This window comes from Thalassophryne amazonica, chromosome 8, assembly GCF_902500255.1.
Source record: "Thalassophryne amazonica chromosome 8, fThaAma1.1, whole genome shotgun sequence".
NCBI classification, from domain to species: Eukaryota; Metazoa; Chordata; class Actinopteri; order Batrachoidiformes; family Batrachoididae; genus Thalassophryne; species Thalassophryne amazonica.
The window spans coordinates 7,854,501-7,915,448 of NC_047110.1; the positions used below are offsets into that span (position 1 = coordinate 7,854,501).

Here is a 60,948-nt window from a genome sequence, read left to right on the forward strand (position 1 = left end):
TAAAGATCTGATCACCGATCGTTCATACTCATTTATCTGGTAAGCAGGTAGTGTTGTTAAATGGCTGGAAGCGGGACCAGTGTCCATGTCACAGCTCTCCCGTTAACATCGTAACAAACGTCATTTTCTCTAAGTCTTCGTATCACACTTGTAAACAGACAGATAAAATGATTATTTCTCCATGATTAATCTCCAGTCCCATGTCCCCACCATTGCTCCCGGTGGAGTGTGACAAAGAGACATTTAATTTCCTTGACAGTGGCAACCCCCCCCCCCCCCCCCCAAAAAAAAAAAATACAACAACCTCCCTTCCACACTTTTGGGAACGGTAGCACACTTCCATCTTAAAAATGTTTCCCGTGGAAACACTGGACACTCACTCATTCAGTCATCTTCAACCGCTTTTCCGGGTTCGGGATGTGGGGAACATTGGACAATTCAATTCAATTTCAATTTCATTTTATTCAAATCACAGCAAAGCTGCCTCAAAGCACTTCACATGAATAAGGTCTAACCTCTCCCCCCCGAAAAGCAAGCACAGAGGCGACAGTGGAAAAAAAAACTCCCTCTGGTGAAAATGAGGAAGAAACCTCAGGCAGACCAGACCCAGAGGGGTGATCCACTGCTTAGGCCATTCTAACAGTTGCAAGGTTTTTACAGATTGTACAAGAATTTCTTTACAAACAGAAGAAACAGAAGAGTAACAAAAACAGAGTAACTAAAGTAGAGTCCATCCTGGGTCTCTAATACATGGACATAAATATTTGGGATACTTGTGGCTATGAACTTTCTTCACCTTCCCTGCTGTAGTCTGAGTTAGGCAGGATGGCTTTTTTCCATGGTGATGGACCAGGATGAAGGGTGTTAACATGCTTGTCTCTCTTACACTCTGCATGTTATGGCTGTGTTGCAGTTTTTGGTAATATGACATACAGTTTGAATAGCCGGCGCGATGCTCCGCCACAGGAAAAACACCTCCGTGTTGATAACCATTTGTAAAATCCAGGCGGCTTTTGATGGCTTTCAGTGGAGTGAGTATCTGAGAAATTGTTTAACAGCTGGGCATGTTCCAACTTGTCCTTAAGGCTTCCAACAGAGGTGTTTTTCCTGTGGCGGAGCATCGCAGCGGCTGTGAAGCCGACGCTGCAATCCGTCCGCAAGTCTTTCTTAAAAAAATCTCCTTTAACAGTGGAATATCTGGATAAAATGCTGAAACCGACTTCTTCTGAAACTTCTCTGTTCTCTCACGACGTCCTGGATCAATAGAGCCTGAAATGTGGAGGTTTTCAGCTTGAAACAGGCTGACGACGGCGCCTGAGAGTGCTGCACGACGTCCCGCTCCGTGGGAAGTCCTTAAAGCGACAGTATCACCTCAAAATCTCTCATCAGCCATTAAAATTTTCACCGAAAACCAGCTTAATTTTTCGAACCGTGTCCACTTCGATGTGTCTCACAGGTTTAGAAAAAATTTTGATCAAACAAAGCACCAGTCTCTCAGCAACTTCTCAGACAAAGGAATTCCGACGAGGGGCTGGACGACTCCTCCCACAAGGAGTGCTCACAGGCGAATGACGTCACCGACAAGCGTGGAAAAACTCACGCATGCGCACGAGGGTTCAAGCATGTCTGACGTAAAAACATATGAATGAAATCCATATAGTTTTTGAAAAAAATAAAAAGGACCGTTACTTTATTGACAGACCTCGTATTTTCTGTTTCTTCCACTTTGGTCTTGGTTTTATGATCTGTTACACTTCAGCCATGTTAAGTTCTGTTCTAGTTCAGTCTCTGCTTTGTATTTAGTCATACTGTGTCATCACATTAGGTTTTGAGGATTATCTGTTACACTTCAGCCACTTATTGAGTTCTGTTCTAGTTAAGTCTTCATCCTTTACTGTCTGGTTATTCAGTCACTGTCGAGCACATTTGTCAATCAGGTTTTTCTGTACTCTCCTGCCACATGTTGAGTTCTCATCTAGTTTAGATCCAGCCTTTAATTTTCTGTTCTGTTTCTGCCTTTTCATTTGTTTATTCTGTTTCTCACATTTGGATTCTAGGTATCATTGTTTAACATTTGTTCTGTCACATTCCTCTTTTTGCTGCTTTTGTCTGACACGCCCACCTGTCACTCCACTCTTGTCTCACTCAGCCACGCCTTCTTTCCTGCACCTGCATCTCATCACGGCCCGCTTATCCTCTGCTTTTAAACCCCTTGTATTCCAACACTCACTGCTAGTTTATTGTGCATATTGCCTCGTTCCAAGCCTCTCGTGTTTTCTGCCATAGTCTGTTTTTCTTGCCGTGTATGACCTTTGCCTGTTTTGACCTTGCCTTTTGCCTGAACCAGTTAACCTGCTTCTCTGTGCCTGAACCCTGCATGTTTTTGACTCCGTTTTTTGCCTCCTCTGATACACCTGTTTGCCCGTGCTGGAACGCTGCTTGTTACTGACCACGCCGCCGCCTCACGACTGTCTGTACTGCCGCCAGCCTGCTTGTCATCCAGTGTACCGACCTTGGCCTGTTTCTGATGAAACCTTTTTCTAAATCCCACCTCTGAGCAGTGAGTCTGCATTTGTGTCCACCTGCCTGTCATACCATGTCCTCATAGTTGCTGACAGGAGCTCATTTAGCCTCAAGTGTCAATTTCACCTTTAAATGCATAGTTGTCCTGTGCATACCCTTATAAACACAAACACAGCCCATATTTGTTAGTGACAATCCTTCCTCCATTTTTTTCTTTTTTTGCCTCTGTAAATACAGTTTTAATGAAATAGCTCAAATTCAATCTTTCAGCGTGAGTCTAATGTAACCTCATTTATTCTATTTCAGATAAGCAAAATCAGTGTCTCAACACTGTCCATTAAACTCCTGAAAACAGGATGAACACTGTATACCCTTGGTCTGGTCTGCTGTGGATAAGGGAGAGCCTGTACGCTGTAACATGCTGGTGTAACCAGTGAACCATAAATGGTTTCCCAGATTCACACTTGGGTCTGTGATTCACTTCATCAGGGTCACTGTCTATCAACTGCTCTAAGACTGACTGTTGCACATCACTCCTGCTTGCTTTTCAGGGGTCACACTGCTGCTCTATCTGCCGGGTCCATTTTGCTTCCCTCAGCAGAAATAATCCTGTCAACATATCGCACCTCTGGTTTGAAAAAGTCACATTTCCATGGTTTGAGTTTTATTCCACTGTCTCTGAGGTGTCACAGTACTCTCCTGACATCCTCAATGTGGTCCTACTGAACATGAGAATGTCATCAAGATAAAGAAGCCATATCTTGTCCCGCAGTCCTTCCAAGCATTGCTCCATACATCGCTGGAACGCAGCTGGCGTGTTCATAATGCCAAAAGGAATCCTAATCTATATACATAAAGGGCTACGTCTGTCTGTCTGTCTGTCTGGGATAAACTCCCAAACACTGGGTTTTTATGTCATTACTAACACTAAATTAACCCTGTACCACTTTTTTTTCAATGTGTTTCAGGCCTGAAGTGCAGGAATTGATGTATATTCCCTTCGGCTGCTCCCTTGTTTGCACTCGAGGTCGCCACAGCAAATCCAAGGTGGATCTGCATGTTGAATTGGCACAGGTTTTACGCGGGATGAGGAATTGATGTATATTAACATATGAAATAGTAATATGCACATAAAAAAACAACAACAAAACATCCAAAATAAATATCTTGGCTTCTTATTGTCTGGAACAAAAGAGAAGTCAAAGTAAATGTAAGAATCACTGCATTTAAAAAAAAAAAAAAATCGACATCAATAGCCACCTTTTCCTGATGGGGTTATAGAAGGTGCTTTGATGATCTTTTTTTTTTTTTTTTGTATGTGTGTTATGGTTACCGGGTCGGGTGGAATTGAACCATTTCAGACTATGGACCCAAACACAGGGAGCTGGACATGGAGAGGAGTACAAAAGGAAATATTTTTATTTGCAATAATAAAATGCTGCGCTGGGGTGCCTGCAGTATGGAGAGTGGCTCGCCCCTAGTGGTGAAATTAAGGAGCTGCAGTATCCCAAGCCAGTCTTGAAGGAATGTGTCAACAAAGGATTTTATAGTCTGTGCCAGGTGGTATGCTCACCTCTGCAACCAGGAACTAAGGAAGAAGACACAGTGTGCGTGAAATGCACTCATAAGGCTGAAGCCTCAAACAGTCACAGTTCATAAAAGGGTTAACACAGGTTGTTTCAGAGTTCATGAAATAAAGTTATGTTCTTAAGAAAAACAGTTCACTGTTCAGCTATTGTTCATAGTTCATAAAATGTATCCAAAGGTCAGGGGTCAAGTGCTGAGTGTTGAAGTGCAGCGCCAATTAAGCAGGACTTGATACAGCTGGACTGGGTTCTTCAATTGTTTGATATTAGAGTTCATGCATTTCTTAAACAGAGTTCTTGGAATAGTTCTTTATCATAGCACAGTCATAAACAGGAACAAGTGAGAACGGGATCCCACTGAGACGAAGAAGACCTTAACTGTCGTTTAGTTAAGAACGCGCTCCACACCAGGAGCTGAGGAATTCCCAAAGTGACGTTGCGGTGCAGGTAGTTAGTGCCAGGGCCCAGGTCCGCTTCAGAGCTGTACTGGAATCATCTGGAACATCAGGAAAAGACAGTTTACTCTAATGCAGGAATTAGAGGAGGAGGCCAGCGTTACCTGAGCTTAACCTGCGGAAAGCTTCGGCATCTTGAGAACATAGATGGAAGATGCGGGTCAAAGTCACAAGGCAGCAAACAGGTTTGGTCCTCCTGGTATCTGTCTGGATCATAGATGAGGCTTCGGAAGCTGGCGAGGTAAAATGAGGAAAGCAAGGCAATAGACAGCAAAGGACATGCAAAGTGCAAGTACCCGGCCTGGTTCTAAGAGCTTAAGAAGCATCTGAAAGAATCTGGCAATTGATGAACAGAAAGTCAGGGTTTAAATAGTCCCATCAATAATCAGTAATTCATCTGATCCAGGTGTGAAAACAAAACTGAGGGTGCCATCTGGTGGAGAAACAAACATAAGACACTGGTAAAACAAACAGTAAAAACCAGAGTCCAGGGAAAATCCTGACAATGTGCACGGGCTCCAACACTGTTGTGTTTCTATGGTGTGGGTGTTGGGTCGAGTTGGGGGAACGAGTGACTTAGAATGGGGAGGCAGAGCCTTCAGCTTTCAGGCTCCTCTCCTGTGGAACCAGCTCCCAATTTGGATCAGGGAGACAGACACCCTCTCTACTTTTAAGATTAAGCTTAAAACTTTCCTTTTTGCTAAAGCTTATAGTTAGGGCTGGATCATGTGACCCTGAACCATCCCTTAGTTATGCTGCTATAGACTTAGACTGCTGGGGGGTTCCCATGATGTGTTTCTTTTTATTCACCTCTTTTTGCTCTGTATGCATCACTCTGCATTTAATCATTAGTGATTGATCTCTGCTCCCCTCCACAGCATGTCTTTTTCCTGGTTCTCTCCCTCAGCCCCAACCAGTCCCAGCAGAAGACTGCCCCTCCCTGAGCCTGGTTCTGCTGGAGGTTTCTTCCTGTTAAAAGGGAGTTTTCCTTCCCACTGTCGCCAAGTGCGTGCTCATAGGGGGTCGTTTTGACCATTGGGGTTTTTCTGTAATTATTGTATGGCCTTGCCTTACAATATAAAGCATATTGGGGCAACTGTTTGTTGTGATTTGGCGCTATATAAATAAAATTGATTTGATTTGATTTAAGGTACTTTTGTTAGCAAGGAAAAGTTTACTGACTGTTACTGGGAGACGTTTATGGAGTCATGAGGTCAGAAATGTTTGGCGATGCTGATGTCTTTGCAGGAGAATGAAAGTCCACGTTGTGCAGCTCAGTCTCATGCTTCTTTTTTCTTGCCCCACCACGAAAAGCACCCGATTTTTGTGAAATGTTTTTTTTTTCATTTTGTTATTTATAATCTTCTCCTTCTCCTATCTCTAACCATAACCACAATGTTAGTGTCTACCCTGTTGTGTGGGCCGCCCGAAGAGGAGGTACTGCTGGCCAACGCCAGAGGGCGCCCTGCCTGTGGTCGGGTTTCAGGCACCAGAGGGCGCAGTTACCACCCAGGAGCCAGGACTAACAGCTGTCAGTAATCATCTCATCACCATCCCATACCATAAAAGCCTGGAGGAGACACCACATCTCTGCCGAGATATCAGCTTACCTTACAGGTAACCTCTCAGCCGTTTGACTGTGCCATACGCACATGTTCTCTTTTTCTGAGTTTTGCAGGAGTTCCTGTCTACTACTGCCAGCTAGGAGCTGGGTTTGTGGTTAGTGGAGGAGTGACGTCTTCACCCCTCACTCCAAACTGGCTAAGTAGTACTTTTCAGGCTCTACACGAACTGTGTTTCCTGTGTAGGTGGTGGAGGTGTTTTTCCCACCCTACTACAGTGAGAACGTATTTTGCTGACTGCTTACTGGGTGTACACACACCCACCCTTAACCTGTTTTTGTTCCTGCCAGCAGTACCGGATCTGACAGCTGGAAGCAGAGGCCACCTGGGGACTCGGGACTTGGCGGCTTTGGTATACTACAGGTCTTCGTTGGCGGCGGAACCTTGTGGGCCCCGGCTCTTCTCTGGATAGGCATCTCCTACCCTTGGGCCTGCCCACACGTCACTTATTGTATCTTGTGATTGACTGTCTAAAAGCAGTATTCGATCTGTTGTGCACATTTGCCGCAATAAATTATATTTATTGGATTAAAGGCACTGCGCTGCGGTGGTTTGAATCATATTTGTCTAATAGATTACAATTTGTTCATGTAAATGGGGAATCTTCTTCACAGACTAAAGTTAATTATGGAGTTCCACAAGGTTCTGTGCTAGGACCAATTTTATTCACTTTATACATACTTCCCTTAGGCAGTATTATTAGACGGTATTGCTTAAATTTTCATTGTTACGCAGATGATACCCAGCTTTATCTATCCATGAAGCCAGAGGACACACACCAATTAGCTAAACTGCAGGATTGTCTTACAGACATAAAGACATGGATGACCTCTAATTTCCTGCTTTTAAACTCAGATAAAACTGAAGTTATTGTACTTGGCCCCACAAATCTTAGAAACATGGTGTCTAACCAGATCCTTACTCTGGATGGCATTACCCTGACCTCTAGTAATACTGTGAGAAATCTTGGAGTCATTTTTGATCAGGATATGTCATTCAAAGCGCATATTAAACAAATATGTAGGAGTGCTTTTTTGCATTTACACAATATCTCTAAAATCAGAAAGGTCTTGTCTCAGAGTGATGCTGAAAAACTAATTCATGCATTTATTTCCTCTAGGCTGGACTATTGTAATTCATTATTATCAGGTTGTCCTAAAGGTTCCCTAAAAAGCCTTCAGTTAATTCAAAATGCTGCAGCTAGAGTACTGACGGGGACTAGAAGGAGAGAGCATATCTCACCCATATTGGCCTCTCTTCATTGGCTTCCTGTTAATTCTAGAATAGAATTTAAAATTCTTCTTCTTACTTATAAGGTTTTGAATAATCAGGTCCCATCTTATCTTAGGGACCTCATAGTACCATATCACCCCAATAGAGCGCTTCGCTCTCAGACTGCAGGCTTACTTGTAGTTCCTAGGGTTTGTAAGAGTAGAATGGGAGGCAGAGCCTTCAGCTTTCAGGCTCCTCTCCTGTGGAACCAGCTCCCAATTCAGATCAGGGAGACAGACACCCTCTCTACTTTTAAGATTAGGCTTAAAACTTTCCTTTTTGCTAAAGCTTATAGTTAGGGCTGGATCAGGTGACCCTGAACCATCCCTTAGTTATGCTGCTATAGACGTAGACTGCTGGGGGGTTCCCATGATGCACTGTTTCTTTCTCTTTTTGCTCTGTATGCACCACTCTGCATTTAATCATTAGTGATCGATCTCTGCTCCCCTCCACAGCATGTCTTTTTCCTGGTTCTCTCCCTCAGCCCCAACCAGTCCCAGCAGAAGACTGCCCCTCCCTGAGCCTGGTTCTGCTGGAGGTTTCTTCCTGTTAAAAGGGAGTTTTTCCTTCCCACTGTAGCCAAGTGCTTGCTCACAGGGGGTCGTTTTGACCGTTGGGGTTTTACATAATTATTGTATGGCCTTGCCTTACAATATAAAGCGCCTTGGGGCAACTGTTTGTTGTGATTTGGCGCTATATAAAAAAATTGATTGATTGATTGATTGATTATCTATTGACCATTTACGCCCCCTGTTGTGGGTCCGTGCATTACACTTTCCCCAACATACCCTTCCTTAACCCTAACCGTAACATCCCTCAGACCTCCCCCCATCACCCCACATTTTGTGACCCTGTCACAAAATGAAATCGGCCCCCCGGCACAAAAAGCGGCCCATTTTGTGCTCCCATCAAAAACCCATAGATTAATGTACTTTTCATAATGCCACCATGAACTGCCGTGACACTGGGTTGGGTTGTGAGACTTCTAACGAGTGACCTAAGGTGATGGATGGATATCTTTGGTACTAGGTGGCTTCGGAGGATTCTTGGGTAGTGTGGGAATGACTTTGTGTTAAATGAGTGGTGATTTAGAGAGACGAAGATGAGGAGTATCATTTGTATTGTGAAGGAGTGTCAGCTGCAACATTTTAGCCATGTGGCGTGTTTCTCTGTGCGTGATCCAACACACAGGTGCCTTAATGTTGAGGACCCCAGTAGCTGGAGAAGGTCAAGGACACACCCAAATTTCACGAAATTGTGGCAGATGCTTATTTCAGAGATGTGGGAATGGACCAGCTGCCTGCCTGGGTGGTTGCTATCCACAAGCCACAGTGGTTCCGTGGTGTCATGGATGTGGTGAGGCACAGCACCAGTGCATTGCTTCTGGACTTGACTTTATGACTTTTGTATCTTATTCTGAAGTGACAGAGTGAACTGCACAAGCTCTCCAATGTGCATCTATTCTATTCTATTCATCTTCCCAGTGAAATCTGGAGTTCATCATTTACATTAATATTTAGAATACTTTGCAACTTTTTACTGAATTTATCATCTAATTCAAACTCATTTGTGAGTTACACCAGGCAAGCAGCACCCTTCACTCCTTATGCAACGTGCACATGTTAACATAAGGTAACATGCACGTTTCTGCTATCAGCAGTACAGTGGGAACCTGCAGCATGTTTTCAAGGTAACGTGCCTCTTCTGAACAGTGAAGCAGATGTGTGTGGAACAGATATACTGTCGTGCCGACTATAAATAGGAGCTGCAGCAGTGAACACGTATTAACACTGTGCACCTGCAGCTGTGAACATGGCTTTGGTGAAGTACATGCTCTGTATCCAGGTCCTCCTCGTGGTCTCAGAGTCCTCCTGGGCTGAAGACAAGGTGAGGCAACACCTCTATGAAACTTTGGGTTCTACATGAAGATAATGTGAGGATGAGACTTCTGCTTGCTGAGGGTAAAATGTTTTTGCTTACACCTTACATACATGGGTCACGCTGCTCGCACATGCGCAGATCAATTCAATCAATCAATTTTATTTATATAGCGCCAAATCACAACAAACAGTTGCCCCAAGGCGCTTTATATTGTAAGGCAAGGCCATACAATAATTACAGAAAAACCCCAACGGTCAAAACGACCCCCTGTGAGCAAACACTTGGCTACAGTGGGAAGGAAAAACTCCCTTTTAACAGGAAGAAACCTCCAGCAGAACCAGGCTCAGGGAGGGGCAGTCTTCTGCTGGGACTGGTTGGGGCTGAGGGAGAGAACCAGGAAAAAGACATGCTGTGGAGGGGAGCAGAGATCAATCACTAATGATTAAATGCAGAGTGGTGCATACAGAGCAAAAAGAGAAAGAAACACTCAGTGCATCATGGGAACCCCCCAGCAGTCTAAGTCTATAGCAGCATAACTAAGGGATGGTCCAGGGTCACCTGATCCAGCCCTAACTATAAGCTTTAGCAAAAAGGAAAGTTTTAAGCCTAATCTTAAAAGTAGAGAGGGTGTCTGTCTCCCTGATCTGAATTGGGAGCTGGTTCCACAGGAGAGGAGCCTGAAAGCTGAAGGCTCTGCCTCCCATTCTACTCTTACAAGCCCTAGGAACTACAAGTAAGCCTGCAGTCTGAGAGCGAAGCGCTCTATTGGGGTGATATGGTACTACGAGGTCCCTAAGATAAGATGGGACCTGATTATTCAAAACCTTATAAGTAAGAAGAGGAATTTTAAATTCTATTCTAGAATTAACTGGAAGCCAATGAAGAGAGGCCAATATGGGTGAGATATGCTCTCTCCTTCTAGTCCCCGTCAGTACTCTAGCTGCAGCATTTTGAATTAACTGAAGGCTTTTCAGGGAACTTTTAGGACAACCTGAAAATAATGAATTGATGCACCAGTGTGCAGATGCACACTGGTGCATCAAAATACAACCAAACTGAATTCAAACAAACATTAAAAGTGAAACCCCAAACCCCTGTGGGTCTGCTTTTGTATGGTCTGTGCGCTAACCAGAACAGACATGAAGAGAAACAGGGTGCACTGGTTGTCTTTAAATTGCTGTGTCGGCTGTGCGAGTCTATCAAACAGTGAGACACACACACACTGCTGATGATCACAAAGAGATGTTGAAGCTGTGTGTTTGTGTACTTTTGAAAACACAGCACAGTGTGTTGATTCTAGCAGCATCAAACACTGGCTGCTCACTGCACTTTGCAGACAAAGGAAGGAAGAAGTGCACTATTTTAGTGAATTTAGTGAAGTTTAACTGACATCAAAAAACACCTTTATTGGACTGATTCTTATTGGATTCAATCAGAGTTTTGATCTTTTTGTCAACAGGGTGTACGGCGGTTTTATCAGTGCGGCTTTTCAGGAAGTCACTGTGGCACTCCACCACCCCACACGAGGCTGTCTTCTGTGTAAATTGTGTTTTAACATATGTTACAGAAGTATGTAACAAGTATGATTTTACTGAAAATGTATTCGTAATACCTTACATTACTGTGTTACAGCAAGAAGTAATACTTGACTGTAACTGCCTTACTTTTGTTGCGTCTTACTCCTGTGTCATTCATGTCAGACCAAAAACACACCCATGAGACAAAGACAAAGCCCAACCCCTTTGCACTGTGCACCTCACTTTGCACTCAGATTACACTCTGTGCCCCAAATCCACATGCATTATGTGCACTTGACTTTCTGCAATAGATCATCACGATATGAAGCTTAAGGCCCCTTTATACATAACACAAAGTTGGGCAATAAGGCCAAATTGGCGAGCCTAGAAAAATTGCAGCCGCTGTCAGGAGGGACAGATGGTCAGAGAGCCGTGTACAGATGCCGTACGATCCCACAACAACACGCACACAAACACAGTGCGACCACGTGAGAAGTGTGATACCACATTCCAGGATTGGGTCGCAGGGACAACAGCTCCAGCAGGGGACCCCAGACTTCCCTTTCCTGGGCCACATTGACCACCTCTGACTGGGGGATCCTGAGGTGTCCCCAGGCCAGTCTGGAGATATAATCTCTCCACTTAGTCCTGGTTCTTTCCCACAATCTTCCCCCAGATGGACGTGCCTGGAACACCTCCACCTTGTACAAATGTACATAAATCGAAAATGTGTAAGGACAACACTAAGAGAGAGCACAGAACATTATACTGGAAATGATGTTTAAATGATACAACCTTGTCTTGATGCTGTTCAACTGGGTTTCCAGCACGAGCACAATGCAAATGTGGAGTGTGTGTGCTGTGGCTGAATGGTTGTGCCGACAATTTTCAAAGTTGAACAACTGTAAGAAAATATATATATGCCACATTTTCCAGCTTCTGTCCAACATGGGATTCACATTTCACTTCCACATACACAGAGGTACTGGACCTTATGTACCATGAAAAATGCCCACATTGTGTCAAGGTTAGAACATCCCAGGTTAACTTACGTTGTCTTCATGTGGCAATACTGTGAGGACACCACCTGGACAGCAGCCCTTATGTTTCAGTTTGAGGACATTGCATTCCAAAATATACATTTTACCTCAGTCCTCACTAAAGTAATTTCTCTGGTCCAGGATCTGTCTGTCTCCGAGCTCCTGTGGAAGGCCAACAAGGATGTTGGTAAGAAATCATGCATGTTACTGAAAATTGGAAAACTCAGCTTTAGTATTCTTGTCCCAGACTGTTGTGCTGTCAAAAATTGGATAATATCTTCTGGCTCTATAGTGCATACGGAGGACGAGCCATACGTCATTGATGACATTGCGTACAACAGTGTCAGTGACAGGAATGCTGATCCTTGCACTTCCAGAGGATGCATGTGGGGCAAATCAAGTGATGGCAAGGTCTACGTGCCCTACATTATTGCCAGTCATTACTGTAAGTAACTGCAGTATAAATTCTGCACACTTATGAGACAGAAAGTGAACACTGGGGATGTACAATATTGGACTTTTGCTGATATTCAGTATGTCAATATTATCAAACTCATGTTGGCCGATAACTCAGCCACATGGGGTTTGCAGCCAGTACATCCTGAGTGCTGGTCCCAAGCCTGGATAAATAAGGAGGGTAGAAGGAGACTGAGCGTTAAAGTTTGTCAAATCTCGGCCACAAGTGGTGTGCAACCAGTAGACTCTGAGTGCTGGTCCCAAGCCCAGATAAATGAGTAGGGTTGTGTCAGGAAAACATCTAGCATAAAACAAGCCAAAATAAAGATGCAGAGTACAAATAAAAGTTCCATACTGGATTGGTCAAGGCCCGAATTAACAATGACTGCCATTGGTGCCATTGCCCAAAAGGGTACTGGTGGAAACTGGGCTACTGCTGGGCGAAGAAGAAGAGGAGGAGAACATGAAGGGTGGAAGTAAGAGTCGGGACTTTGATTGTTGGCAGTAGGACTGGTAAAGGGAGAAAGCTGGCTGATATGATGGAGAGGAGTAACATAGACATATTGTGTGTGGAAGATACCAAGTAGAAGGGAAGTAAGAGCAGGAGCATCGGCACAGGGTTCAAGCTGTTGTATCATGGTGAGGATAGAAAGAGAAATGGTGTTTGGGGTCATTTTAAAGGAAGAGTATGTTCAGAGTGTGTTGAGGTTAAATGAGTGTCTGACAGGGTGATGAGTGTGAAGCTGGAAATTGAAGGGGTGATGATGAATATCATCAGTGCATATGCCCCACAGCTAGGTTGCAACATGAAGGACAAAGATGATTTCTGAAGTGAGTTAGATGAGGTGATGGAGAGTGAACCCAAGCATGAAAGAGTGGTGACTGGAGCAGATTTTATTGGGCATGTTGGTCAAGAGAACAGAGCTGGTGAGGAAGGAATGAGTAGATATGGTATCAAGGACATGAATGTGGAAAGACAGATGGTAGGTGATGTTGCAAAAAGGATGGAAATGGCTGTGGTGAATACCTACTTTAGGAAAAGGGAGGAGCACAGGGTAACATATAAGAGTGGAGGAAGGTGCACACAGGTGGACTACATTCTTTGTAGGAAATGCTGTAAGGTGGTGGCAGGAGAGAGTGCAGCTAGACAGCAGAGGATGGTGGTTTGTAGGATAACTTTAGAGGTGAAGAAGAAGAGAGTGAGAGCTCAACAAAGTGTCAGATGATGGAAGCTGGAGGAGGAAAACTGTTGTGTAAAATTCAGTGAGCAGGTGAGAGAAGCACTGGATGGAGGGGAAGCATGAATGAAGAAAACGAGAGAAGCCTGGCTGATGCAGAGAGGAAAAATCAGTGCAAGAAATTAGAAAGGTTGAAGTGAGAGCAGCTATGGAGAGGATGAAGAGTGTAAAGGCAGTTGGTCCTCATGGCATGGAAATGTCTAGATGGCAGTGGAGTTTCTAACCAGATTGTTTAATAAAATTTTGGAAAGTGAGAGGAAGCCTGAGGAGTGGAGACAAAGTATGGTGGGGCCTCATGTACAAAGACTAACGTGGACTTTCTACTAAAAGTTGGTGTGTACACCAAAACCCTGAATCTGGTGAAGGCACAAATATATTCAGATGTATCAAAGTGTGTGTGGGCATGAATCCACGCACGTTCCGTTTGTACATCCCAATGAACGTGGAATTGAACGTGGAACCAAACTCCTCTCTGGCCACGCCATATTTAAATATACAATGGAGCAGGGATTCCCCACGACGTCACATCAGACAACATAAACACAGAAAAGAAATTATACAACAGACGACTGGAAATGACGTGGAGACACACACACCGTTAAACAGATTAATCATGAAACTGGAAAAATGTTTGTGGGCACAACAGAATGTGTGTGTGTGTGTGTGTGTGTGTGTGTGTGTGTGTGTGTGTGTGTGTGAGGCTGACACACAGAACAGCTCACACACAGACGTTAAAAAGGTGAGGCGCGCCTCCGCTGACAGTGTGACATCACAATTTACACACGCATTTGTTGACAAATACAGGAAGCCTGTTAAGAAGCTCTGCAGCTCACCATCAAGCAAAAATAAAAAAATACATTAATAATAATAATAATAATAAAAACATATTTGAATGCGCACATGCTCAAATGTGTCTGCGCTGGTTTTCATTTGGAACAATTACACGAATAAACTATTTAAACACAAGCAGCCACCCATCACGTGCCAAGCCAGCTGCCTAAAGCACATTTGTGCATCACATATGATTTGAACATTGATGGACTGAAAATGTTTCCTATTAACAGAAACAAACTCATCATGACGGCACCTTTAAAGCAAAATGTGAGCAGTTAATTGTTGTGAAAGTGTAGGAACACGGACCCACAACAGGGGGCGCAATGAATGGACAATGGAGGAAGTAAAAAACAAGATTTACTACTGAAACAAGCACGAGTAGTATAACAAACACAATGTTTAGGGTCGAATCCGCTGGTGTCGTGTGGGCAGGCTCGAAGATAGGAGACGTCCGTCTCAGTCGAACCGGAACCACCCAGATCTCCACTGCCACCGAACCCTGGAAATACTGGAACCGCCAAGTCCCGAATTCCCAGGTGGCCACTGCCTCCGCTCGTCGGATCCGGTACTGCTGGCAGGAGAGAGCAAGAACACACAGGAGTGGATGAACGCACCCAGTACAGAGAGGGGAGAAGCCGCCTCCACCTCTTGGCAAAGTTCAGCAGGAAGGTGAGTACTTATCCAAAGAAGGAGGGTCTCAGTAGTCACCAGTCCTGAAAGGTTTAACAAGTTTGTCAATCACAGAATATGCTGCAGAGAATGTTACCTTGGTCTTAGGCGATATCTCGGCACTGAGGTGGAGACGCCGTCCTCCTGATATACCTCGGTGCTGAGTAGAAACAGCTGTGTTTGGTGATGGGTGACAGCTGTCACCCAGATTACTCCCATGATGCGGTAGCGCCCTCTGGTGCCTGGAGCCCGCACTCCAGGCAGGGCGCCCTCTGGTGGTGGTGGGCCAGCAGTACCTCCTCTTCAGCGGCCCACACAACAGGACCCCCCCCTCAACGGGCGCCTCCTGGCGCACGACCGGGCTTGTCCGGATGGCGTCGGTAGAAGTCGGCCAGGAGGGCCGGGTCCAGGATGAAGCCCTTCTTCACCCAGGAGCGCTCCTCGGGGCCGTACCCCTCCCAGTCCACCAGATACTGAAAACCCCGGCCCATCCGACGGACGTCAAGGAGCCAGCGGACAGTCCAAGCCGGTGCTCCGTCGATGATCCGGGCAGGAGGCGGTGCCGGACCCGGGGTGCAGAGGGGTGAGGTGTGAAGAGGCTTGATCCGGGAAACATGGAAAACTGGATGGATCCGCAGTGAGGCCGGAAGCTGGAGCCTCACTGCGGCGGGGTTGATGACCTTGAGGATTTTATACGGTCCGATGTATCGTTCTTGCAGTTTAGGTGAGTCAACCTGTAGGGGAATGTCCTTGGTGGACAACCAGACCTCCTGCCCAGGACGATACTTGGGGGCCGGGGCTCGTCGCCGGTCTGCATGTTTCTTCGCCCTCGTCCGGGCCTGCAACAAGGCAGAGCGGGCGGCCCGCCACACCCGACGGCACTTCCGTAGGTGGGCCTGGACCGAGGGCACACCGACCTCTCCCTCAACCACCGGAAACAAGGGGGGCTGATACCCCAAGCACACCTCAAACGGGGAGAGGCCGGTGGCTGATGACACTTGACTGTTGTGGGCGTACTCGATCCAGGCCAGGTGGGTACTCCAGGCCGTCGGGTGCGCGGCTGTCACACAGCGAAGTGTCTGCTCCAGTTCTTGATTCGCCCGCTCTGCCTGCCCGTTGGTCTGGGGATGGTACCCAGACGAGAGGCTGACCGTGGCCCCCAGTTCCCGGCAGAAGCTCCTCCAGACATGCGAGGTGAACTGGGGACCGCGATCGGAGACGATGTCTGATGGTATGCCATGCAGACGGACGACGTGGTGGACCAGGAGGTCCGCTGTCTCCTGGGCCGTAGGGAGCTTCGGGAGGGCCACGAAGTGGGCCGCCTTGGAGAAACGGTCCACTATCGTGAAGATGACAGTGTTTCCCTGGGACGGCGGGAGACCCGTGACGAAATCCAGGCTGATGTGGGACCAGGGGCGATGAGGCACAGGCGATGGCTGTAGTTGCCCTGAGGTCTTTCTATGATCAGCCTTGCCCCTGGCGCAGGTGGTACAGGCCTGGACGTAGTCCCGGACGTCGGTCTCCAGGGATGCCCACCAGAAGCGTTGCCGGACGACTGCCACGGTCCTTCGCACCCCTGGGTGACAGGAGAGCTTAGAACCGTGACAGAAGTCCAGGACTGCGGCCCTAGCTTCTGGTGGGACGTACAGTCTGTTTTTTGGTCCGTTTCCGGGGTCCGGGACACGGGTCAGGGCCTCCCGGACGGTCTTCTCCACGTCCCAGGTGAGGGCGGCCACGATAGCGGACTCCGGGATGATGGGATCCGGGGGATCCGGCGGTTCCGTTTTGACCTCATCTTCGTGCACCCGGGACAACGCATCCGATCTCTGATTCTTGGTCCCGGGGCGGTAGGTAATCCGGAAGTCAAAACGGCCAAAGAACAGTGACCAGCGGGCTTGCCTGGGGTTCAGACGCTTGGCGGTTCTGATGTACTCCAGGTTCCGATGGTCAGTGAAAACCGTGAATGGCACGGCTGTTCCCTCCAACAGATGTCTCCACTCTTCGAGGGCCTCTTTCACAGCAAGGAGTTCCCGATTGCCGACGTCATAATTCCGTTCAGCGGGGGTCAACCTGCGAGAAAAATAGGCACACGGGTGAAGGACCTTATCGGTCTTCCCGCTCTGGGAGAGCACCGCTCCTATCCCTGAGTCCGAGGCGTCCACTTCAACCACTAACTGGCGGCTAGGATCGGGCTGCACCAGAACTGGTGCAGACGAGAAGCGCCGTTTCAACTCCTTGAACGCGGCCTCGCACCGGTCCGACCAGGTGAAGGGAACTTTGGGAGAGGTCAGGGCTGTCAGGGGGCTAACTACCTGACTGTAGCCCTTAATGAACCTCCTATAGAAATTAGCAAAACCGAGGAACTGTTGCAGCTTCCTACGGCTTGTTGGTTGGGGCCAATCTCTCACCGCCGCAACCTTGGCCGGGTCCGGGGCGACGGAGTTGGAGGAGATGATAAACCCCAGGAAGGACAAAGAAGTGCGATGGAACTCACACTTCTCGCCCTTCACAAACAGACGGTTCTCCAACAACCGCTGCAGAACCTGACGGACATGCCGGACATGAGTCTCAGGATCCGGGGAAAAGATGAGTATATCGTCTAGATATACGAAGACGAACCGGTGCAGGAAGTCCCGCAAGACATCGTTTACCAACGCTTGAAAAGTCGCGGGAGCATTAGTGAGACCGAACGGCATGACCAGGTACTCAAAATGACCTAAGGGGGTGTTAAATGCCGTCTTCCATTCGTCTCCCTTCCGAATCCGAACCAAATGATACGCATTTCTAAGATCCAGCTTGGTGAAGATTTTGGCTCCATGCAAGGGAGTGAACACTGAATCCAACAAGGGCAACGGGTATCGGTTGCGAACCGTGATCTCGTTCAACCCCCTGTAATCAATGCATGGACGAAGCCCGCCATCTTTTTTACCCACAAAAAAGAAACCTGCGCCCATCGGTGAGGTGGAATTCCGGATCAATCCGGCAGCTAATGAGTCCCGGATGTAGGTCTCCATTGATTCGCGTTCCGGCCGTGAGAGGTTGTACAGCCTACTGGATGGGAACTCACTGCCTGGAACCAAATCAATGGCACAATCATACGGGCGGTGGGGAGGAAGCGTGAGAGCCAGATCCTTGCTGAACACGTCAGCGAGGTCATGGTACTCCGCCGGCACCGCCTTCAGATTGGGCGGGACTCGGACCTCCTCCTTAGCTTGGGAGCCGGGAGGAACCGAGGAACCTAGACACTCCCGATGGCAGGTTTCGCTCCACTGAACCACTACCCCGGACGGCCAATCGATCCGGGGATTGTGCTTTAGCATCCAGGGAAAACCCAAAACCACACGGGAGGTGGCCTGAGTCACAAAGAACTCGATCACCTCCCGGTGGTTACCTGACACCACCAGAGTTACTGGGAGTGTCTTATGCGTGATTGGTGGGAGTAGGGAGCCATCTAGTGCCCGAACCTGCACAGGCGAGGTAAGAGCCACCAGAGGGAGCCCTATCTCCCTGGCCCATCTACTGTCAAGCAGATTCCCCTCAGAGCCCGTGTCCACCAGTGCTGGGGCCTTCAGGGTTGAATCCTCAAACAGGATCGTGACTGGGAGTCGTGTAGCAATGTGGGTGTGTCCCACGTGAATGTTTTGACCCACCCCTGGCCCAGTCTCTAGGGGCGGGCGTTTGGCGTTTGACCGCTCGGGGCAGTCTCTCACATGGTGCTCTATTGAACCACAAACAAGACACGCTCCATGGGTCCATCTCCTCTGTGCATCTGGTGCCCTAAATGTTGCCCTACTCGTGTCCCTAGCTTCGTCAGTAGGGGGAGCTGTGACCCCACGGAGCGCAGGAACAGAGGAGCGTGGGGAGGGCGGAGCTCGATCGGACCCGGAAGGGAGAGGGACGACGCGTGCCTGGCCACGCCCTTCGCCTCGTTCCCGGCGGCGTTCTTCTAACCGGTTGTCGAGTCGTATGACTAGATCGATGAGCCCATCTAAATCCCGCGGTTCGTCCTTAGCCACCAGGTGCTCTTTTAGGACCAGTGACAGTCCGTTTACAAAGGCAGCGCGGAGGGCAGTGCTATTCCAGCCGGATCTTGCCGCCGCGATGCGGAAGGCGACTGCATAGGCAGCTGTGCTCCGACGCCCCTGTCTTATTGACAGTAGTGCGGTTGAAGCGGACTCTCCTCTGTTGGGATGGTCGAACACTGTTCTGAGCTCCCGTACAAACCCATCGTATGTATGAAGGAGCCGCGAGTGCTGCTCCCTGAGCGCTGTAGCCCAAGCGCGTGCCTCCCCGCGAAGCAGATTTATTACATAAGCTACTTTGCTAGCATCAGTCGCGTACATCACGGGACGCTGTGCGAAGACGAGCGAACACTGCATAAGAAAGTCCGCGCACGTCTCCACACAGCCTCCGTACGGCTCTGGAGGGCTTATGTATGCTTCTGGGGACGGAGGAAGGGACCGTTGAACGACCAGTGGAACGTCACTTTCGCGCACAGGGTCCTCGGGAGGGAGAGCCGCAGCGGCGCCCGAAGGGCGCGCCTCCACTTGTGCGGCGAGAGCCTCCACCCTGCGGTTTAGGAGAACGTACTGCTCGGTCATTAAATCGATCCGAGAGGTGAAGGCGGTGAGGATCCGCTGCAACTCACCGATTACCCCTCCCGAAGCCTCCGCCGCGCCTTGGTCTTCCATTGGCCGTTCAACAGCCGGTTGACGCCCCTCGGGATCCATGACGCTGGCCGAGATATCCTGTTGTGAAAGTGTAGGAACACGGACCCACAACAGGGGGCGCAATGAATGGACAATGGAGGAAGTAAAAAACAAGATTTACTACTGAAACAAGCACGAGTAGTATAACAAACACAATGTTTAGGGTCGAATCCGCTGGTGTCGTGTGGGCAGGCTCGAAGATAGGAGACGTCCGTCTCAGTCGAACCGGAACCACCCAGATCTCCACTGCCACCGAACCCTGGAAATACTGGAACCACCAAGTCCCGCATTCCCAGGTGGCCACTGCCTCCGCTCGTCGGATCCGGTACTGCTGGCAGGAGAGAGCAAGAACACACAGGAGTGGATGAACGCACCCAGTACAGAGAGGGGAGAAGCCGCCTCCACCTCTTGGCAAAGTTCAGCAGGAAGGTGAGTACTTATCCAAAGAAGGAGGGTCTCAGTAGTCACCAGTCCTGAAAGGTTTAACAAGTTTGTCAATCACAGAATATGCTGCAGAGAATGTTACCTTGGTCTTAGGCGATATCTCGGCACTGAGGTGGAGACGCCGTCCTCCTGATATACCTCGGTGCTGAGTAGAAACAGCTGTGTTTGGTGATGGGTGACAGCTGTCACCCAGATTACTCCCATGATGCGGTAGCGCCCTCTGGTGCCTGGAGCCCGCACTCCAGGCAGGGCGCCCTCTGGTGGTGGTGGGCCAGCAGTACCTCCTCTTCAGCGGCCCACACAACAGTTAATAGCTCCAATTACATTTGGGAAACTGACTCTCGCTGCAAAACGCGCTGTAATGTTGGAATGTGCCTGAATAACATTCAGATGATTGCATTCCACACAGCTGGTGGCTCGGCACAAGGTTGACTGGCACACTCCTGACTGATGGAGCACGAGCATCATCTGCACGTGGACATGGAGACAGGCATAAGCCAGGTTTTTGTGCATATGTACGCTTTGTACATGAGGACCTGGGGTGATGTGCAGAGGTGCAGTAACTAGAGTCAATAAAATTTATTTCATTTACATAGCACTTTTCCATCTGCATCAGACACTCAAAGCACTTTACAAATTATGCCTCACATTCACCCCAATGTGAGGGTGCTGCCATACAAGGCACTCACTACACACCGGGAGCAATAGGGGATTAAATACCTTGCCCAAGGGCCTTTAGTGATTTTCCAGCCAGGCTGGGATTTGAACCAAGGATCTTCTGGTCGCAAGCCCAATGCCTTAACCACTAGACCATCACCTCACCTAATCACAACAAAGATGCCTCAAGGCACTTCACACGAGTAAGGTTTAACCTTAGCAACCCCTAGAGCAGGGGTAGGCAACCTGTTCCAGAAAGAGCCATGAGGGTGCAGGTTTTCTTTGCAGCCGCTGACTCCACCAGGTGATTTTACTGATTAATATCACTTTGAGCAGATGGAATCAGTTAATCAGTGAAATCACCTGGTGGAGTCAGTGGCTGCAAAGAAAACCTGCACCCTCATGGCTCTTTCTGGAACAGGTTGCCTACCCCTGCCCTAGAGCAAGCACACAGGTCACTACTTAGGCCATTGTAACAGTTACAAGGTTTTTACAAAGGTGAAGAAACAGAATACAGAAAATCTAGAATAGCATCAACAACAAAGTGCATTATTGAAATGGGCACACAGTCACTGGTGCCATGGGGAGGGGGTCACCCAGCACCCTGGGGTGTAGGGACAGTGTCCATCCATCACGTCATCAGTGGGGCACAGCACAAGCTGTCCTCTTGGAAGAGTACCTTCCAAAAGCAGACTGCAGTGTGCTGGGTCAGCTTCAGCCACAACATCTCATGGTCAGTCCAGCACCCTGTGGTGCACAGCCATCAGCCTTGCGCAATGTCATCAGTGCCTCAGACAGAATAAGTCGGCCAGAAAATACTGCACATAGGGTATGAGTTCACTCACTCACTCACTCACTCATCTTCAACCACTTATCTAGGATCTGGTCACAGGGGCAACAGCTCCAGCAGGGGACCCCAAACTTCCCTTTCCCTGTCCTCAAGTCTTTACATTGGCTCCCTGTTTTTTACAGGATAAATTACAAAATCCTCGTGCTGACCTTTAGAGCTCTACATGGGCAGGCACCGGAATACATTAAGGACCTGATCCAGCCTTATGTTTCCAGCAGGAGTTTAAGGTCTTCCAATCAGAACCTGCTGATGGTTCCCCAAACTTGTTTTAAAACTCGAGGGGACAGATCTTTTAAAGCTGTGGCACCTCGCCTCTAGAATGAGCTTCCCTGTTCTCTTCGCTCACTGGATTCTGTGGATGTTTTTAGACAGCAACTAAAGACACATTTTTTAAACTGGCATTTTAGTGTCAATTTATTTTATTGTTCTATATTTGTATGTGTTGTTTTTATTGTCTATTTATATCGTGTGAAGCACTTTGTGACCTTGGTCTGTGAAAAGTGTTATATAAATAAAGCTTACTTACTTACTTACTTATTTTCCGGGGTCACATTGACCACCTCTGACTGGGTGATCCTGAAGCACTCCCAGGCCAGTGGGGACATATAAACTCTCCACCTAGTCCTGGGTCTCCTCCTAGATGGATGTGCCTGGAACACCTCCCTAGGGAGGCACCCAGGGGGCATCCTTACCAGATGCCCGAACCACCTCAGCTGGCTCCTTTCAATGCGAAGGAACAGCGGCTCTACTTTGAGCTCCCCACGGATGACTGAACTTCTCACCCTATCTTTAGCGGAGACACCAGCCACCTACTAAGGAAGCCCATTTTGACCGCTTGTACCCACGATCTTGTTCTTTCAGTCATGACCCAGTCAGTAGACAGTCTTATGGATAGTTTTAAACTCAGTGCTCAAAGCTACACTTGATATGATTGCGCCACCTTTGTTAAAAGCATGCTCCCCCAAAACACAGTCACCTTGGTTCAATGATTACCTGCGTGATCTCAAGGCTAGAGGTCTAGAATGTAAATGGTGTAGTTCAAAACAGAAATATTCCACCTTGCGTGGTATGATGCTGTCTTAGACTATAAGCATGCATTACTGGTTACAAAGTGGACCTATTACTCTGATTTGATCAACAAAAACAAGCATAACTCAAAGTACTTGTTCAACAAGGTGGCAACACTTATTCATTGACAACCACCTGTAGTTCGGTCTCCTTTTACAGCGCAAGATTTCCTGGATTACTTCCAGAAGAAAACAGAAGACATTAGGTTGATGATATCCCAGCATGCCTTAACCCAGCTACTACACCCTATTATTGAGGTGGGCACCACTACTGAGGTATTACCTAGATTTACAGAATTTGAGAGTGTCTCTCTGGGCATGCTGACGAAACTCGTAATGTCAACAAAAAGCACAACCTGTTTATTTGATCCTATACCAAGTGTTCAGAATAATAGTAGTGCTATGTGACTAAAAAGATTAATCCAGGTTTTGAGTATATTTCTTATTGTTACATGGGAAACAAGGTACCAGTAGATTCAGGAGATTCTCACAAATCCAACAAGACCAAGCATTCGTGATATGCACACTCTTAAGGCTATGAAATTGGGCTATTAGTAAAAAAAAAAAAAAAAAAAAAAAGTAGAAAATGGGTTGTTCACAATAATAGTAGCATCTGCTGTTGACTACAAACTCAAAACTATTATGTTCAAACTGCTTTTTTAGCAATCCTGTGAATCACTAAACTAGTATTTAGTTGTATAACCACAGTTTTTCATGATTTCTGTCCTCTTCAGCATAAGGCAACATGACCTCTTAAGTATTTTGACATATCCAAACTGATCCATGATACCTGGTATGCGATATATAGGCCCAACACCATAGTAGGAGAAACATGCCCATATCATGATGCTTGCACCACCATGCTTCACTGTCTTCACTGTGAACTGTGGCTTGAATTCAGAGTTTGGGGGTCGTCTCACAAACTGTCTGCGGCCCTTGGACCCAAAAAGAACAATTTTACTCTCATCAGTCCACAAAATATTCCTCCATTTCTCTTTAGGCCAGTTGATGTGTTCTTTGGCAAATTGTAACCTCTTCTGCACAGGTCTTTTATTTACCAGAGGGACTTTGCGGGGGATTCTTGTAAATAAATTAGCTTCACACAGGTGTCTTCTAACTGTCACAGCACTTACAGGTAACTCCAGACTGTCTTTGATCATCCTGGAGCTGATCAATGGGTGAGCCTTTGCCATTCTGGTTATTCTTCTATCCATTTTGATGGTTGTTTTCCGTTTTCTTCCACGCGTCTCTGTTTTTTTTGTCCATTTTAAAGCACTGGAGATCATTGTAGATGAACAGCCTATAATTTTTTGCACCTGCGTATAAGTTTTCCCCTCTCCAATCCACTTTTTAATCAAACTACGCAGTTCTTCTGAACAATGTCTCAAATGTCCCATTTTCCTCAGGCTTTCAAAGAGAAAAGTGTGTTCAACAGGTGCTGGCTTCATCCTTAAATAGGGGACACCTGATTCACACCTGTTTGTTCCACAGAATTGATGAACTCACTGACTGAATGCCACACTACTATTATTGTGAACACCCCCTTTTCTACTTTTTTTTTTTTACTAATAGCCTAATTTCATAGCCTTAAGAGTGTGCATATCATGAATGCTTGGTCTTGGATTTGTGAGAATCTACTGAATCTACTGGTACCTTGTTTCCCATGTAACAATAAGAAATATACTCAAAACCTGAATTAATCTTTTTAGTCACATAGCACTACTATTATTCTGAACACTACTGTATTGCGGCGTTTTGGGATTACCTTTCACTGCTATGCTGATGATACTCAGTAATACATGCCGATAACTTCTGGTAATCTCATTCACATAAAATCCTTAGAAGATTGCCTTGCATCAGTGAGAAGTTGGATGTCTAGAAACTTCCTACTTTTAAACTCTGATAAGACTGAAATGATGGTTCTTGGTCCACTGAGACATCTGCATCAATTTGACCAGTTAACGCTTAGCCTAGGCTCGTGTGTCATACATCACACTGACAAGGGGAGGAACCTTGGTGTAATTTTTGATTCTACATTGTCCTTTGACCTCCACATTAGAAATATTACTAGGACTGCTTTCTTCCACCTGCAAAATATACCGAAAATTCGTCCCATCCTGTCTATGGCTGATGCTGAGACCCTGATCCATGCATTTATCTCTTCTAGATTGGACTCCTGCAATGTTCTATTTTCTGGTTTACCACCGTCCAGCATTAGAGCTCTCCAATTGGTTCAAAATGCTGCAGCCAGATTTTTGACATGAAGCAGAAAGTTCTACCACATTATACACATCTTAGCATCCCTTCACTGGCTTCCTGTCTCTGTGAGATCATTTTAAGGTTCTGCTACTAGTTTATAAAATTGTTCACAGACTGGCACCTCCCTACCTAGCTGACCTAATTAAACCTTACGTACCGGTCCAGGCTTTGCGTACCCACGATGCAAGACTACTTTGTGTCACTAGGGTGAATAAGAAGTCTGTGGGTCACAGAGCTTTCTCTTATCATGCCCCTGTTCTGTGGAATGATCTCCCCGCATCAATAAAACAGTCAGATTCTGTGAAGACTTTCAAGCCCAGACTAAAGACGCACTTATTTTCCCTTTTGTATGGCTAGCATACTGGCATAGTATAGTTGTACACGTTTTACTCTTTTAATTCATTTAATTAGGAAACGGAGCGTGCCACAGCCTCAACTTTACCTAAATTCTGGGTCTTTTAGTGAAGCTTAGGGCCAGCGGTTACCTTAGTATTTTCTGTTTTTCTTGTTGTTTAATGCTGACAAATTATACTGTATTTCTTTTCTTGTCTTTTTTTATATCTGATTCTGTTTTTTCTCTCTGTTTAAAGTACAGCTTCATCTAGAGATGGGTGTGGTATTTGTGTTGGAGACCCTCCTGTCCTGTGCACCAACAGCATTTCCTGTATGTTGGTTTTGTGAATTGTTTTGTAATTTATGTCCGTAGCATGGCCCAAGCAGAGTCACCCCTTTGAGTCTGGTCTGCTTGAGGTTTCTTCCTCAGAGGGACTTTTTCCTTACCACTGCTGCTCTGGGGGTTGGTCAGGTTGGACCTTGCTTGTGTGAGGCGCCTTGAGGCAACTCTGTTCTGATTTGGCACTATATAAATAAAAATAAATTGAAATTGACCCAACCCTCATGACAATAGGTGACAGTAGGAGCGAAGATCGAGAATCTTCACCTTTTGGCTCAGCTCTCATTTCATCAAAACTGTATGGTCGAGCGAATGCAATACCGCCTCTGCTGCCCTGATTCTCCAGCCAATCTCATGCTTCACTGTCTCCTCACTCATGAACAAGACCCAGAGGTACTTGAACTCCTTCACATGGGGCAAGACCGCACTACCTACCCGGAGTAGGCAGTCCATGGAGACTGGATTGACATACTCCCAGGCACCCTCCAGGATCCTTGTGAGAGTGAAGATCTGGAAGGTTGTTCCATGACCAGGATGGAACACGCATTGTTCCTCTTCGATAAGAGGTTTGACTATCGTCCAAACCCTCCTTTCCAGCAAGAGTGAAGGAGAAAGTCCACAAGACAGTAGTGAGACCACCTATGTTGTATGGCTTAGAGACCATGGAACTAACAAAAAAGACAGGAAACAGAGCTGGAGGTGGCAGAGCTGAAGATGATTTGGGAGTGAACCATGGATGAAGGCGCATTAACACTGCTCGCTACCTGATGCAATGCAATGGAAAATATTATTCATCATATTATTTTTACTGTACCTCTGTCTTGGTCCTGATTTTCCTCCTCTTCTTTTTTTTTCCTCCCCTGAGCACCACACAGTTTGGGCCATTTTGACATTCTTGTTATGCTGCAATGACATAATGATGTAACGACCCGGCTCATCAGACACTTTGGGGGGTGTGACGAGGAAACAGTTATCTTCATTATTTAATAGGCAGCTATGCAGTTAAATCAATAATAAAAGATTATTAACCAACCACAAGGTCTGTCCGTGGTTTGCACACAGAACTCGCTCATGCTCGGTCCGTACTGACAACAAGTTGGTCTCATATTCCTGTACAGACCAAGCAAGCAAGGCTAATAATTACTTTATCATATGGCTATTATATATAGAAACACGCAAACTTACAGTATTGTCCGAATATGAAAGTTGCTGACAGCTCGTAGTCCGACCTGTTTGCTTCACCTCCATTAAGAACTTGCTCATAGATGGTCTGGTCATTAGCTGGTAAAGGCTTGGTCACACGGCACTTAATTAAGGGCAATGAAGCCTAAACAAAACAAGAAATCTCAACTTTCCTTGACTGTCGTTGGCATTGTTTAACCTTTGCGCAGCTTTGTTCCTGCAGATGGCGTTTCATCAGGATTTGAACTTAGGGCTCAAATCTGTCAAAACATTTGAACGAATGGCGCCAAAAACCTCAATTCATCCATATTTCGTTTTGCTGTCATTCTTGACGTTTTTTAAAATCATTTGCTTAGTTTTTTTTAACATTAGTGTTTAGTTTGACTTTGTTCGACCAGCTGTATGTTTTCATACAGTGCAGAAGCCGGATTTGAGAGCTCCTGCTGCTGCGTTCAAGTACCATCGGAAATTATAGGGCAAACTCAGCCTGTTTGCTTGGATTTTTTTTTTTTATCTGGGTGGGGGGTCTGCTTCATATAGGCCAGAATTAATGTTGGATGCAATGAATTATTTTACCAAAAATAAAATTAAACCACGCTCCTACCACAAGCAACTGCTGAATCTGAAACAACAAAAAAGTTGTGTAATTTCCGAAGGTACTTGAACACAGTATCAGAAGCAACCATCTCCTCCTGCATTGCTTTATAATTTTTTATTAAATAGAACAATATGAGTGTAGGAATGACAATCCACCCCTTCTGTACATGTGGCAACAGGTAGATGATTCAGATGATTATGTAAGAGCTTTTCTGGAAGGCAGAATTCACATTATGGATCAGCTGCTCAGTGATCAGCTGGTGGAATAACTGCACATGGAGAGTCAATGAGCGGCGTTCACACAGACTGATCAATTTACTGCCCTGATATATTTAATCATCTTTACACTTATATTTATTTCCCCTTTAAATCAATATATATGGCTTAGTAATGTAATACAGTGAAATTTCAGCCATCATGGCAAACGAGCGTTTTTTTTTTTTTTTAACTGGTGCAAGAGAGAGCGCAGCACATCCTCAATCTAAACCAGACAGTGAGGATTCTGATGAGGACATGATCCCTCTTTTGTTCTGGACGAGGAACCAGAGCAGATGGATCCACCGAAGTGCGCACGGATCTCCACAGTGGGTCGGATGACATGCTTCTGTTTGCAGTTTCTCTAGGACTCAGGCGCTATGAGCACCATCCCAGGTCTGAGTCCTGGAACGCAGAGATACAGACACACACTGCTCCAGCAGTGGCTCCAGGCACGTTTCGTTTAAAGTGTGGAGATCAGCGTCAGCTTGTTTTGTTTTGTTCCTCTTTCATTCCTTTTGTGCTCTTGATTCACAGGATATTTGTGACTTTTAAACTTTTTTCCCCTTGTTCAGGGATTGTATGCTGTGTGACCGGGCCATTAGCTTTCAATCTGTATGTTTTTTCAGATGCTCCTTAGATATTTATGGCTCATGTTTATGTCTGACTTGGTTTTTAATCATGTTTTTGCCTTTTGGTTTGTAATGAAAATATGTGTTATGGACTGATTGGCATGGTAACCGGTCCAGATATGGGAAAATATCTGACCGGTAATCAGCCAATCAGAGTGTGTGTAGCGTTGCAACTATATAATAAGAGCAGCCCAGTCTCATGTTTTTTGTTTTTTTTTTGTGCTCCCATGACGATATAAGTCAAATTTTCGTGACGGGTTTTTTTTCAACTCACTATTCCTAACCCTACTCCTACCCCCGACCCTAACCTTAACCATAACCTAAACTTACTCTTTCCCCCACCCTAACCATAACCCCCCCGCTTCACTTTTAATTTCATGCAGCCATCACTGAATGAATGAGAATGAATTCGTACTGCTGTGATGAAAATGAGGCACTTTTTGTCACAGTATCATGAACCAATAGATTAATGTATATTTCGTGTTGCTGTCTCATGACTTGACATGAGACCAGGTTGAATAAGAGCTTTTATTATGGCTGTGGTCTCACAGGAAAAACATTCTGGTCGAGAAAGCTGGTTTCAAATAAGTCATTCCTCTGTGGGAGCGGGTGGGACTGCAGACAGTCCTGGAAGTGAATTGGTGGTGGTCATGGGAGCCATAACAGAAGTGGACTGAATGCTTAACTTGCTCAGCAGTTGTTCTATTTGCCAGATTCTGCTCCAAAATTATTGGACTTCTTATTGGACTTCTCATTAGATCTCTTTTGACCATCTATGAGCTGCAAGCACTTAGGTTGGCTAAAAAGATTATGCAGGATCCATCACATGCTCTGCACGCTGCATTTGAGTGGCTCCCCTCATGGTGCCGACTTTGGAGCCCTGGGTGCAAGACACAGAGAAGAGTGACATTTGTTCCTGGGGCTGTTCACCTCTTTAACTCCTCTTAATCCTCCTTTTTTCCCTGGCAGGAGTGAATTTTGTTTGCAATCCCTTAATAATTTGCTTATGATATAAATATTTTACTTCAGAAGCACTTATAATTGTATTGATATTTATTTATTGTGTTACTATTTTATTTTTATTTATTCATTCATTTTTTGTTGTTGGTGGTTTGTTTGAAATATTGCTGCTCTTGGGATTTGAATTGCCCCTTGGGGACAAATAAAGTTTTTTGAATTTAAAATCCATGTGAGAGCTTATGGAGGACATGAATGTGTCCTGACGTTTCGCTAAATCGCTAAACCCTGAAATCAGGGTGGCTAGACGTTCTTCCTGTTGTGCTCACTGCCAGCTGTGGTGGCATACCACCAGCTGGAAAGCGTTCGAGTCTGCAGTGTCTATGGTTGGCCACATCGATCTATAAGGCTTAGCAGTCAGAGACGGCTGGGCACAAATGCAGGACTCGCACAACAAGCTCTTAAGGTTAAGACAGTTTACTCCAGTCGACAGCTGGGTCCAGTACACAAAAAGGCAGTCTAAAATCAACAAACATACCAGAAACATTAGGCGTAAAGGTGTGGTCGAGTAAACAGGCAGATGGTCAAAAAAACACAAGGAAGCAGGCACGATGAGTAAACAAGGAACAAAGATGGAAATGAAGGCACAAGGCACATTGATGTGGCAAGGAAACAGTGCAACCAGTGAAGCTTATATACACCCAGGTGATGAGCTACAGATTAGAAACAGGTGTGTGGAAAGCACCAGAACAAGGGTGTGGCTGGACAGAGTGCAACGCCCACTACCAAGGACCAAGAGACAGACAAGAGAGATAGGGACAGAAAAAGCCCAAGTAGGAAAAACACCAGCAAGAAAATACATAGAAGAAAAAACAATCAAACAAAATAACTAAGTAGAACAGAACAACATGACACAGTGCAAAAATCCAAACTGTGACATTTTCAACCTGATCTCATGCCAGTTCATGATGGCATCATGAAAAAAGTGTGAGACTGGGCTGTTGTTTTCACATGGATCTTTCTTTGCAGCTTCTCGTGAGCACTCCATCATTGAAAAGGGACTGATGTCCTTCCATGACGTCTCCTGCATCCGCTTCATCAAGCGAACAAACCAGAGAGACTATTTGAGCATCCAATCTGTCAACGGGTAAGTGTGTGTTTGTTGTGCTGTCCCTTTTGTGACCAAGCAAACAAAAGTAACACAACAACTAACAATATAAAAGCCAAGATAAAAGAGCTGTGAAAAGCAGAAAAGTACGAACAGAGGCTATCAATCAATCAATCAATCAACATTTATTTATAAAGCGCTTTACAGCACCGACTGGTGTCCAAAGTGCTTAACATTAAAAACACAAATTTACAAAATAAAACACATATAAAATAAAATTTTAAAACAACACATAAAAAAGAACATAAAAAGGCTAAATTGAGATCATGTAGCAAACAGTAGATCAGTCCATAAGTGGACACATAATCTTCAGTATTCTAACATTATTAGGATTTTTATTATTTCTCTGCAGCGTTTGAAAGCAGGGGTGGTGGCCAAGTGGTTAATGTGCTTGGTTTCAGTTCAGAAGGCTCCGGGTTCAAATCCCACCCCTGCCACATTTCTCCATGTAATGTGGAGTTGTGTCAGGAAGGGCATCCGGTGTAAAACCTGTGCCAAATCAACATGCAGATCCACCTTGGATTTGCTGTGGCGACCCCGAGTGCAAACAAGGGAGCAGCCGAAGGGACTTACTTACTCTCTGGAGTGTTTGAAAATTGCAAATACGGGTAAAAGAAAAGGGGCAGAATAAAGTAAATGAATAAATGAATAAAGTAAATAAATGCCTAGAAAAAAATGAAATAAAATGAGTCAGGTAAGAAATATACACACACACACAGTGCATGCAGAAAGTATTCACAGCGCTTCACTTTTTCACATTTTTTCATGTTACAGCCTTATTCCAAAATGGATTAAATTATTTTTTTCCCTCAAAATTCTACACACAACACCCCATAATGACAACTTGAAACAAGTGCTTTTTAATTTTTGCAAATTTATTAAAAATAAAAAACTAAGAAATCACTTGTACGTAAGTATTCACACCCTTTGCTGAATACTTTGTTGATGCACCTTTGGCAGCAATTATAGCCTCAAGTCTTCTTGAATATGATGCCACTAGCTTGGTGCATCTATCTTTGTGCAGTTTGGTCCATTCCTCTTTGCAGCACCTCTCAAGCTCCATCAGGTTGATGGGGAGAGTCGGTGCTCAGCCATTTTCAGATCTCTCCAGAGATGTTCAATCAGATTCAGGTCTGGGCTCTGGCTGGGTCACTCAAGGACATTCACAGAGTTGTCCTGAAGCCACTCCTTTGATATCTTGGCTGTGTGCTTAGGGTCATTGTCCTGCTGAAAGATAAACTGTCGCCCCAGTCTGATGTCAAGAGCGCTCTGGAGCCGGTTTTCATCCAGGATGTCTCTGTACAATGCTGCATTCATGTTTCCCTCAATCCTGACTAGTCTCCCAGTTCCTGCTGCTGAAAAACATCCCCACAGTATGATGCTGCCACCACCATGCTTCACTGTAGAGATGGTGCCTGGTTTCCTCCAAACATGACACCTGGCATTCACACGAAAGAGTTCAATCTGTTATGTGGGCCGCCCGAAGAGGAGGTACTGCTGGCCAACGCCAGAGGGCGCCCTGCCTGTAGTCGGGTTTCAGGCACCAGAGGGCACAGTCACCACCCAGGAGCCAGGACTACCAGCTGTCAGAAATCTCTCATCATCATCCCATCCCATATAAGACTGGAGGAGACACCACATCTCTGCCGAGATATCAGTTTACCACTCAGGTGACCTCTCAGCCGTTTTTACTGTGCCGTATGCACGTGATCTTTTTCTGAGTGTTTGCAGGAGATCCTGGTTACTGCTTTCAGCTGGTGCTGAGTTTTGTGGTCCGTGTAGGAGTGACGTTCTTCACCCATCACGCCAAAACGGATAAGTAGCTCTCAGGTTCTGCTCTACTGTGTTTTTGTGTCGGAGGTGGAGATTCTCCCACCAAAGGAACAGAACTGAATTGCTGATTGTTCTGCTGGGTGTGCACACACCCACCATTAACCTGTCTTCTGTTCCTGCCAGCAGTACTGGATCTGACAGCTGAAGTAGAGACCACCTGGGGACTCGGGACTTGGCGGCTTCGGTTTGCTGCAGGTCTTCGTTGGCGGTGGAACCTTGTGGGCCCCGGCTCTTCTCTGGATAGGCGTCTCCTACCCTCGGACCTGCCCACACGTCACCTGTTGATATTTGTAATTGACTGTCTAAAAATAGTATTTGACCTGTTGTGCACATTTGCCACAATAAATTATATTTATTTGACTACCCATTGACCGTTCATTTGCGCCCCCTGTTGTGGGTCCATGTCATTACACTTCCCCAACACAATCTTTGTCTCATCAGACCAGAGAATTTTGTTTCTCCTGGTCTGAGAGTCCTTCAGGTGCCTTTTGTCAAACTCCAGGTGGGCTGCCATGTGCCTTTTACTAAGGAGTGGCTTCTGTCTGACCACTCTACCATACAGGCATGATTGGTGGATTGCTGCAGAGATGGTTGTCCTTCTAGAAGGTTCTCTTCTCTCCACAGAGGAATGCTGGAGCTCTGACAGAGTGACCATCGAGTTCATGGTCCCCATCCTGACTAAGACCCTTCTCCCCCAATCACTCAGTTTAGACGTGCTCACTAGGACCTTCAAAACAGCAGAAATGCTTTTGTACCTTTCCTTAGATTTGAGCCTCAAAACAATCCTGTCTCGGAGGTCTACAGACAATTCCTTTGACTTCATGTTTGCTTTGTGCTCTGACATGCACTGTCAGCTGTGGGACCATATATGTAGACAGGTGTGTGTTTTTCCAAATCATGTCCATTCAACTGAATGTACCACAGGTGGACACCAATTAAGCTGCAGAAACATCTCAAGGATCTCAAGAAAATGCCACTCTACATCGCCTTCATGGACCTGACCTGGTCAGTCATAGCAGACTCTTCAGGTTCCCGCAGAGGATTGGCTCGCCTCTCTCACACCTGCAAGGAGTTCGAACTAACCATCAGTCTGAAGAAGACAAACATTATGGCGCAGAGCACAGTTGCTCCCCTTAAGGGCCCCTTCACACATAACACAATTTAAGCTGACTAGCGCATGAAGGAGGAATTGCATGCCATTCAAGAAAAATCGGTGCCACCTCCAATGCCTCGTACATGTGTCGCTACAACTATTCATGCACACCAGGGGCTGAAAGACAGAGTGCCCTGTGAGAGCCTATTCGATCCCTCTCGCAGCACGTGTCGGCCAAATTTCAGGTCACACACACAAACATCTATCACCACTCACTTGACACTTACAAAATGTGTGGCCATCTCAGCTGTTAGCACGAAAACAGTGAGTAGACAATCACTTTCAAGCTGGATGTGAAATTGGTCTTAGTGCCCCCACAACTGTACGTCTGTGACCATGGGACAACTACAAGAGGAACAGACGGTTCATACTTGTTTTGTCCGCTCAATAAAAGGGATTCAATAAAATGCAGTGTTTTTATGGTGTTGTGGTTTTATTTTGTTTTAAATACATTTATCTCCTTGTTGATTTCAGGCACCCTGGAGCCAGGCCTGGGGTTGGGGCTCGCATGCGAGCGCCTGGTGGTCGGGGCTTAGCCCATGGGGCCTGGCCGGGCTCAGCCCGAAAGACCAACGTGGGCCTGCCCTCCTGTGGGTTCACCACCTGCAGAGGGGGCCATGGGGTCGGGTGCAGAGAGGATTGGGTGGCGGTTGAGGGCGGGTGGCCCGGCGGCCCGGTCCATGCTCACAGCCCCTGGCTGTTGGGACGTGGAATGTCACCTCGCTGGGGGGGAAGGAGGCTGAGCTTGTGCAGGAGGTTGAGAGATACCGACTAGAGATACTCAGGCTCACCTCCATGCACAGCTTGGGCTCTGGTACCCAACTCCTGGAGAGGGGCTGGAAGCTTCATTTTTCTGGCATTACCCACGAGGAGAGGCGGTGAGCTGTGGTCGCATTGCTTATTGCTCCCCAGCTCAGTCGCCATGTGTTGGAGTTCACTCCGGTGAACGAGAGGGTCGCGTCCCTGCGCCTTCGGGTCAGGGACAGGTCTCTCACCGTTGTCTCAACCTACGGGCCGAGCAGCAGTGCAGAGTACCCGACCTTCCTGGAGTCCCTGGGAGGGGTACTAGATAGCGCTCCGACTGGGGACTCCATTGTTCTCCTGGGGGATTTCAACGCCCACGTGGGCAGCGACAATGAGACCTGGAGGGGGGTGATTGGGAAGCACGGCCTCCCCAGTCTGAACCCAAGTGGTGTTCAGTTGTTGGACTTCTGTGCTAGTCACAGTTTGTCCATCACGAACACCATGTTTGAGCACAAGGGTGTCCATAAGTGCACGTGGCACCAGGACACCATGAGCCGGAGGTCGATGATCAACTTTGTAGTCATATCATCTGACCTTCGGCCACGTGTCTCGGACACTCGAATGAAGAGAGGGGCAGAGCTGTCGACCGATCACCACCTGGTGGTGAGTTGGATCCGCTGGGAGGGGAGGAAGCCGGTCAGACCTGGCAGGCCCAAACATATCGTGAGGGTCTGCTGGGAACGACTGGCGGAAGCCTCTGTCAGAGAGGTCTTCAACTCCCACCTCTCGGAGAGCTTCTCCCAGATCCCGGGGGAGGTTGGAGACATGGAGTCCGAGTGGACCATGTTCTCCACCTCCATTGTCGATGCGGCCGCTCGTAGCTGTGGTCACAAGGTCTCTGGTGCCTGTCGCGGCGGCAATCCCCGAACCTAGTGGTGGACACTGGAAGTAAGGGATGCCGTCAAGCTGAAGAAGGAGTCCTACTTATCTTTGTTGGTAGGTGGGATCGATCTACATTCCGATCCTCACCTATGGTTATGAGAATTGGCTCATGACCGAAAGAACGAGATTGCGAGTACAAGCGGCCGAGATGAGTTTCCTCCGCAGGGTGGCTGGGCGCTCCCTTAGAGATAGGGTGAGGAGCTAGGTCACTCGGGAGGAGCTCGGAGTCGAGCCGCTGCTCCTCCACGTCGAAAGGAGTCAGTTGAGGTGGCTCGGGCATCTTTTCCGGATGCTCCCTGGACGCCTCGCTGGAGAGGTGTTCCGGGCATGTCCCATTGGGAGGAGGCCCCGGGGAAGACCCAGGACATGCTGGAGGGACTACATCTCTCGGCTGGCTTGGGAACACCTTGGGGTTCCCCCGGAGGAGCTGGGGGAGGTGTGTGTGGATCGGGAGGTCTGGGCGGCTTTGCTTGAGCTGCTGCCCCCGCGACCCGACTCCGGATAAAGCGGAAGAAAATGGATGGATGGATGGATGGATGGATGATTTCAGGCATTTTATGCACCTTTTATAGGACAGTGATGGAAGTGCAGTGGTAACGTTTCTGTCTGGCAATCAGAGCTTTTGTAAATTGCAGGTTCGAATCACGTGGGTGGCATGTGTATTCTTTTATTTTTTTCTCAGCAGCTGCGTGATGTAGTTCCACATGCTCCAGCTTTTCACACTATTTTCCCCACTGCAATGGTTTTTTTGCCGTGATTCACCCTGATCAAGCATCTTTCTGATGCTTGATTCTGCTTTTTTCTTTTCTCTCTGTTTGAGGTGCGGCTCCATCCAGAGATGGGTGTGGTATCTGTTCCGGAAACCGTCCTGTGCACCGGGAACATTTCCCATATGTTCGTTTTGTGAATTGTTTTGTAATTTGTGTCTGTAACATGGCAGCCACAGAGGGTCACCCCTTTGAGTCTGGTCTGCTTGAGGTTTCTTCGTCAGAGGGAGTTTTTCCTTACCACTGTTGCTCTGGGGTTGGTAAGGTTAGATCTTACTTGTGTGAAGCACCTTGAGAGAACCTTGTTGTGATTTGGCGCTATATAAATGAAAATAAATTGAAATTGAATTCCTACTTATTCGTGCTATGTGTGAAGGAGCCCTAACATTGACATTGATGGGTACAGCCTGGAAGTTGTGGAGCACTTCACATACCTTGGGTCAACCATCTCTAATTCACTCTCCATTGATGCAGAGATGAACAGCAGGATCCCAAAGGCAGCAGCTGTTATAGCAAGACTAAGCCACAGAGTCTGGAACAACTCCAAGCTCACTGAGAAGCCAAAACTGCACGTTTAACAGATCTGTGTGCTCAGCACACCCCTGTATGGTGGCGAGGCATGGACCACCTATGCCAGACATGAGAAAAAGCTCAACAACAGCCATCTGAGGTGCTGTAGACTAATTCTGCACATTGGATGGCAGGACAAGGTGCCCAACACAGAGGTCTTGAAATGCACCAACATGAGCAGCGTGTTCACAATTCTTGGTGAAAGGTACCTTTGTTGGCTTTGCCACATTAGGAGAATGGATCTGAGCCGTATTCCTAAAGAGCTACTGTACGGTGAGCTGGTAGAGGGCACTTGTTTGGCTGGTTGACCACGCCTGTGCTTCAAGGATGTCTGCAAGAAGGACATCAAAATGTGCAGTATCAATGTCAACATGTGGGAGCAGTGTGCAGACGACCGTGCAGCCTGGCGTCTTGCTATCAGAACAGGTGCACAGAGGGCTGAGCAGGAGAGGAACTTGTCGAGAAGACTGTCTTCTCGACAAGAGTAGAAGCTTCTGTGATATGAAGCGAAACGTCCTCGCGTCAAGCAACCCAGTCCAGTCGAAGATTCAAGCTTCTCTACTTTGTAGGTAAGTTATGTGATTGATGACACACATTTCCTTTAAGTTACTCATAAGTCGAAATACATCCATTGATGCTTTCCATTGATTGCCTCAAACCCGTAGCCCTCATGCAAACAGAAAAACATTCCCTGTTAGTTTGATTACAAGGAAACCATCACTTGCACCTACAGTAGGCCACAGGTCCTCATCCAATGGAGACGTCTGCACACAGGTGCAGTGGTACCACCTCAAACACAGGTCACAGCCAACCTGGGCAAACACGGACATGCACTGTTACTTTATCCATCTATTATATGGAATCCTTCTTGTTTAGTACCTCAGAAATATATTTACTTATTTTTTTAGAAAAAACAAAGCTGAATTATTATTATTATACATTTATCTACAGATTAGAGTTTGTGCACCACAACTTAAATTATTTTTATGAGGTGATAACTTTTTCAGCAGCAGTCTCACTTATCCAGTCCCTCTAACTGCACATCAGACTCCTGTAGAGTCACTGTGGGAGGCTTTGGGCACAAATCTAAAAATGAACATTTTTACTTGTTCAGGGACCAAATCCATTTTTTTTCTTTGATGTTGTGAGCCACATTTTGCACATACATAATGTAAGAACTTACCCATTGTGCTCCATCATGGTTGTCCATCAGATCATCTGTTAATACAGATGGTGTTCAACACACACTGTTGTACTATGTGCAGATTAATGCAGTTTGCATTGCAGAGTGCTCATTAAATGCTTTAATATTTCTGAGGCAACATGCAAAAAAGAAAACGTCATAGATTCTGTGACGAGTGAAGCGTCCGTGTCCAGGCATCAGTTGACCTCTGCCGTCTTTGACATGTCTGGATTTATTCCCCCTCCCTGTAAAATTTTCTCTGGAAGCTGAAGACAAATGTGATTTGTAGAATGACATGAAGACAACATAGTCAGTGACCCGCCCCCATTGGTTAAATACTTTTCAAACACTTAAGTATTACATGTAGTGCTTGTATAATATCAGCACATTTAATACTCCATCAGCCCGTGTAATCGTTGTTATAAAATGCACCTCTCCAAAAAATATTGGTCCTTTCTTTGGTGGGACCCCCACCTCCCCCACACAAGTAAACCCACATAAATTTTGTCTTTTAAACAAAAACTAATACGTGTCTTTTCAGTTTAAAAAAGTAAAGACTTACATGTACACGCTGTCTTTAAAGCAGAATACAAACCAAGCCAGACGTAACTGTTCTGACCCGTATCATGCCGTGCCGTACCGACCCGAATCGCTCAGTGGAAACCTGGCTAAATTGTTAAGGTGTGACAGCTGCATAACCTGTTAGACGTATGCCAGCGTATTTAATACGTCAGCATACGCTGGCTAACTCATCAAGGTGTGACAAGCCCTTAGACCAGGGGTGGGCAACGAGGGCCAAGACACTGCAGGTTTTCCTTGCAACCAATCACCTCAGCAGGTGATTTCATTAATGTTCAGGTGTTTCAGCAGGTGATTTCATTGACAACCAGGTGGTTATGTTCAAGGGAGAAGCTCATCAGCAACCCACCTGCTGTGGTGATTCGTTGCAAGGAAAACCTGCAGTGTCTCGGCCCTCGTTGCCCACCCCTGCCTTAGACCATACAGACTTTACATCATTCAGGGCGGAGTCCCAGATGTTTTGATGACCAGTACGAGCTCCTCCTCCTGTCTTTTTATTGTCTGGTTGCAGGTGTTACTCCTATGTTGGCCGCCGTGGTTACTCCCAGACAGTGTCTCTGGACAGACAGGGCTGCTTGTACCACAGCACCGTCCAGCACGAGCTGCTGCACGCCCTCGGCTTCAACCACGAGCAGTGCCGATCTGACAGGGACCAGCACATCCGCATCTTGTGGGACAACATCTCAAAAGGTCATGACACACATGAACATTAGACACAGTGGAAAACTAACTTCACCTTAAATCATGAAGCCTTAAACCAAAACAACCATAAAGACACCAGAAAAAATTTGAGCTCTTAGAGGCGCCGGAGAACTCTGTCACAGCAGCATTCCTGAATTCTGATATTTTTACAGTCTCCAGCTGCAGACCCGCTGTGATTTTTTTGGGAGGAAGAAAAGCTGAAAACAGTGTTCTTGCACTTCGTGTCCCACACTGACCAGTGCAAACATTCACTTATTCAGAAACACTGCTGGTGCTGCCCTACTTTATTTACATTTGGATCCAGAACTTCAAAGCTAGCCATTAGCATTAGCTAAGAAACATCAAGGGCCCTATCTTGATGATATTCAATGCACAATCCAGTGCATAGCATGAGCGCCACAACACAGGTGTGAGGTATGGAAATGAGTTTAGTATGCACACGACAGTGTGGGTGTGAGGCGTGGAAATGTGTTCTGTGTCATTTGGTAGCTGTGCTTGATGCTTGTTGCATCGAGCGTAAGACGCGGCCCTCGAATGTCATACATCTGACTTTAACACTTTGCTTTTCTAACATCTGGTTATGACATTTGCCCATTTGTTGTACAGTGTGCAAATTTTGACAGCATGTTGCTTTTCGTTCATTTTCAGCATTCAGTTTCAACAAACTGGGACTTTTGATACAGCAGGCAGCTTTGTGCACATCTGTGGCACAGCAGACCACACACAATAAATGAAGGTCCATCCATCCATCCATTTTCTTCCGCTTTATCTGGAGTCGGGTCGCGGGGGCAGCAGCTCAAGCAAAGCCGCCCAGACCTCCCGATCCACACACACCTCCCCCAGCTCCTCTGGGGGAACCCTAAGGCGTGTGAACACACTGACAGGTGTCAACAGTGCAAACAATGTTTTTGATAACTGACATCCAAAGATGGCAACAAGAGAACCAAAGATCCAAAATAACAGAGGATCAAAAATGTCTTTGTTTGCATAAAACAGTAATTTAATGGGCACACACAGCAGATTGTCCCCTGGTGTGCATGTTGCTTGTGTGCACATGAGGAATCAAATCTTCTAAATGTGTTTTTAACAAGAATTTAAACTGTTGTCGTATAAAAGAGATACAGTATGATTAAAAGAACCAAACAAAATGATGCTCTTGCTGAACTAAACAGCAACTATTAAATCTAAATCTAAGGGCCACCTGCTTTCACAATTCTGATGCCTTTAATTTTTTTAAAAAAGATGGGTTGAAAAGAGCCGGAAGACGATTGTTATGTGCATAACATCCTGGTGAAAGGTCTGTGCATTTTTTGTTTTGATTTTATTTGTTTATTTATCTCCTTTTTTAATATATTGCAGGTTGGGAATATGCCTTTGACAAGATTAACACTCTGAACCAGAACACCAATTAAGACTACAACTCAGTCATGCAGTACCACAGGTTTGGGACACTTCCTGCACCTCAGTCTGAGATTGTTCTTGCTGTTGCCTCCAGGAAAATCTTTGGTTTATTTTAGAATGTATATCTTCACACCTTAAACTTATTGCTCCTTTTGTTGCTCCTGCATGTCTTTAGTTTCATAAGAAAACTGACAGAAAAATAAATGGTTATTTGTAAAAATGCTATAATAATAATAATAAAAAACATTTTTTTTTTTAAATTTTAAATTCAATTACAAGCACATAAAATGTGTACTTGACATAAATATTAATGGATTTACAGAGGACAGCACAGTGGCTTAGTGGTTAGTACTGTTGCCTCACAGCATGATGGGTCATGGGATCGATTCCCACCTGTGGCCTTTCTGTGTGGTGTTTGTGTGGGTTTCTTCGGGTGCTCTGGCTTCCTCCCACATCTAAAGACATGCAGGTTAGCTGGACTGGAAACTTTAAATTGGCCATAGATGTGCGTGTGTTTGTTTGTCTCTGTGTGGCCTGTGACAGACTGGCGTCCTGTCCACGGTGAACCCGCCTCACGTCCTGTGACTGCTGGGATAGACTCCAGCCTATCTAGCTTGACTCAAGCTAAAATAAGAGAATCACGACATTTCTCTTGAGACACATCAGGGGAACATTTCCAAGAGTTGAAATTACAAATTAGTTTTTAAAAGTAACCCTTAGAGTTAGGGTTTGTTTTTATTATTTCACAATGTGAAAAGATTTTTGCTTTGGACAAAGTAGTTGGACAAATTCATACAAATTAGTTCATTTTCATTTATTACTGAACATAGCGCTATGTTTCAATTTCAAGTCATTTTCAGTTATATATCGCCAAATCACAACAAAGTATATTTAATTCTGTATATAAAAATAGAGGATTGTCAACAGTTCTGACCAGGACTGTATGGTGCATCCAGAAAGTATTCACGACACTTCACTTTTTCCGCATTTTATATTACAGCCTTATTTCAAAATCAATCAATCAATCAATCAATTTTATTTATATAGCGCCAAATCACAACAAACAGTTGCCCCAAGGCGCTTTATATTGTAAGGCAAGGCCATACAATAATTACAGAAAAACCCCAACAGTCAAAACGACCCCCTGTGAGCAAGCACTTGGCGACAGTGGGAAGGAAAAACTCCCTTTTAACAGGAAGAAACCTCCAGCAGAACCAGGCTCAGGGAGGGGCAGTCTTCTGCTGGGACTGGTTGGGGCTGAGGGAGAGAACCAAGAAAAAGACATGCTGTGGAGGGGAGCAGAGATCAATCACTAATGATTAAATGCAGAGTGGTGCATACAGAGCAAAAAGAGAAAGAAACACTCAGTGCATCATGGGAACCCCCCAGCAGTCTAAGTCTATAGCAGCATAACTAAGGGATGGTTCAGGGTCACCTGATCCAGCCCTAACTATAAGCTTTAGCAAAAAGGAAAGTTTTAAGCCTAATCTTAAAAGTAGAGAGGGTGTCTGTCTCCCTGATCTGAATTGGGAGCTGGTTCCACAGGAGAGGAGCCTGAAAGCTGAAGGCTCTGCCTTACAAACCCTAGGAACTACAAGTAAGCCTGCAGTCTGAGAGCGAAGCGCTCTATTGTGGTGATATGGTACTATGAGGTCCCTAAGATAAGATGGGACCTGATTATTCAAAACCTTATAAGAAGAAGAATTTTAAATTCTATTCTAGAATTAACAGGAAGCCAATGAAGAGAGGCCAATATGGGTGAGATATGCTCTCTCCTTCCAGTCCCTGTCAGTACTCTAGCTGTGAATGGTGGAAATTATTTCTTCTACACACAGTACCCCATAATTAAAGTAAGTCCCTTTGGCTGCTGCCTTGTTTTGTACTCGGGGTCGCCACAGCAAATCCAAGGTGGATTTGCATGTTGAAATGGCACAAATTTTACGCCGGATGCCCTTCCTGACGCAACTCCACATTACATGGAGAAATGTGGCAGGGGTGGGATTCGAACCGGGAACCTTCCGCACTGAAACCAAGTGCATTAACCACTTGGCCACCACCCCTACACACAATACCCCATAATGACAATGTGAAAAGGTTTGTTTTTTGTGAGAATTTTGCAAATTTATTAAAAATAATAAAAAAAAAACTAAACAAAACAAACTAAGAACCACATGTACATAAGTATTCACAGCCTTTGCCATGAAGCTCAGTATTGAACTCAGGTGCATTCTGTTTCCACTGATCATCCCTGAGATGTTTCTACAGCTTAATTGGAGTCCACCTGGAGTAAATTCAGTTGCTTGTACATGATTTGGAAAGAGACACACCTGTCTACATATAAGGTCCCACAGTTGACAGTCAGAGCACAAACCAAGCATAAAGTCAAAGGAATTGTCTGTAGACCTCAGAGACAGGATTGTCTGGAAGCACAAAGGAAGGTACAGAATCATTTCTGCTGCTTTGAAGGTCCCAATGATCACAGTGGCCTCCATCATCTGTAAATGGAAGAAGTTCGGATCCACGAGGACTCTTCCTGGCGCTGGCCACCCGTCTAAACTGCTTGAAGGGCAAAGAAGAAGGGCCTTAGTCAGGGAGGTGACCAAGAACCCGATTGTCACTCTGTCAGAGTTCCAGCATTCCTCTGTGGAGAGAGGAGAACCTTCCAGAAGGACTACAATCTCTGCAGCAATCCACCAATCAGGCCTGTATGGTAGAGTGGCCACACAGAAGCCACTCCTTAGTAAAAGGCACATGGCAGCCCACCTGGAGTTTGACAAAAGGCACCTGAAGGACTCTCAGACCATGAGAAACAAAATTCTCTGGTCTGATGAGACCAATATTGAAAGAGTAAATGCCAGGTGTGATATTTGGAGGAAACCAGGCACCATCCCTACAGTGAAGCATGGTGGTGGCCGCATTATGCTGTGGGAATGTTTTTCAGCAGCAGGAACTGGGAGACTAGTCAGGATCGAGAGAAAGATGAATGTAGCAATGTACAGAGACATCCTGGATGAAAACCTGCAACAAAGTATTGAGCAAAGGGTGTGAATACTTACGTATATGAGATTTCTTAGTTTTTTGTTTTAATAAATTTGCAAAGATTAAAACAACAACAAAAAAACCTTTTCACATTGTCATTTCTGGATGCAATGTTTGCATCACCTAAAAAGAGGTGTTTCCAAAATGTTTGTCTGTGAAGCTAATTTAGAAATTGTATTGTTATTTGTATGAGGAGATGAAGGTCAAGTGGTTGAAGCGATGGGCTTGTGACCAGAGGAACATCAGTTCAAGCCCCTGTCAGGCTGGAAAATTACTTTGGGCCCTTGGGCAAGATACTTTATTTCCAAGTTGCTCCTGGTGTTGATTGCCTTACGTGTGTGTGATATACATGCATTAGGGTTAGGGTTGCTACTTAAAGTTACAATTGTATGCAAATGTTTGGGCACCCCTGATAATTTTCATGATTTTCCTTTATAAATCATTGGTTGTCTGGATCAGAAATTTCAGTTAAATATTTCATATAGCAGACAAACACAGTGATATTTGAAAAGTGAAATGAAGTTTATAGGATTTACAGAAATTGTGCAATAATTCTTGAAACCAAATTAGGCAGGTGCATAAATTTGGGCACCCCAACAGAAAAAATACATCAATATTTAGTAGATCCTCCTTTTGCAGAAGTAACAGCCTCAAAACGCTTCCTATAGCTTCCAATGAGAGTCTGGATTCTGGTTGAAGGTATTTTGGACCATTCTTCTTTACAAAACATCTCAGGTTTGTTGGTTTCCGAGCATGAACAGCCCACTTAAAATCACACCACAGATTTTCAATAATATTCACGTCTGGGGACTGAGATGGCCATTCCAGAACATTGTACTTGTTCCTCTGCATGAGTGCCTTAGTAGATTTTGAGCAGTGTTTAGGGTCGTTATCTTGTTGAAAGATCCTGCCCCGGCGCAACTTCAACTTTGTCACTGATTCATGAAGATTGTTCTCAAGAATCTGCTGATATCGACTGGAATTCATGTGACCCTCAACTTTAACAAGATTCCCAGTACCTGCACTGGCCACACAGCCCCACATCATGATGGAACAACCTCCAAATTTTACTGTAGGTAGCAAGTGTTTTTCTTGGAATGCTGTGTTCTTTTTCAGCCATACATACCGCCCCTTGTTATATCCAAATAACTCAATTTTAGTTTCATCAGTCCACAGCACCTTATTCCAAAATGAAGCTGGCTTATCTAAATGTGCTTTAGCATACCTCAAACAACTCTGTTTGTGGCGTGTACGCAGAAAAGGCTTCCTCTGCATTACAGCATCTCCTTGTGCAAAGTTTGCTGTATAGTTGAACGATGCACAGAGACATTATCTGCAGCAAGATCATGTTGTAGGTCTTTGGAGCAGGTCTGTGGGTTGAATATGACTGTTCTCACCATCCTTCGCCTTAGCTTATCTGAGATTTTTCTTGGCCTGCCACTTGGGGCCTTAACTAGTACTGAGCCTGTGGTCTTCCATTTCCTCACCGTGTTCCTCACAGTGGAAACTGACAGCTGAAATCTCTGAGATAGTTTTTTTCTATCCTTCCCCTAAACCATGAAGTTGAACAATCTTTGTTTTAAGGTTATTTGAGAGTTGTTTAGAGGCTCCCATGTTGCCACTCATTAGAAGAGATGCAAAGAGGAGAAACATTTGCAAATGGCCACCTTAAATACCCTTTCTCATGATTGGATTTGCCTGTGTAAGGAGGTCAAGGGTCAGTGAGCTTACCAAACCAATTTTGTGTTCCAATAATTAGTGCTACATGTATTCAAATCAATAAAATGACAAGGGTGCCCCAATTTACACACCTGCCCAATTTTGTTTAAATACTTATTGCACACTTTCTGTAAATACTAGAAACTTCATTTCATTTCTCAAATGTCAGTGTGTTTGTCTGCTATATGATATATTTAACTGAAATTTCTGGTCCAGACAACCAATGATTTATAAAGGAAAATCATGAATATCATCAGGGATGCCCCAATTTTTGCATACAACTGTATTTGCCAGACTTCCATGAGAGATAGAAAGACTCTCTTTTTATTTTTGATTGTTCCAGATATGCCTTCTCTGGGAATGGTCAGTCCACTATGGTGCCTATTCCCAATGCTAATGTTGAATTTGGCACAGCAAAGCAAATGAGCCAGAACGACATCACCAGGCTGAACAGGCTCTACCGGTGCTGAACAGCAGGTAGCAAACAGCACAATCTGTTCCTGTTGGCTAAATCACATTTTTAATCTCACAGGTGCTCACGGTGCCTTTAACATGTTGGTGTTTTTTTTTTTTATAGGTATAAATTCTGCTCTCATAAGAGACTTTCCAGACGTCATTAGACATTGTCTCCATTCATCTTCTCACGATTAAAAACAGCATGTTGTACTGAGAACACTGTGAAATAAAGACAAGAACATTCAATGATTGTTTGTGGGTTTGGTGATGTTTGCACATCATTCCACATATCTGGGTTTTACAGGCTGAAGATAGTGGGCCCTATCTTGACAACAGACAAGGCCCAGATACACAAGGTGCAGGTGGAATTACAGCTGTCAACACAGAAGATAAGTACATATTAATAACGTGAATGCAGCAGCTAACGACAAAGGAGACACAGTGGTCTCCAAAAGTACTGGAACACTTGGTATTTCACACATTTTAATTTGTTTATGCCATTTCAAATACAAAAAACAAACAAACAAACAAAAAAACAACAACAAAAAAACAAAAACAAAAAATGAACATTTCTAAAATGATCTTATAAATCATATAAATTAATTAAAAATATAAAAGTCAAGATGATGGGTTGCATAAATAATGGAACACTTTGGTATAATACCTGGAAGTGATCAGTTTTATTGCATTTTCTTCAGACATGTCGGGATGGATACATGAACATTTCCAAGTCACTGAATATGTCTTGGACTTTATTTACATCAGTTATGAAGAAATACAAACAATATGGGACTCTATGGTAAATCTGTGTGGAGTAGACAGTTCTCAAAAACTGAGTGACTGTGCAATAAGGAGAAGAGTGAGGAAAGACACCCAGACAACCCAGAAGAAGTTATAGTCTTCTGTGGCTCTGATTGGAGAAATACACTAAAAAAAACTGACTCAATGAATTGGATTTCCATCTAATAAATATATGTAGTCCCAGCTACATTAAATTATCTTGCATGGATATGCTTTTTTGAGTTGGGGCTACATATATTTATTTGATGGAAATCTTACACATAATTGAATTGAGTTCATCCAATGAGTCATTTTTTGAGGCTTGCATCTCAGATCTACCTTCTGGAAAATTGTAGCTGAAATTTTAGTTCTTCTTTTTTAAGAAATGCCTCAAAATCAGTATGAGTGATGATAGGCGATTTTAGACTTCCAGTTTTAGGGGTGCTTAGCACATTTTTAAAATTTTTAAAATCTAGATGTCCAGAAATACAGTTTCCCATGATTTCAGAGTGAAAACATTGCTTGTAAAAGCTGCATTCATTGTCAGAATGATTTAAAAAAAAAAAAAAAAACGCATATTAGCAATGGATAACGGCAGTTTATATAACAAATAATTTAATCTCCTAATGTGGTGAGGGCAAATAGTAATTGCAACTTAGGAGCAGGTCTGAAATATTCAGAGGCTGAGTACAGTATATTATCCTTGTTTTTATATTAGTCTTATGAGCCTATAGTTATTGAAGATTTTTTTATTTCATCTTAACAGATTATTATGTCATAGTACTTAGTACAGAACACTCACCCTGGTATCACTTTTCAATTACATTTAGACAGTTTTAGGCATTACTTAGATTGTGTTTTAGTTTTGGCTATTCATTTATTTATTCCACAGACTGATGTCTCGATTTTTCTGGCAGCACACACATCCACGTCGTAAGTCATAAAAATACAGTAGTTGCAGTTGTTCTGATCAGTGAGGATTGGTGCCGTGTGCAGGAGGACCTGGTTTAACACAGCTACAGCAGCACTCCACTATAAGGCACATCTGTGTTCTCCATCCAGCACATAAATGGGTTCAGGATAAGAAATATATGAATATGAATTATTTATTGAATTAACAGCAAAGCATAGAAAGGACTTACAAGATCTAATGAAGTCCTTAAAAGAAAAAGAAAAATGTGTGACTTAAAAGTCAGAATTCATACCAAAACACCAGTAACACAAGTAAGACACCTCCACAGTCTGATACACATATTCAATTTACCCCGAGCTTCACTTTCCATCCTTTGCTGTTCTCAATGTCCATATCTACTATCACATAAGGTCTACAGAGTGCACAAACCTCACCTGAAGCTTTTTTGCTCTGATATCACTGCACTGCAGGCTTGGTTTAATTCTGAAATGCTTAGTTAAGGACCTTAATTAATTATTTAAGGTCAGATCTGTGTACATGGTATTTGATGTAGGAGGGGATTTGTTCATGGAAGCTACACAGATTGAAGGGCAGCACCATTTAGTAGCTGACAAGAGGATTTAGTTGAAAAAAAGGACAACACTGAATCAATCTCACATTTGACCACGCACAGCGCGCACTAATTTGTAGAGCAATATACTGTGTTTAGTGATAGCTAGGTGAGTAAAATAAGCACTTTTCAGAAAGTTGCACTTGGTCTTCATATTCAGAGACATAAACTGTGAATAAATACCTCACAAAAATCACTTGACAGCGCGGCCGGGTGAGGTTACCACCAGCGCTCACAGTACAGCGCCTCCGCTAAATTAGCGCCACCCGCAGCAGCACCACGCGACACAAACACGTCAAAGCAGACGCAGTTGCAGACGGAGAGAGAGAGATGAATGTAGGCGCGCTTCATGCTTCAAATTACTGTGTTCTTGTAATACATATTTTGGCATAATGATTGAAATAGGTTGTTAAAAAATAGTAGTATAAAAGTGTAGCGGCTTCTCTGAGAGTTCCTGACAGGCATGAAATATTAAACACTGGGAGGTCCAAGCTTTTCTGTTCTACCTGTAAAGTCCACGGAGAGTAAAATGACCCCAAGATCCCCCGGTGAGAGCTACTTCTGTTATGTAAACAAGGAAGTCTCAGAACACCTCAGGGGAGGGGCTGACTTGGCTAGCCACATTCTTGTGTTTGCATGAGATGCGCAGTCGGAATGACAGACTCATTCAAGGTGGAGGTGGGATTACATCAAGGATCAGCTCTGAGTCCTTTCTTGTTTGCAGTGGTGATGGACAGGTTGACAGATGAGATCAGACAGGAGTCCCCATGGACTATGATGTTTGCAGATGACATTGTGATCTGTAGTGAGAGTAGAGAGCAAGTTGAGTCTAGTCTGGAGAAGTGGAGATATGCTTTGGAGAGAAGGGGAATGAAAGTCAGTAGAAGCAAGACTGAGTACATGTGTGTGAATGAGAGGGAGCCCAGTGGAATAGTGCAGTTACAAGGAGTAGAAGTGGTGAAAGTAGATGAGTTTAAATATTTGAGGTCAACTGTTCAAAGTAATGGAGAGTGTGGTAGAGAGGTGAAGAACAGAGTGTAGGCAGGGTGGAGTGGGTGGAGAAAGGTGGCAGGAGTGATTTGTGACCGAAGAATATCAGCAAGAGTGAAGGGGAAAGTTTACAAAACAGTAGTGAGACCAGCTATGTTGTATGGTTTAGAGACGGTGGCACTAACAAAAAGACAGGAGGCAGAGCTGGAGGCGGCAGAGCTGAAGATGTTGAGATTCTCTTTGGGAGTGACAAGAATGGACAAGATTAGGAATGAACATATCAGAGGGACAGCTCAGGTGGGACGTTTTGGAGACAGTCAGAGAGGCGAGATTGAGATGGTTTGGACATGTGCAGAGGAGGGACCCAGGGTATATAGGGAGAAGGATGCTGAGGATGGATCCACCAGGCAGGAGGAGAAGAGGGAGGACAAAGAGGAGGTTTATGGATGTGCTGAGGGAGGACATGTAGGTGGTTGGTGTGACAGAGGAAGATACAGAGGACAGGGTGAGATGGAAACGATTGATCTGCTGTGGCGACCCCTAACGGGAAGAGCCGAAAGACAAAGAAGAAGAAGTGCCTGCTTAGCTGAAAGGGCTGCTGATTTGTGCTTAGGTGGATAAATAACTTTACCCTGGGGGAGACATGAAATTTTGTTTTCTGAATTGTATTGAAATGCGACAGGTATACTTGTGGCAAATGCAGAAAAGACCTTCCATGGCAGTGTGGGGACTGTTAGTCATTGTGAGTGACTGTAACCTGTACCTATTGTATATATTTTGGTTTTCTGGTGTGTTTTTTGGTACATTTTGGTACATTTCAATAAAATCCAGAAAACAAAGTTTTGTTTTGGTGTGCTTTTTGGTACATTTTGGTACATTTCAATACAATTCAGAAAACAAAAGTTTTCTTTTGGTGTGTTTTTTTGGTACATTTCAATACAATTCAGAAAACAAAGTTTTCTTTTGGTGTGCTTTTTGGTACATTTCAATACAATTCAGAAAACAAAGTTTTCTTTTGGTGTGTTTTTTAGTACATTTCAATACAATTCAGAAAACAAAAGTTTTCTTTTGGTGTGTTTTTTTAGTACATTTCAATACAATTCAGAAAACAAAAGTTTTCTTTTGGTGTGTTTTTTTAGTACATTTCAATACAATTCAGAAAACAAAAGTTTTCTTTTGGTGTGTTTTTTTGGTACATTTCAATACAATTCAGAAAACAAAAGTTTTCTTTTGGTGTGTTTTTTGGTACATTTCAATACAATTCAGAAAACAGTTTTCTTTTGGTGTGTTTTTTGGTACATTTTGGTACATTTCAATAAAATCCAGAAAACAAAGTTTTCTTGTGGTGTGTTTTTTAGTACATTTCAATACAATTCAGAAAACAAAAGTTTTCTTTAGGTGTGTTTTTTTGGTACATTTCAATACAATTCAGAAAACAAAGTTTTCTTTTGGTGTGTTTTTTGGTACATTTCAATACAATTCAGAAAACAAAGTTTTCTTTTGGTGTGTTTTTTGGTACATTTCAATACAATTCAGAAAACAAAAGTTTTCTTTTGGTGTGTTTTTTGGTACATTTCAGTACAATTCAGAAAACAGTTTTCTTTTGGTGTGTTTTTTGGTACATTTCAGTACAATTCAGAAAACAGTTTTCTTTTGGTGTGGTTTTTTTTGGTACATTTCAATACAATTCAGAAAACAAAGTTTTCTTTTGGTGTGTTTTTTGGTACATTTCAGTACAATTTAGAAAACAGTTTTCTTTTGGTGTGTTTTTTGGTACATTTCAATACAATTCAGAAAACAGTTTTCTTTTGGTGTGTTTTTTGGTACATTTCAGTACAATTCAGAAAACAGTTTTCTTTTGGTGTGTTTTTTGGTACATTTCAATACAATTCAGAAAACAGTTTTCTTTTGGTGTGTTTTTTGGTACATTTCAGTACAATTCAGAAAACAGTTTTCTTTTGGTGTGTTTTTTGGTACATTTCAGTACAATTCAGAAAACAGTTTTCTTTTGGGTTTTTTTTTTGGTACATTTCAATACAATTCAGAAAACAAAGTTTTCTTTTGGTGTGTTTTTTGGTACATTTCAGTACAATTCAGAAAACAAAGTTTTCTTTTGGTGTGCTTTTTGGTACATTTCAGTACAATTCAGAAAACAGTTTTCTTTTGGTGTGTTTTTTTGGTACATTTCAGTACAATTCAGAAAACAAAGTTTTCTTTTGGTGTGTTTTTTGGTACATTTCAGTACAATTCAGAAAACAAAGTTTTCTTTTGGTGTGCTTTTTGGTACATTTCAGTACAATTCAGAAAACAAAGTTTTCTTTTGGTGTGTTTTTTGGTACATTTCAGTACAATTCAGAAAACAAAGTTTTCTTTTGGTGTGTTTTTTGGTACATTTCAGTACAATTCAGAAAACAAAGTTTTCTTTTGGTGTGCTTTTTGGTACATTTCAGTACAATTCAGAAAACAAAGTTTTCTTTTGGTGTGTTTTTTGGTACATTTCAGTACAATTCAGAAAACAAAGTTTTCTTTTGGTGTGCTTTTTGGTACATTTCAGTACAATTCAGAAAACAGTTTTCTTTTGGTGTGTTTTTTTGGTACATTTCAGTACAATTCAGAAAACAAAGTTTTCTTTTGGTGTGTTTTTTGGTACATTTCAGTACAATTCAGAAAACAAAGTTTTCTTTTGGTGTGTTTTTTGGTACATTTCAGTACAATTCAGAAAACAGTTTTCTTTTGGTGTGTTTTTTGGTACATTTCAGTACAATTCAGAAAACAGTTTTCTTTTGGTGTGTTTTTTGGTACATTTCAATACAATTCAGAAAACAGTTTTCTTTTGGTGTGTTTTTTGGTACATTTCAATACAATTCAGAAAACAAAGGTTTCTTTTGGTGTGTTTTTTGGTACATTTCAGTACAATTCAGAAAACAGTTTTCTTTTGGTGTGTTTTTTGGTACATTTCAATACAATTCAGAAAACAAAGTTTTCTTTTGGTGTGTTTTTTGGTACATTTCAATACAATTCAGAAAACAAAGTTTTCTTTTGGTGTGTTTTTTGGTACATTTCAGTACAATTCAGAAAACAAAGTTTTCTTTTGGTGTGCTTTTTGGTACATTTCAGTACAATTCAGAAAACAAAGTTTTCTTTTGGTGTGTTTTTTGGTACATTTCAGTACAATTCAGAAAACAAAGTTTTCTTTTGGTGTGCTTTTTGGTACATTTCAGTACAATTCAGAAAACAGTTTTCTTTTGGTGTGTTTTTTTGGTACATTTCAGTACAATTCAGAAAACAAAGTTTTCTTTTGGTGTGTTTTTTGGTACATTTCAGTACAATTCAGAAAACAAAGTTTTCTTTTGGTGTGTTTTTTGGTACATTTCAGTACAATTCAGAAAACAGTTTTCTTTTGGTGTGTTTTTTGGTACATTTCAGTACAATTCAGAAAACAGTTTTCTTTTGGTGTGTTTTTTGGTACATTTCAATACAATTCAGAAAACAGTTTTCTTTTGGTGTGTTTTTTGGTACATTTCAATACAATTCAGAAAACAAAGGTTTCTTTTGGTGTGTTTTTTGGTACATTTCAGTACAATTCAGAAAACAGTTTTCTTTTGGTGTGTTTTTTGGTACATTTCAATACAATTCAGAAAACAAAGTTTTCTTTTGGTGTGTTTTTTGGTACATTTCAATACAATTCAGAAAACAAAGTTTTCTTTTGGTGTGTTTTTTGGTACATTTCAGTACAATTCAGAAAACAGTTTTCTTTTGGTGTGTTTTTTGGTACATTTCAGTACAATTCAGAAAAGAGTTTTCTTTTGGTGTGTTTTTTGGTACATTTCAATACAATTCAGAAAACAAAGTTTTCTTTTGGTGTGTTTTTTGGTACATTTCAATACAATTCAGAAAACAGTTTTCTTTTGGTGTGTTTTTTGGTACATTTCAGTACAATTCAGAAAACAGTTTTCTTTTGGTGTGTTTTTTGGTACATTTCAGTACAATTCAGAAAACAGTTTTCTTTTGGTGTGTTTTTTGGTACATTTCAGTACAATTCAGAAAACAGTTTTCTTTTGGTGTGTTTTTTGGTACATTTCAATACAATTCAGAAAACAAAGTTTTCTTTTGGTGTGTTTTTTGGTACATTTCAGTACAATTCAGAAAACAGTTTTCTTTTGGTGTGTTTTTTGGTACATTTCAGTACAATTCAGAAAACAGTTTTCTTTTGGTGTGTTTTTTGGTACATTTCAATACAATTCAGAAAACAGTTTTCTTTTGGTGTGTTTTTTGGTACATTTCAGTACAATTCAGAAAACAGTTTTCTTTTGGTGTGTTTTTTGGTACATTTCAGTACAATTCAGAAAAGAGTTTTCTTTTGGTGTGTTTTTTGGTACATTTCAATACAATTCAGAAAACAAAGTTTTCTTTTGGTGTGTTTTTTGGTACATTTCAGTACAATTCAGAAAAGAGTTTTCTTTTGGTGTGTTTTTTGGTACATTTCAATACAATTCAGAAAACAGTTTTCTTTTGGTGTGTTTTTTGGTACATTTCAGTACAATTCAGAAAACAGTTTTCTTTTGGTGTGTTTTTTGGTACATTTCAGTACAATTCAGAAAACAGTTTTCTTTTGGTGTGTTTTTTGGTACATTTCAGTACAATTCAGAAAACAGTTTTCTTTTGGTGTGTTTTTTGGTACATTTCAATACAATTCAGAAAACAAAGTTTTCTTTTGGTGTGTTTTTTGGTACATTTCAGTACAATTCAGAAAACAGTTTTCTTTTGGTGTGTTTTTTGGTACATTTCAGTACAATTCAGAAAACAGTTTTCTTTTGGTGTGTTTTTTGGTACATTTCAATACAATTCAGAAAACAGTTTTCTTTTGGTGTGTTTTTTGGTACATTTCAGTACAATTCAGAAAACAGTTTTCTTTTGGTGTGTTTTTTTGGTACATTTCAGTACAATTCAGAAAACAGTTTTCTTTTGGTGTGCTTTTTGGTACATTTCAGTACAATTCAGAAAACAAAGTTTTCTTTTGGTGTGTTTTTTGGTACATTTCAGTACAATTCAGAAAACAGTTTTCTTTTGGTGTGTTTTTTGGTACATTTCAATACAATTCAGAAAACAAAGTTTTCTTTTGGTGTGTTTTTTTTTTTTTGGTACATTTTAGTAAAATTCAGAAAACAAAGTTTTCTTTTGGTGTGCTTTTTGGTACATTTCAGTACAATTCAGAAAACAAAGTTTTCTTTTGGTGTGTTTTTTGGTACATTTCAGTACAATTCAGAAAACAGTTTTCTTTTGGTGTGTTTTTTGGTACATTTCAGTACAATTCAGAAAACAGTTTTCTTTTGGTGTGTTTTTTGGTACATTTCAGTACAATTCAGAAAACAGTTTTCTTTTGGTGTGTTTTTTGGTACATTTCAGTACAATTCAGAAAACAGTTTTCTTTTGGTGTGCTTTTTGGTACATTTCAGTACAATTCAGAAAACAAAGTTTTCTTTTGGTGTGTTTTTTGGTACATTTCAGTACAATTCAGAAAACAGTTTTCTTTTGGTGTGTTTTTTGGTACATTTCAATACAATTCAGAAAACAAAGTTTTCTTTTGGTGTGTTTTTTTTTTTTTTGGTACATTTTAGTAAAATTCAGAAAACAAAGTTTTCTTTTGGTGTGCTTTTTGGTACATTTCAGTACAATTCAGAAAACAAAGTTTTCTTTTGGTGTGTTTTTTGGTACATTTCAGTACAATTCAGAAAACAGTTTTCTTTTGGTGTGTTTTTTGGTACATTTCAATACAATTCAGAAAACAAAGTTTTCTTTTGGTGTGTTTTTTGGTACATTTCAGTACAATTCAGAAAACAGTTTTCTTTTGGTGTGTTTTTTGGTACATTTCAATAAAATCCAGAAAACAAAGTTTTCTTCTGGTGTGTTTTTTGGTACATTTCAGTACAATTCAGAAAGCAAAGTTTTCTTCTGGCGTGTTTTTTGGTACATTTCAGTACAATTCAGAAAACAGTTTTCTTTTGGTGTGTTTTTTTTTTTTGGTACATTTCAGTACAATTCAGAAAACAAAGTTTTCTTTTGGTGTGGTTTTTTTTTTTGTTGGTACATTTCAGTACAATTCAGAAAACAAAGTTTTCTTCTGGTGTGTTTTTTGGTACATTTCAGTACAATTCAGAAAACAGTTTTCTTTTGGTGTGTTTTTTTTTTGGTACATTTCAGTACAATTCAGAAAACAAAGTTTTCTTCTGGTGTGTTTTTTGGTACATTTCAGTACAATTCAGAAAACAGTTTTCTTTTGGTGTGTTTTTTGGTACATTTCAGTACAATTCAGAAAACAGTTTTCTTTTGGTGTGTTTTTTGGTACATTTCAGTACAATTCAGAAAACAGTTTTCTTTTGGTGTGTTTTTTGGTACATTTCAGTACAATTCAGAAAACAAAGTTTTCTTTTGGTGTGTTTTTTGGTACATTTCAGTACAATTCAGAAAACAGTTTTCTTTTGGTGTGTTTTTTGGTACATTTCAATACAATTCAGAAAACAAAGTTTTCTTTTGGTGTGTTTTTTGGTACATTTCAGTACAATTCAGAAAACAAAGTTTTCTTTTGGTGTGTTTTTTGGTACATTTCAGTACAATTCAGAAAACAAAGTTTTCTTTTGGTGTGTTTTTTGGTACATTTCAGTACAATTCAGAAAACAGTTTTCTTTTGGTGTGTTTTTTGGTACATTTCAATACAATTCAGAAAACAAAGTTTTCTTTTGGTGTGTTTTTTGGTACATTTCAGTACAATTCAGAAAACAAAGTTTTCTTTTGGTGTGTTTTTTGGTACATTTCAGTACAATTCAGAAAACAAAGTTTTCTTTTGGTGTGTTTTTTGGTACATTTCAATAAAATCCAGAAAACAAAGTTTTCTTCTGGTGTGTTTTTTGGTACATTTCAGTACAATTCAGAAAACAAAGTTTTCTTCTGGTGTGTTTTTTGGTACATTTCAGTACAATTCAGAAAACAGTTTTCTTTTGGTGTGTTTTTTTTTTTTTGGTACATTTCAGTACAATTCAGAAAACAAAGTTTTCTTTTGGTGTGTTTTTTTTTGGGTACATTTCAGTACAATTCAGAAAACAAAGTTTTCTTCTGGTGTGTTTTTTGGTACATTTCAGTACAATTCAGAAAACAAAGTTTTCTTTTGGTGTGTTTTTTTTTTTTTTTTTGGTACATTTCAGTACAATTCAGAAAACAGTTTTCTTTTGGTGTGTTTTTTTTTTTTTGGTACATTTCAGTACAATTCAGAAAACAAAGTTTTCTTCTGGTGTGTTTTTTGGTACATTTCAGTACAATTCAGAAAACAAAGTTTTCTTTTGGTGTGTTTTTTGGTACATTTCAGTAAAATTCAGAAAACAAAGTTTTCTTTTGGTGTGTTTTTTGGTACATTTCAGTACAATTCAGAAAACAAAGTTTTCTTTTGGTGTGCTTTTTGGTACATTTCAGTAAAATTCAGAAAACAAAGTTTTCTTTTGGTGTGTTTTTTGGTACATTTCAGTACAATTCAGAAAACAGTTTTCTTTTGGTGTGTTTTTTGGTACATTTCAATACAATTCAGAAAACAAAGTTTTCTTTTGGTGTGTTTTTTGGTACATTTCAGTACAATTCAGAAAACAGTTTTCTTTTGGTGTGTTTTTTGGTACATTTCAATAAAATCCAGAAAACAAAGTTTTCTTCTGGTGTGTTTTTTTGGTACATTTCAGTACAATTCAGAAAACAGTTTTCTTTTGGTGTGTTTTTTGGTACATTTCAGTACAATTCAGAAAACAGTTTTCTTTTGGTGTGGTTTTTTTTGGTACATTTCAGTACAATTCAGAAAACAGTTTTCTTTTGGTGTGGGTTTTTTTTTTGGTACATTTCAGTACAATTCAGAAAACAAAGTTTTCTTCTGGTGTGTTTTTTGGTACATTTCAGTACAATTCAGAAAACAGTTTTCTTTTGGTGTGTTTTTTGGTACATTTCAGTACAATTCAGAAAACAGTTTTCTTTTGGTGTGGTTTTTTTTTGGTACATTTCAGTACAATTCAGAAAACAGTTTTCTTTTGGTGTGTTTTTTTTTTTTGGTACATTTCAGTACAATTCAGAAAACAGTTTTCTTTTGGTGTGTTTTTTGGTACATTTCAGTACAATTCAGAAAACAGTTTTCTTTTGGTGTGTTTTTTGGTACATTTCAGTACAATTCAGAAAACAGTTTTCTTTTGGTGTGGTTTTTTTTTTTGGTACATTTCAGTACAATTCAGAAAACAAAGTTTTCTTTTGGTGTGTTTTTTGGTACATTTCAGTACAATTCAGAAAACAAAGTTTTCTTTTGGTGTGTTTTTTGGTACATTTCAGTACAATTCAGAAAACAGTTTTCTTTTGGTGTGTTTTTTGGTACATTTCAGTACAATTCAGAAAACAGTTTTCTTCTGGTGTGTTTTTTGGTACATTTCAGTACAATTCAGAAAACAGTTTTCTTTTGGTGTGTTTTTTTTTTTTGGTACATTTCAGTACAATTCAGAAAACAAAGTTTTCTTTTGGTGTGTTTTTTGGTACATTTCAGTACAATTCAGAAAACAAAGTTTTCTTTTGGTGTGTTTTTTGGTACATTTCAGTACAATTCAGAAAACAGTTTTCTTTTGGTGTGTTTTTTTTTTTGGTACATTTCAGTACAATTCAGAAAACAGTTTTCTTTTGGTGTGTTTTTTGGTACATTTCAGTACAATTCAGAAAACAGTTTTCTTTTGGTGTGTTTTTTGGTACATTTCAGTACAATTCAGAAAACAGTTTTCTTTTGGTGTGGTTTTTTTTTTGGTACATTTCAGTACAATTCAGAAAACAAAGTTTTCTTCTGGTGTGTTTTTTGGTACATTTCAGTACAATTCAGAAAACAGTTTTCTTTTGGTGTGTTTTTTTTTTGTACATTTCAGTACAATTCAGAAAACAAAGTTTTCTTTTGGTGTGTTTTTTGGTACATTTCAGTAAAATTCAGAAAACAAAGTTTTCTTTTGGTGTGTTTTTTGGTACATTTCAGTACAATTCAGAAAACAAAGTTTTCTTTTGGTGTGTTTTTTGGTACATTTCAGTAAAATTCAGAAAACAAAGTTTTCTTTTGGTGTGTTTTTTGGTACATTTCAGTACAATTCAGAAAACAAAGTTTTCTTTTGGTGTGTTTTTTGGTACATTTCAGTACAATTCAGAAAACAGTTTTCTTTTGGTGTGTTTTTTTTTTGGTACATTTCAGTACAATTCAGAAAACAAAGTTTTCTTTTGGTGTGTTTTTTGGTACATTTCAATACAATTCAGAAAGCAAAATTTCATCTCTCCCCCCTCGGTAAAGTTATTTATCCACCTAAGCACAAATCAGCAGCCCTTTCAGACATTAAATATGCAAACACAAGAATGTGGCTGGCCAAGTCAGCCCCTCCCCTGAGGTGTCCTGAGACTTCCTTGTTTACATAACAGAAGCAGCTCTCCACGGGGGATCTTGGTCATTTGACCAGTCCATGGTCTTCCAAGTGTTAAAAAGGAGACAGGATGAATGTGGACCGTTCCAGCACAGCGTCAGCGTGGCTCCTTTTATTGCGCGTTCCAGTGTGCACGCACATACACACAAAAACGGGAGCCCGTCGCTTTTCACCTCCCACCTACGGCAACACAAAAGTGCCAACATTAACCCTGTGCAGGTTCACAGTAAATAAAGAAAATAAATAAAGATAAAGCAAAGACATCAGAAAGTCTGTTACACACGTCCCCCCCCCAACATGAAACGTCCTCGTTTCTGGTGCCAACGTAAACAAAGCACATATATCATAACAAACAACATCAACAAATATATATATATATATATATATATATATATATATATATATATATATATATATATATATATACAGTGTTGCCACAGTTACTTTGAAAAAGTAATCCAATTACTGATTACTGATTACTCCTTGAAAAAGTAACTTAGTTACTTTACTGATTACTCAGTTGGAAAAGTAACTAAGTTAGATTACTAGTTACTTTTTTAGTTACTTTCCCCAGCTGCTGACAACAACCCTCTGCCATCTCAACATGACAATAATACTTGTTTTGCCAAAACTCACTTTATAGTCATGCTTTCTTGACTTCAATGAAAATAAATACTTATTTTATAAAAAGTAAAATAAAGACCTCTTTCTTGACCTCATATTTAACTGTTGACATCACTGTAACAGTAAAACTTGAAATTTCTAACCTACATTGTTTATAAATGTAACTATTAAATTTTTTCTAACATTTAAATTCTCTCTAAACATTTTACTTGTTGAAATTATTATTTTAAGTAGTAGTAGTAGTAGTTGTAGTGAAAAAAAAAACGGCTTCAAAACTGGACCTTTAATCTAGGGGTGTTGTGGGGAGGCACATCCCTGCCCCACGCCCCCATTCCATCTGGATTTGCCCCTGCCTTGGCGTTTGGGCACAAAGAATGGATTACATTTATTTATGCAGGAAACATGACCAGATTTACAGGTAAGAAAGTTTTATTGTGTTTTCACATCATGTGGTCCTCAGAAAGAGAGTTTAGGTGTATTTGAGTGGAAAATAGTGTTAGTCGTTGACGTGCCTGAAGCGTGGCGGAGGACCAGCTATTTTTAGCAGCAGATACGGAGCGGCTCAGAGAAAAAAAAAAAGCATAAAAATGTCTTTGTAAAGCTCAGTGCATTTGTGCTGTTGTCACTGCTTTAAGAGGTGAGGACAAGTTGTAGCTGCTGCCCGGGAGCTGCTGCAAAAAACCGTGGATGAAAAGCTCGCAGCTCACTTAAAGTGGGCAGTTCAGTCTTCCTGCCCACGGACCACGTTTAATGCTGCTATCGACCCACAATGCAAAAATAATAGTAACGCACAGTGACTTGGAGAAGTAACTTTAATCTGATTACTGATTTGGAAAGATTAACGCGTTAGATTACTCGTTACTAAAAAAAGTGGTCAGATGAGAGTAACGCGTTACTAAGTAACTGTATATATATATATATATATATATATATATATATATATATATATATATATATATATATATATATATATATATATATATATACGAGGTCTGTCCATAAAGTATAGGTCCTTTTTATTTTTTCAAAAACTATATGGATTTCATTCATATGTTTTTACGTCAGACATGCTTGAACCCTCGTGCGCATGCGTGAGTTTTTCCACGCCTGTCGGTGACGTCATTCGCCTGTGAGCACTCCTTGTGGGAGGAGTCATCGAGCCCCTCGTCGGAATTCCTTTGTCTGAGAAGTTGCTGAGAGACTGGCGCTTTGTTTGATCAAAATTTTTTCTAAACCTGTGAGACACATCGAAGTGGACACGGTTCGAAAAATTAAGCTGGTTTTCGGTGAAAATTTTAACGGCTGATGAGAGATTTTGAGGTGATACTGTCACTTTAAGGACTTTTCACGGTGCGAGACGTCGCGCAGCACTCTCAGGCGCCGTCGTCAGCCTGTTTCAAGCTGAAAACCTCCACATTTCAGGCTCTATTGATCCAGGACGTCGTGAGAGAACAGAGAAGTTTCAGAAGAAGTCGGTTTCAGCATTTTATCCGGATATTCCACTGTTAAAGGAGATTTTTTTAATGAAAGACATGCGGGCGGATTGCAGCGTCGGCTCGCAGCCGCCACGACGCTCCGTCACAGGAAAAACACCTCTGTTGGAAGCCTTAAGGACAAGTTGGAACATGTCCAGCTGTTAATTTCTCATATACTCACTCCACTGAAAGCCATCAAAAGCCGCCTGGATTTTACAAATGGTTATCAACACGGAGGTGTTTTTCCTGTGCCGCCGCACCGCGCCAGCTGCGTCCCGACATGCGGACCCGTCCGCACATCTTTCATTAAAAAAATCTCCTTTAACAGTGGAATATCCGGATAAAATGCTCAAACCGACTTCTTCTGAAACTTCTCTGTTCTCTCACGACGTCCTGGATCAATAGATCCTGAAATGTGGAGGTTTTCAACTTGAAACAGGCTGACGACGGCACCTGGGAGT

At 42.7% G+C, this 60,948-nt stretch overlaps 1 protein-coding gene across 1 annotated transcript; it reads left to right on the top strand.

The window, feature by feature from the left end:
- Window positions 1-9,218: 9,218 nt before the first annotated feature.
- On the top strand, window positions 9,219-45,531 carry LOC117515234 (high choriolytic enzyme 1-like). Its single transcript, XM_034175716.1, has 7 exons — window positions 9,219-9,345; window positions 12,038-12,083; window positions 12,189-12,341; window positions 30,405-30,522; window positions 38,826-39,004; window positions 40,376-40,457; window positions 45,519-45,531. Exons 1-6 carry the CDS (start codon window positions 9,271-9,273, stop codon window positions 40,426-40,428), a joined length of 624 nt encoding a protein of 207 aa, XP_034031607.1. The 5' UTR covers window positions 9,219-9,270; the 3' UTR covers window positions 40,429-40,457; window positions 45,519-45,531.
- Window positions 45,532-60,948: the final 15,417 nt, after the last annotated feature.

What these genes read in the sequence shown, in the direction of transcription:
- LOC117515234 (XM_034175716.1), top strand. Translation starts at nt 9,271, where the DNA reads ATGGCTTTGGTGAAGTACATGCTCTGTATCCAGGTCCTCCTCGTGGTC. An exon ending in CCTCCTGGGCTGAAGACAAG is followed by an intron (nt 9,346 to 12,037) that starts GTGAGGCAACAC and finishes TCTCTGGTCCAG; the next exon opens with GATCTGTCTGTCTCCGAGCT. An exon ending in AGCATCCAATCTGTCAACGG is followed by an intron (nt 30,523 to 38,825) that starts GTAAGTGTGTGT and finishes GTCTGGTTGCAG; the next exon opens with GTGTTACTCCTATGTTGGCC.